The following is a 72089-nucleotide window of genomic DNA, read 5'->3' as shown; positions in this document are numbered from 1 at the left end:
TCTAAGAATTAGTGCCAAGCCGTTCAGGGGCCAATTTAGAAAGCACTTCTACACGCAGAGTGGTGGATATTTGGAACTCTCGTCCTCAAATGACGGTGGATGCTGGTTGAATTGTTAGGTTTACGTCTGAGATAGACAATTATTTATTGAGCAGGGGTTGCGAGGATTATGGGTCTAGGGCAGGTACACGGAGTTAGGCCACAGGTTACGGCGATATGTTTCCAAGTCAGGTACCTGAATGACTTGGAGGAGAATTTCTAGGTGATGCCCCAGGTTACTGTTTTCCTTGTCCTTCCAGATGGAAACCGTCCTGTGTTTGAAAGTTGCTGCCTAAGGAGCCTTGGCAAGTTCTTGAAGTGAATCTGGTCTATGTACATAATGCTGCTATTGTTCATCTCTGGTACAGGGAGTGAATGTTTGTTTATACGGTGCCAATCAAGCCGGCTGCTTTGTCCTGAATGGTGTAAAGCTTCTTGAATATTTTCTGAGCTGCACTCATTCAAGCAAGTGGACAGAACCACATTACACTACTTATGACACCATATAGATGTTGGAAAGTTTTGTGGAGTCGGGGGTGAGATACTCACAGCAGGATGACCTGATATTCCAACCAGAGTATTTGTATTCCTAGTTAATTCAATGATTAGCCAGTGGTAACCCCGAGGAAGTTTATAGTGGTTATATCAGCAATCGCAATATGATTAAGTGCCATGGGGCGATGGGTAAATCCCCTCCTTTTGGAGATAGTCATTTCCTCAGGCGAATATGACCAACAATCATCAATTCACAAAGGTAGATAATTATATTCACAAATTAATGTTAATTTTAAAAGATGAACAATTTTCACTAATGATCTTCAATTCACAAAGATAAATAATTAATATAAGTTATCATCAGCTTACAATGATAAACAATTATTTCACCAATTATTTTCAGCATTTTATTTTATATAAAATATATTTGCACTTCATTTAGAGGTGTAGAGTCATAGAGGTTTACAGCATGGAAACAGGCACTTCAGCCCACCTTGTCCATGCCACCAGTTTTTACCAGGAAGCTAAGCCCAATTGCCCGCATTTGGCCCGTATCCCTCTATACCCATTTTACCAATGTAATTGTCCAAATGCTTTTTAGCAGACAAAAGTTGTATCCGCCTCTAATAATGCCTCTGGCAGCTTTCCAGACACTCACCAAAATGCCCCTCTGTACACTTCCGTATTTCTCCCCCTCACCTCCAACCTATGCTCTCTAGTTTTAGACTCCCTTACCTTGGGAAAAGATGTTAACTATCTACCTTATCCATGCCCTCATAACTTTATAGTCCTCTATAAGATCATCCCTAAGCCTCCTACGCTCCAGGGAAAAAAAGTCCTAGTCTATCCTGCCTCCTCTTCTAACTCAAGCTATGATCTCCCGGTAGCATCCTTGGAAAGCTTTTCTGCATTCTTTCTAGTTTAATAATATCATTTCTGGAATAGGGTGTCCAGAACTGTACACAGTATTCCAAGTGTGACCTTACGAATATATTGTACAACTTCAACAAGACGTCCCAAATGTTGTATTCAGTGTTTTGCTCAATGAAACCAAGCATGCTGAATGCTTTATGCACCATCCTACCTCCCCATGGCTCCACTTTCAAGGAGGTATGAACCTATACTCCTAGATCTCTTTGTTCAATAATTCTCCCCAACGCGCATCCACTAACTGCGGAGGTCCTGCCCCGATTCGATCTAACAAAATGCATCACCTCACATTTATCTAAATTAAACTTCATCTGCAAATCATCTGCCCAATGACCCAATTGATCAAGATCTTGTTGCAATCCTAGATAACTTTATTCATTTTCCACTGTGCCACCAATCCTGATATCATCTGCAAATATACTTAACATGCCCGATAAATTATCATCCAAATCATTAATATAAATAACAAATAACAGTGGACCTAGCACCATGTGATATAATTAATTGCGATTCAAACTTATTGACACCACATTGGCCTTTCTGTCACCAGTGAATCAAATCTGTTTCAGAATTCAGTGCGAAATGAGCTGAAATCAGACCGAGGATAATGAGCAGCTACCGAGCAGCCTCTGCCCTTTATTGACAAGTAATCACCTCATCATCACACAAAAACTCCTAATATATAACTGGGGCGTGTGATCGTGTTTTAAAGTGACTGTTCAACTGCAACTATCTCTACCTAATGTGACGTTTTTGATTCTTAAGATTCCGATTTGTTGCTAAATTGTTTTGGAAAGCAATTTTAAAAATTGCAGCTGTCTAGTGATTTTCACAATATTTCTGTTGCCACATTATTAAGTTTTTAGCCAGTTGCTTTCCTTGATGGGAGTGATCATATGTTGAGTGATTTGTTGCACATGAAAGGGCCACATGTCCCACAAATTACAAACTCAAACTAATCATGTTCCCTCTTTCTATCTTGGGTATGAAGATTCAGCATCAGCCGAGAAAAAATGTCATCAGTGCCGCCAGAACAGCTCCAGACTCCTCTTACTGAGATAGAGCTCGTTTGTTCCCGATAGTCCAGGGATGAAATTTACCCAGAAAACCTGGAAGGACTGATGGTTCTCGACTGAGACGCATGAAATTCAAAATCTGCTTCAATTTCTGAAGCAACCAAGCACAAATATGAGAATCTGGAACAGCAACATTCAGAAATCATCCATCGTTACATCCATCAATACATTCACTGATCCCTCAATCACAATATTCAGGCATTCAAATAGTATTCATTCCTGCATCAAAACAAGCATTCGTTTATTTGTGGGACGACCATGCAAGAAGCCCAGACTGATGCTGTGGGGACACAAACTAAATCCGACCATGGCAGCTGGTTCAATTTGAATTCAATTTATAAATTTGGAATATATGCTAATAGTGACCATGAAAACCCCTCTGTTTTACCAATTAAGGAAAACTGCCATGCCCACCTCTTCTCACCAGGATGATAATCCAGACTGAGAGCAATATGGCTGACTCGTCAGTGCATTCTGAAATGGCCAAGAAAATCAATGATTTCAAGGAAATTAGTGAGGGGAAACAAATGCTGGTGTTGCAAGACACACCCACATCCCATGGAAGAATAAAGGGAAAGAATTCACAAACATACATGTTTATGTATAACAATATGTAACCTCTCTCTGAGTCATCTACCTCAGTTTGCTTTTATTTATTTCTGTCTATCCATCACAGTGTTCGGATGTGTTGGAGAGATTATCGTTGGTGTCGTGCCAGGGAAGGTGGAAAACTTTCCTTTTCCGAGCGATAGGAATAATTCATGTAAGTTTACAACGTAGAAAAATTAAATTGTCTCCAGTACTGCTGCTGGGCAGATGTGTTTATAAATAAGCCCCATTTACAATGTGAAGAGTTGAAGTTGGCTTGCAGCCAAGCGGTCAAAAATGAGGAAGCAGATCGTTGCTTTCCTGAACAACACCCTCAGATGCTTCCTGTAAAGAGCTTTGGGCATTTGGCAACAGGTTGGATTTCTGATAAACAATGTTGGGACAGATTAGCGTGAATCTGAATGGACAAAATAGCATTTAACCATTTAAACTATGAATGTTTCATTCACACAAGAAAACCCCATTTAAAATGGTAATCCATCTAAGAAACTGTTTTAAATGAATGACCTTTTCATTATGTGATTCAATAGTATCAGAAAATAGTGAATAGGCAAGATGCTATTTCATTTGTACAACTTCCAAATAAATGTCATTCCAATAATTAAAGTCTGGATAAAAGCAAATAACTGCGGAGGCTGGAATCTGAGACCAAAAGAGGCAATGCAGGAAAATCTCGGCAGGTCTGGCAGCATCTGTTAGGAGAGAAAAAAGCTGATGTTTCGAGTCCAGATGACCGTTTGTGAAAGCAATTAAAGCCTGTTTGTGAACAACTGCATGAAATGCCAGAGACTATGTTGACGGTCCCAATGCCCCAGTCTAATGAGATCAGTGTAATGGCAAAGAAGAAATACAAATAAAATTAAAAGTAAATCATAAAACTGCCTTGAACTGCAGGGATTCCTGGGATATTCTCAGAGTTCTGCACCTCATTTAAATGGCAGCGTTTCTTGTACCTGATTAGCACCGTGTACTGTTGTACAGTGTAATATGATTACAATCCATGGCTCTCATAGCTGTCAATGAGTGGAGAAACGATCAGTTCATGACTTGATTCAATGGAAGATAAAACATTTATTCTCGTGATATTGCACAATATGCCGCAAAATTCTGACATCCTGTGTTCCCAATATCATTGAACGTTAGACAGCCAGTGGCCAGTAAAATCAGCTGCAACGATTTGGATGCTGAAGACTCATCGTGGTGTCCGCTCTGATTAATTAACTGTTCTGTCGAAAGTCGATGTCAATTTTATGTTTGTCTGTCAACTCATTTCTTAAATATAAGTCAACTGGCTTTCTTTCATCACTGATTTTCACGTGGTTAAGGGGCTGTTCGAGAAACATAAGGCAAAATATTATATAATATAAGAAGTTTATTCTTATATCCAATCCCAATTTGCGGTGATAGCCATCGAAACTGCAAATAGCATCACATTCTTTCATCCCCACATTTAGTTACATAAGTCTATAATAATACATCTAATCAATTATATTTTGTTTGTGTAATATGTTAGAGACATGGAATTTTTGCAACTCAAATAACAAAGAACAGTGCAGCAGAGGAACATGTCCTTCGGCCCTCCAAGCCTGCACCGATCACGTTGTCCTATCTAGACCAACAGCCTGTATCCCTCTATTCCCCGTCTGTTCATATGTCTACCCAGATAAATCCTAAATATCGCTAATGTGTTTGCTTAAATTTCTCACTTGACATTCCAGGCCCCCACCAATCTCTGTATAAAAACTTCCCCTGCACATCTCCACTGAACCTTTCCCCCCTTATCTTGAACATGTGCCCCCTTGTAATTGTCATTTCCGCCCTGGGAAAAAAAGCTACCATCTGCTCAACTGACGTCTTTACCATGATAGGATCATTTAATCTTATTTACGTATATTCCTTTGTCAAGGGCTGCAGAAATAAAGAGACTAGATTTCCAACGATTGCTTTTTAAACTAACAGATGCTCCAATGTAATTTCGCATTCAGGATCAGCAGAGATATTTGAATGGATCTCACTGTTACTACCTCAGTATTAGACTATCCCTGAAATGTTCCAGAGTCTGCAATCATTCCACCAGGATTAATCCTCGGGTTTTTGATATTTTTAGAGGTGTCCAGACGGAGGTCGTGTTGACTCAGCCAAAGGCAACCAACGGCGTTCCGGAAGTTCCCTGAAACTGACCTGTCGGCCCAATGGGTTCACTGTTGGCAGCAAAAGGATGATCTGGGTCTGACAGATTCCTGGACAGGGTCTAGAGTGTCTTCTTCAGCATAGTCCTGGATCATCCTGCAACACTTACACTCCAGGGATTCAAAATCGATTTACTCCGCCCAACGACTCTTCAAACAGCATCTTCACTTTGGAAATGAACAGCCTGAAGGTCAAAGATTCCCAAGTTTATCCTGTCTGTCCTCCATGTGACTCCATCTTCACAGGGATGAAAATGACTTTTGGCTATCACTGAAATGGCCGAGCAAGCCATTCGGTTGAATCAAAGCTGCTATAGAAAGTCAAACAATAATAAAACCGACCAGAGGGCAGATTAAAAAATAAACGTTCACAACTACCTTCTTAGGACGGATAATCATTGCTGACTTTGCCAGTAATACTCATCCAGAGAATGGATTAAAACAGGACACAGTACTGCAGATTCCGGAAATCTACAATAACAACAACAAGAAAGGTTGCTCAGCATGTTAGTGGCATCAGCCGAGAGAGAGAGATTCACTTTTCAGGTCGATGACAGGATGTAAATTCTCATTGGTATAATGCTTATGAGTGTGACTATTCTTCCGGGTATCCTGGACAAATATCCATTGTTCAACTAAAATCACAAATGCACTGGTGATTCATCACATCTCGATGTGTGGGAACTTGCTGTGTTCAAATTGCCTGCTGGATTTCTAACATTACAGCAGTGAAGAAATTCAGCAGAGGTCCATCAGTGAGTTATAAATGCTTTGTGACGACATTAGGTCGGGTACAGCACTTTAAAAATGTAAGTTCTTTGCAAATGTTAACATTATAAATGCAAGTTTTGATATGTTGAAAGCTCCGAGAATTAATGCAATTGCTGTCACCTCTCTGCTTGATCATAGTATCATAGAATCCATACAGCGCAGAAGGAGGTCATTCACCCTATTGAGTATACCCGTAAAAACCCGTAAAAATATATTAAAAACCCCGAGGATAATGGATGAAACAGTAATTAGCACTCTGCATCAAAACGCCAGGGACCGGGTTCGATTCCCCGGTTTTGGTCACTGTTTGTGTGGAGATTTCACGTTCTCCCCGTGTCTGTGTGTGTTTCCTTCGGGTGCTCTGGTTTCCTCCCACAATCTGAAAGAAGTGCTGGTTCAGCGCATTGACCTGAACAGGCGCCGAAGTTTGGCGACTTGGGGAATTTCACAGTAACTACATTATATTAATGTAAGCCTTACTTGTGACGAATAAATACGCTTTTTAGTTATGGAATACCGGCTCGTTCACAGATGCTTTATTTGTTGTGACATCAGAGCTTTAGAACTATTTTTTATTAGAATGCATATTTTATTTTAATTAAAAAGCATCTGGTATGATGAATGTTCTAGAAATTTCTATTCATTTTGAACCAACTGCCGATATTCTTAAAAATATACTGCAATTGTGTTGAATCTAATGCAAATAAATCAATGCATGCGAGCTGTGATTGTTTTTCGACATTTCTTCTTCATTAGTTATCTATGTTGAGAATTAAAAAACATTCCCTCAAATCTAGAAATAAAATGACACGCCAAATGTGCTTGTGAAGATTCCCTGTGTTTCATCTCTCTGTGTGTCTTTCCACTGTCTGGTTCTGTGTCTTGTCTCTTCATGGATCATTGTCTTCACTCCGGAACATGAAGTCAATGTGTACCCAATGTATTCTCTCAGCCCGAGCCGTCGGAACTAATTCCATGGATTGTAATTCGTAGAGGGAGCTTTACTTAAAAAGATATGTTGAGCATTCAATGATCTTCGAGTATCCGATAGAATAATAGTGGACATTTTCCTCTTTATTTAAACTGGGTTTTTCATAGTGGTGAGAGTTTGATATGGCACTACTGGAGGATCTTTCCCTTTATCGAAACCATGCTGTCCCTCTCCTTGGAGGGTTTTATTTAACAGTGCATCGGAATATTTACGCTGCATCTAAACTGCACTGCAGCTGCCCCGCAAATGTTTGATATGACTTCGTAATGGGAGATTTAATCTCTATTGTACGAGGCCCGGGTGTGTTTGACGGAACTGCATCAATGGCGCCTTACCCTGTGCCGAACAAGCAATGGCAATCTACCTTGGGAAGAGCGCAGGAGAGATATTACCTAGCACAGAGCCCCTGGACTACACGTCTTCTTTGTGTTTGAGCGTACTTGGTCGAGGGAGTGTCACTATGTTTATAAACAGTCCACTGTTCTGGGAATGCTTGCCAGTTTCTAAGGAATTTCTCTTCGTATCTAACCCGTGCTGTACCTGTCTTGAGAGTTCTTGATGTGGCGATGAAGAGAGATCCTTACGTTCTATACCTAGCCCCATGTTCCTCCTTCTCTGGGAATATTTGATGGGATCTGTCTCTCTATTGCGCAAGGAATGAACATGTCTATATTTATATTCCAATAACTTGCCCCTGTGTCAGTTCATTGGGCCCTGAGTCTTTATATTTATCTTGAACTATATTCTGTTCCTGTTCGTATTAAACGAGAAACCTTCTCTGTTTATATTGCACATCCCCATATCTCTGCTTATACTAACCTAGACCCCGACTCTGTTTATATTTTCTCGACCTATTTCTATTTGTATGAAACTAGATTCAGCCTTACTTTCTACAATTGAACATGTCCATGTTTATATTACATTGCAAGCGTCCTCAGTTGTTACTGTATTAGACAACGCCCAATAATTGGAAATGTGGAAAGTGGCTGGGGAAACACAATTCTTTGCATCAACGTACACATACAACTCTATGGAGTAGAAATTTGTCCTGGCCACTGGAACAGAAGCGATATCTAAATTTTAATTCGGTTGACGACAATAGCACGCTTGGGGCATGCACTGTTGATCAAATGTTGCCCGTTTCAGGATCCTGCTGCATACCAGTATTTTTATCAGAGCATAATAATGCATCATCTTATCTCCTCTCCTCGCAGAACCGTGGAGTAATGCAGCCAACATTCAAACAGAGGCATAATCTAGCGCAGTAATAGCAAAAAACAAAGAACAAAGAAGAGTACAGCACAGGAAACAGGCCCTTCGGCCCTCCAAGCCTGTGCCGCTCCTTGGTCCAACTAGACCAACCGTTTGTATCACTCCATTCCCAGGCTGCTCATGTGACTATCCAGGTAAGTCTTAAACGATGTCAGTGTGCCTGCCTCCACCACCCTACTTGGCAGCGCATTCCAGGCCCCCACCACCCTCTGTGTAAAAAACATCCCTCTGATATCTGAGTTATACTTCGCCCCTCTCACCTTGAGCCCGTGACCCCTCGTGATCGTCACCTCCGACCTGGGAAAAAGCTTCCCACTGTTCACCCTATCTATCCCCTTCATAATCTTGTACACCTCTATTAGATCTCCCCTCATTCTCCGTCTTTCCAGGGAGAACAACCCCAGTCTACCCAATCTCTCCTCATAGCTCAGACCCTCCATCCATACCAGGCAACATCCTGGTAAACCTTCTCTGCACTCTCTCTAACGCCTCCATGTCCTTCTGGTAGTGCGGCGACCAGAACTGGACGCAGTACTCCAAATGTGGCCGAACCAACTTTCTATACAGCTGCATCATCAGACTCCAGCTTTTATACTCTATACCCCGTCCTATAAAGGCAAGCATACCATATGCATGGTCTGATCTAGTTAAAGACAGACAGAATTAGGATTAAATATTATATGTGCCAGTGCAGTATAAACTTAATTTTGGTCACGATCGAATTCGTTAGAATTTAATGAGCTATTGGAATCTAATGAGCTATTACTTTAACATAGACAGGGTCTATTTTAATTTAAACAGGCTTGATCCAAGAAAATAGAAATCAGGTAGTGCCAAGTGTCTTGTGGGCTAGTTAAAGGCCAAATACTGGTCTTTCCGTGACACTCACATTGCATGAAACGATCATTAAAAAATATGAATGACATCGTCTCCAACAAGAAAAATCCAGACGGTGTCCAGTGCAGTTTAATTGGATCCAGAGGTTTGTGTGATATTAACTGAGATGGATCCTAATGTCTGAGTGTCAAATATTGATACAGGACCCAGACCAAAATAAACTGAGATAAAGAAGTGTGCATAAAGCAATTATTGATATGAGATCTAGAATGGTACACACTGCGATATGGACAATGCAGCAATTAGAGGAATCGCATCATACAATAATAACAGAGACAGAGCATAGTGTTCACTAAAAAAAATAGATTGGTGCAGCATTACTGAAAACACGATTGAGTTTATTACAATTCAATAGCTGTTAGAGTAATAACTGTGACTGAACCATATGGAATGCAAGAAGGCTGTTATTTTTTTATACACAGTTAAAGGTTCTGATATAGTAAGAATTGAGACACCTCCTCCTGCCAAATTTACAGAGATATTGTTCCATGCCGTCATAAGTAAGAAAGTATCATGTCAATAGGGCCTGGGCCTTTTATACGAACAGCTGAGTGCAAAACAAAACTGTACTAGGATCTTCTGTAAGGTGATCGAGGCACGGCCTAGTGTAATACAGACAGAGGGAGGGGCTGGTTGAATATAAGCAGAGATACGATATGTTTCAGATTATTCAATGGGATTTTGGGGTTACTAGTAAAGTCATCGAAACCTTATATTCCTTTGAGAAAGTGGTGGCGAGCTTTGTTCTTGAACCATTGCATTCGATACTGAGTAAGTACACCCACTGTGCTAATCGGAGAGAGTTCCAAACTTTTGATCCAATGACAGTGAAAGATCACTGATATAGTTTCCAGTCAAGGTGGTGTGTGGATATTATGGGCACTTGCAGTTGATTGTATTCTCACGCATCCGCTGCTCTTGTCTTTTCAAATGTAAGAAGTAGTGGGTTTGGAAGGTGCGACAGAAGGAATGAGTTGCTGCTTTACATCTTCTTCATTGTTCACAATGCAAATATTGTGCATCTGTGATGCAGGGAATGAAGTTCATAGTAGTGGGTGGGTGTTCATCGAGTCAGCTACTTTCTCGTGGATGGTGTGGAGTCTTTTGAGTGGCACAAATTCGCCAAGCAGAGAATATGCAATCATAGTCCTCACTTTTGTCTTCTGGATGTTAGGTAGCGTTTGGGCATTCAGGAGGTGAGTTGTTCAGAACAGTATACCGATCCTCTGACCTGTTCTTGCAGCAACATTGTTTAAATGTCTGTCCCAGTTCAGTTTCTTGTGCATCATAATTCCCAGGATGTTGGTAGCAGGGAACTCAGCGATGTGTAATGTCATTTAATATCAAATGAGCAGGTTGGAATTTCCTTTAGTGAAGAGAGCCATTGCCTGCCACGAGTGTGGCATCCATATTACTTGCCACTCATTAGCCCAAGACTGAATCTTTTCTAAGTCTTGCTCCATATGGAGACAAACTGTTTCAGTATCTAAGGAATCTCACAACTGGTGCTGAACTTTGTGCAATCATCAGTGGACATTCCACTTGTGAACTCTGATGAAGGCTGAGGCTTAGGGTGAGGTCACTATCCTGAGGAACTCCTGCAGCACTGCCCTATGACTGAGATGATTGGCCTTCAACAACTTAAACCATCTTCCTTTGTGCTCAGTATAACTTCAGCCAGTGGACTGTTTTCTCCGTTTCCCATTTTGCTCGGACTCCTTAATGCCACAAACCGTCAAATGTTGCGTTGATGCCAAGGGCAAGCATTCTTACTTCAGCTCTTTAATTTAAATACTTTATCTATATTTGGACTGGTTTAAAATCATTCCTGGAACAGAATACTTCTGGCGGGACCCAAGTCTTTGAGCTGGTTCTTGCTGGCTAGATTTATTTGTAAGTAGGCCTCTTGACAATGTTGGGTTCTTGAATTTGGCTTGCAGCCAAGCGGTCAGCACTGAAGAAACAGATCTTTGATTTACTGAACAAACTCCACCAGATGCATCCTGTATATAATTTTAGGCGTTTGGTACCAAGCTGAATTGCTGCCAAATACTGTCTGGGGCAGGGTAGCGTGAATTTGAAAGTACAATATGGAATTTGGCCGTTTAATCAATAAATGATTAACAAAATTAGGCAGAATCTGGCCAAGGAAGACTGGAACGAATTATATGTGGGCAAATCTAGAGTAGAACAGTGAGGGGTGCTCAAAGATGAAATGGAGTGGATACAGGCCCAACATGTTCCCGCTAGTGTAGTAACAAACCCAGAGAACTATGGATGAGCAGAGACATTTAGTATAAAAGGAGAGGGAAAAGAGAACGTTTTGACAAGCATAAGGGGAGTAAGTCTGTCGTGGCATTAGTGGAGCACAGAAAGTGTAGGATGGAGCTTACAAAATCAATTAGGAGAGCAAAGAGAGAATATGACAAAGCTCTGGCTGGTAAAAGTAGGGAAAATCCTAAGATATTCTCAAAGTATATCAATGGGAAGAGGATAACCAGGGAAAGAGTGGGGCCTATTAGGGGACAAGGGGAAATCTGTGGGAAGAGGCAGAGGACATTGGTAGGGGGTACATGAATATTTCACATCTGTATTCACCCATGAGAAGCAGGAGGCAGCTATGGAACTCGTGGAGAGAGATTGTGAGGCTCTAGAGAAAACTACCCAAGGGAGTGACGAGGTATTGGCGGGCTTGAAAGTGGACAAATCTCCAGGTCCGGATGAATTGTGTTCCAGGTTGCTGTGGGAGTCAAGGGAGGAAATTGCAGGGGCTCTGACTCACATTTTTCATTCCTCCCTCGCCACCCGAGAGGTCATGATGTGGAGATGGAGAGGTGCCAGAGGACTGGAGAACGGCTAATGTGGTCCACTATTTAATAAAGTTTGTAGAGACAAGCCAGGGAACTAAAGACAAATGTGCCTCACGTCTGTGGAAATTACTGGAAAATATTCTGAACGAGAGAATCCATCTCCATTTTAGAGGCAAGGTTTAATCAGGAATAGACAGCATGATTTTGTCAGACGGAGGACATGCCTGACAAATTTGATTGAATGTTTTGAGCATGGAACCAATTGTGTGGATGAGGGAAATGCGGTTGACGTAGTTTTCATGGATTTCAGCAAAGCCTTTGACAAAGTCCCTCATGGGAGACTTATTAAGAAGGCTATTGCACATGGAGTATAGGGTGATATGACAAGGTGGAGTCATAATTGGCTTAGTTGTAGGAGATAGAGTGCGGTGACAGACGGCTGCTTTAGTGAATGTGACCAGTGGCGTACCAGAGAGATCCGTGCTGGACCCCTATTGTTCGTCATTTATATAATGACATGGATGACTATCTGGTGGGGTGGGGGTAGGATCAGTAAGTTTGTCAATTACGCAAAGATTGGACAGTTGGCAACACGAAAGTTGAGTGTCTTGGATTACAGGAAGATCTAGGTGAGGAGGTCAAATGGGCGGACAAGTGGCAGATGGAATTTAACCCTGAAAAGTGTGAGATGATGCATTTTGGAAGGAGTAATTTGACAAGGAAGTATACTATGAAAGGTCTGACACTGGGAAATCCCGAAGTTATGGTCGTATGGTCTTATCGTGTAAGAACAAAGGGACCTTGGCGTGTTTGTCCATAGAACTCTGAAGGTGGAAAGGCAGGTAAATAGGGTGGTGAAAAACGTACATGCACAGTGGCCTTTATCAATCGGGATATAGACTACAAAAGCAGAGAGGTCGTGATGGAGTTTTATTGAACATTGTTTTGGCCACAGCTGGAGTACTGTGTGCAGTTCTGGTAGCCACATTAAAGGAAGGACGTGGACGCACGGGAGGAAGTGCAGAGGAGATTCACAAGGATGCTGCCTGAAATAGAACATTTACGTTATTAAGAGAGCTGGATAGGCTTGGATTGCTGTCGGTGGAGCAGGGAAGACTGAGGGGCGATATGATTGAGGTGTTCAAGATTACGAGGGGCGTGGACGGGGGGGGGGGGGGGAATAGGGAGAGCTGTTCTCCTTAGTTGAAGGGTCAGTTACGAGGGGACACAAGTCAAAAGTGAGGGGCGGAAGATTTAGGGGGGATTTGAGGATAAAACATTTTTATTTGGAGGGTGGTGACAGTCTGGAATGCACTGTCTGGGAGGGTGGTGGAGGCAGGATGCCTCACATCCTTTACAAAAATGCCTAGATGAGTACTTGGCACACGCAATAACATTCAAAGCTATGGGCCAGGTGCTGCCAAGTATGAGTAGGTGGGCAGGTCAGGGCATGTCATGCGTTGGTGCAGATTCGTTTGACCGAAGGGCCTCTTCAGCACTACAGTAATCTGTGATTCTGTGATTCTGGGATGTTTCATTCGCACAAGACAGACACATTTTAAATGATAGTCCATATCAGAAAATAATTTAAATGAATGACCTGTTCGCTATGAGGTTCAGTAGTATTGGGAAATTCACCAGATGCTGTTTCATTTGTATAACTTCCAAGCAAATGTCACTTTAATAATTAAAGCTTGCTTGTGAACAACTTCATGAGCAACAACAGAGATGTTGATGGTCCCAATTGCAGATTCTAATGAATCAGTGTAATGGCAAATAGTGAATACAAATAAAATTATAAATCATCAAATTGTTTTGAACAGTCGGGATTCCTGGAATATTCTCAGTGTTTTGCACCTCATTTAAACGGCGGTGTCTCTTATACCTGATTAGCACTGTGTTCTGTTGTATAGTATAATCGAATTTCGTGTATTGAAAAGTCCATCTCATAGCTGCCAATGAGTGGTGAAATGACCCGTTCATAACCTGATTCAATGGAAGATTAAATAGTTATTCTTTTGATATTGTGCAATATGTCGCCATGTCCTAATATCCTGTGCTCCCAATGCCAGTGAATGTTAGACAGCTGGTGGCCAATGAAATGAGCCACAATGATTTGGACGCTGAAGGAGAATTTTACTATCGCCATGTCCGTTCCGATTCATTAAATTCTCTGTCAAAAGGCAAATTCAACGTTATGTTTCTCTGTCAACTCACTATTTAATTATCAGACAGGCAGTTTTATTTTATTGCTAATTTTCGCAGGACTGTCTGAAGATCAGAGGTATTTTGAGAAATTTCAGGAGACATTGTATAATGTAATCTCCAAAACCACGTTGCACAATGATAGCCATCCACATTGTAAATGCAATCATTCTGTCCATCCGTCGCATTTAGTTACAGAAATAGATAACAATCCCTCTGAGAAAATATGTTTTAATATTTTAACGTGATAGAAACCCTGAATTGTTTCTGAACAGACTGACATCTCTTTATTCTCTGAAATTGTAACTTAATCGTTTTTACTTTTAACTCCCAGATGAGGAGCGTGGAAATAAAAGGATAATTACAATAGAATTAGATTTATTTTTATGAACAGACAATGAACTGCAATATCTCCATTAGAAATAATGGAGACATTATAACAATTCGATTGTGTCAAACTAATATGCCGATATAGATAAAATCTCAATTTTAATATTAACCTATTGCAAATCTCGGAGTATATTCATTTGGGGGTTTGGAAAGTGGGACGCAGATGCAGTCGCCGCCTCCGCCAGGGAATCAACAGGCGGCATCTGGAAAGCTGCCCCCTTCTGCCGGGTGATTAAATGCCGCTCACTGGGAGCTGGTTTATTCACTGAGTTCCTGACACAACCATTTCCCCCAAATCACCAGAAGGATGAAGTCCGCGATTTCTCTCAGTTTGTTGCTGACTTCCTTATCCGGTGAGTAGGGTTTCATTGTGCAAGACATCCACTGTCACTGTCACAGTGTTAGTCTCTTTATGGAATGTTTTAGAGTCAGCAATCATTTAGCCAGGATTAATCCTGGGTGTTTTTGATATATTTTTATGGGTGTCCAGACGGCGATTGAGCAATTTCAGCCAGAGACAGGCAACCCAGAGGCTCCCTGGGACTGATCTGTGAACCCACGAACAATGTTAGCAGCTACTGGATAGCGTGGATCCGACAGGTGCCCGGTGATGGGCTCGAGTGGTTGGTTAGCTACTACATCAAGCAACAACTACGCCCCAGCAATTAAGACCCGATTTACTGCGTCCAAAGACACTCCAAACAACATCTTCGCTTTGGACATGATGAACCTGAAGATCGAAGACACCACCATCTATTACTGTGCAAGAGACCACAGCGAGAGGAACCAGGGCTGCATCCCGAAAAGAACAGCGCAAGAGGGAATTCAGCAAGTTCCATCATACCTGGAGGTCAGTAACTGCTTCAATGTAGCATTCCAACCAGACAGCCATCAGAATCAAAACACAAGCCGATTTCCAGAAAAGCGGCACTTAGATAATTCGGCAGTAACACCGACAAACACATCGGTAAAATAGGGAGAGCTTTTGTCTTGTTTCTATTTAGAGTTAACAGTTTCAGTAATTACAGTCATGAATATAATGCTGCTTTCAACATGGTTGGCACTTGGGAAGATATATATGTTTTCTAACCTGTTGCATACATTGTCAGTTAATCAGGAAAAATGGTCTATTTGAAGTGAAGATTGAGATTGAGTGCAGTTTTTGTGCGGTGTGAATCACTGTAACTGAGTGGCACAGCAGTTACTGTCAATACAAAAACCCCTCTGTACTAATTGACTGAGGCTGGGTCAGTGTCGCTTTTACAATTGAACTTCAATTACAATGCAGTATTATTTATGTCTTTGCACTAACAAAATTACAATAATTAATATGGAAAATCTGATAATTATTCATTCATCAATTGGTGTTTTAAATAATATGTTCATGAGATGCTCTGTGAAATATAAAACATTAGGGTCATTTATGAAGAGCAAACGGTATCTACAAATACAATAATAATTTCATGAAAATTCATTTACTTTATTTTGCGGCCTGTTTGTGAATATTTAAAGAAATAGTGGATTTCTGCCTATTTTCTTTAGAGTCTGTTATTGTATGATTCAGACCAAGGAATGTGACACTGTGACAACCTTACAGACTGGAGACAAGGAACGATGTGTGACGGTGTGTGATGGTGATTGCAGGTAACGATGTGTAACGGTGGCTGCAGGTAAGAACCAAACTTTCATCTCGGTGACATCTCGTGGCTGCGGATTGGACCATCTGCTCACAAGTGTTTGAAATCAAACCCAATATTAACACAATATGGTAACGCTTTTATATTAATTTAGTGAAGATAATCCGTTAGACGACAAAGTTGATGATTTTACCCCATGGTTTATTTTTAGTTTAATTATTCATTCAGTCGGTAACAGGCGGATTTGGTGGGTTATACATTGCTATTTTCTTTCATGCTGCGATTGATCTTATTGAAACAGTTTGGAGAATTGAGCTGCTTCTCCAGGAACCAGATTGAAACCCTTAAGTGATGTGATTTATATTTTTATTGTTTCCGCTGTGCGGATTGTGTCTGAACTGACTGTAAACCAGCGAATTGACACTGGGGAGAGGCCACTCACATGTTTTCAGTGTGGGAAAGGAGTCAGTCAGCCACCCTGCAGAAACACCAACGAGTTCACAGTGTGGAGAGACCGTTCACCTGCTTCGTGTATGGGAAGAGATTCACTCGCTCATCCACCCTGATGATTCACCAGCGAGTTCACAAATAATCACAGTGACTGGACCTGACTGCAAATCACATCCAGGAATGAACTATGTTCAGTGATGTCCATTTTTACTGATTTTATGTCAAGAAAATATGTGTGGAAAATCTGAGGAATTAAAATATTTTCTGTGGGTAATTTCTGATTTGTTTTTTAAACTGGTGAAGTGTGAGAGTGGTAATGATGAAATGAGACAAAGTGGCTGTGTGAATTTAAACTATGAGATTTTCTTATGCATTTGTGGGACATGGGCATCACTGACTGACTCGCATTTATCGCCCATCAGTAGTGGTTTACGAGGCCATTTCAGAAGGCAGTTGAGAGTCAACCACATTGCTGTGACTCTGGAGTCAGATGTAAGCCAGGCCAGGCAAGGACGGCAAATTTCTTTTCCCAAAGGACATTAGTGAAGCAGATGTTTGTTTTCTACCAATCAATAATGGTTTATGGTCATTAGGAAATTCTTAATTCCAGAATTTTGTTTGAATTTAAATTCCACCACATGCTGTGGTGGGATTCGAAACTGGGTCCCCAGAACCTTAGCTGAGCTTCTGGATTAATCGTCTAGAGATCATACCACTGGGCCATCACCTCCCATCTGGAACAAAACTGTTTTCACCACTAAGGCTCTGCTGTGATGTAATTGACGTCATAGTTTTCATGACATCATGGCACCAAAACTGGATGACATCTTCAGTATCCATTGTTGCTGGATGAGCCGCATCGAAAAGTCATTGGCCAGCAGGAATAAGGAAAATCCCAAGGCTTTTTATATCTGCATAAAGAGCAAGAGAGCAACCAGGAAGGGTGTTAGCCCACTGAAGGACAGGGGCGGGAATCTATATGTGGAGCCAGAGGAAATGGGAGGGGTATTAACTGAGTATTTTGTGTCAGAATTCACCAAGAAAAAGGACTTGGTTGATCAAGAGTCTGGGGAACGCTGTGGAGATAGTTTGGGTCACGTTGAGATCAAAAAGGAGAAGGTATTGGGCTTCTTGAGACACATTAAAGTATACAAGTCCCCAGGGCGTAATGCGAAATGCCCCACAATACTGAAAGAGGCAAGGGAGGAAACTGCTGGGTCCTTGGGAGAAATTATTGTATCCTCACTGGCGACAGTGGAGGCGCCAGAGGATTGGAGAACAGCCAAAGATGTTCGCTTGTTTGAAAGAGAGCAACAAGGATAATCCAGGTCGTTACAGGCCGATGAGCCTTACGGCAGTGGTAGGGAAATAATTGGAGAGGATTCTTTGAGACAGGATTGACTACCACTTGGAAGTAAGTGGACGTATCCGAGAGAGGCAACATCGTTTTGTGAAGGGGACGTCATGTCTCACTAACTTGACTGAGTTTTTTGAGGAAGTGACGAAGATTATTGATGAGGGTAGGGCAGTGGATATTGTCTACATGGACTTTAGTAAGGTTGTCAACATGGCGTTTAGTAAGGTTGTCTACATGGACTTTAGTAAGACAAAGTCCCTCATGGCAGACTGGGAAAGAAGGTGAAATCGCATGGGATCAGAGGTGAGCTGGCAAGATAGATACAGAACTGGCTCGGTCATAGAAGACAGAGTGTAGAAGTGGAATGGTGTGTTTCTTAATGGAGGGCTGTGACAAGTGGCATTCCTCAGGAATCAGTGCTGGGACCATTGCTATTTGCAATATATGTAAATTATATAGAGGAAAATGTAACTGGTTCGATTGGCAAGTTTGCAGAAGACTCAAAGGTTGGTGGAATTCCGGATAGTGATGAGGACAGTCAGAGGATACAGCAGGATATAGATCGGTTGGAGTTTTGGGCAGAGGGATGGCAATGGAGTTTAATTCGGACAAATACGAGGTAATGCATTTTGGAAGGTCTAAAACAGATGGGAAATATACAGTAAATGCAGAACCCTTAAGAGTATTGAGAGGCAGAGGAACCTGGGTGCACAGGTACAGAGATCACTGAAATTGGCAACGGAGGTGGAGAAGGTAGTCAAGAAAGGAATACGGTATGCTTGCATTCATCGGCTGGGGCATTGAGTTTAAAACTTGGCAACTCATGTTGCAGTTTTATAGAACCTGTGTTCAGCTGCGCTTGGAATAGAGTGTTCAATTCTGGTCGTCGCACTACCAGAAGCACGTGGAAGCTTTGGAGAAGGCACAGAAAAGATTTACTAGGGTTTTGCCTGGTATGGAGGACATTAGCTATGAGGAGAGATTAGAGAAACTTGGTTTGTTCTTACTGGAACGATGGAGGTTTAGGGGGGACCTGATTGGCATCTACATGATTATGAGGGGCATGGACATAGTAAATAATGAGAAGCTTTTTCTCAGGGTGGAAGAGTCAATAATGAGGGGGAATAGGTTTAAGGGTGAGGAGCAAGGTTTAGACGAGATGTACAAGGCAAGTTTATTTTACACAGAGGGTGGTGAGTGCCTGGAACTCGTTGCCGGAGGAGGTAGTTGAAGCAGATACGATAGTTACTTTTAAGGGGTGTCTTGGCAAATACATGAATAGGATGGGAATAGAGAGATATGGTCCCCGAAGGGTTAGGCGTTTTCGTTCTGTCGGGCAGTGTGGTCGGTCCAAACTTAGAGGGCTGAAGAGACCATTCCTGTGCTATAATTTTATTTGTTCAATAACAACAATAAATATTCTTCAAACTGAGCACATTATCTCGGCTGACACTCCAGTCTGACATTGAGCGACTGCTGCACTCTGACACACAGTGTCCTTCACATGGAGCTTGTGGAGGCTCTGGCCGCATCCTTCCAATCCTCCTCATGGAGTAGTGGTGTTGAAGGACTTAGAGATTGTAAATAATACATCCCTGTTCAAAAACACAGCAATTGCAGAACAATCAGCTTAACATCAGCGGTGGGAAAAAATGAAACCAATCAACTGGGATGCAGCCAACTGGCATTTGGAAAAGTATGGATTATTATTTTCATCAGTTTATGTTTTTAGTACTGAAACTTCCCTGGGTCTCAAGGCTGGAGAGACATTCTGGAAGGTATGGGGAGCTTGGACCTGTCCATGAGAATAACTGAAGATCTGGGACTGAAATAATTTGAGTTAGAATGGAGAAAAGATCAAATATTAGAACAGTCAGTAACAGGACATCAATTAATTTCCTCTTCCCCTGATGAAATCAAGGACTTGACACACCGTGTGTTTGAAACAAAGCTGATTTATTTAACAGACATCAAGATATTAAACTCCCGCCCAGTTACAGAGATTATTTATATCAGAAGAAATACATTTTAACTGCCTAAATGAAGATCACTGAGAGGAGATTGATCGAGGTATTCAAGATTCTGAGGGGCATGAGCAGGTGAGATAGTGAGAAAATGTTCCCACCAAGACAACATCAAGAGCGAGAGTGCACAGGTTTACGTTAATGGAGAAAACAGAATAGAAGTGATGTGAGGAAACATTTTTTTCACGTAGAATGAGGCTGGAGTAAGCTCCTGAGAAGGCGGTGGAGGCGGGTTCAATCAACATACTCAAAAGACAATTGGATTGTTATCTGAAAATAAAGAATGTGCGAGGTTAGAGGGGGGTAAGGCTCTTCCAAAGAGCAAGTGCAGACTCGATGGTCTCAATGGCCTCCTTTTGTACTGTAAAGATTCTGTGATAAGAGTTCCTGAATGATGGGGAAAGATAACAGACGCTGGTTCTTAAAGGGACACTGCAACCCCGAAAACACAATCAGCTGCAGGTCCAAAATATTAAATTGCAGCCCAGTTACATGGATTGTAAACAGCAGCAGAAACGGACTCCCAAATGTCAGAATGAATGTGGCTCACTCCTGGATGTGATTAACAGCAGCAACTCCAGCAGAATCCACTCCCTGCACTCACTCGTGAACTCGCTGGTGTGTCATCAGGTAGGATGAGGTAGTGAATCCCTTCCCACACTCTGAGCAGGTGCATGGTCGCTCCCCAATGTGACGTCGCTGATGTGAGTTGAAGCTGGACGAATGTCTGAAGCCCTTTCCATAGTCAGTGCAGCTGAATGGCCTCTCCTTAGTGTGAACTAGCTGGTGTGTCACGAGGTTGCATGAATTAATGAAACGTTTCCCACACACGGAGCACTTGAATGGCCTCTCCCCAGTGTGAACTCTCTGGTGCAATTCTAGGTTATACATCTGGATGACTCCCTTCCCACAAACAGAGCAAGTGTACTGTCTCTCCAGTGTGAACTTGCTGGTCCAATGTTAGGCAGGATGATTGAGTAAATTCCTTTCAACAGACGGGGCAAGTGAAAGTTCTCTCCCCAGTGTGGGTGCGTCGGTGAGTTTACAGTTTGAATGGGCAAGTGACTGCTTTCCCACAGTCCCCGCATATCCACGATTTATCTATGGTGTCAATACCATCATGTCCTGCCATATTGGATAATTAGTTGAAACCTCGTCCACATACAGAACATGTGTACGGTTTCTCCTCGTTGTGAATAGTGTGATGTTTTTGGATAGGAACATAGGAATAAGTCGGCAAATTCATCCTTTCGAGCCTGCTTCACCATTCGATCAGATCATGGCTGATTTCTCTCTAGTCTCAAACACAGGCGCCTGTTCCCAAATGTTCAGACTGTAACTGGTTCAATCTCTTTCCACAGTCAATTAATTGGAAAGCTCTCACTCGGATGTGTGTGTGTGTGTGTGTGTGTGTGTGCGTGTGTCTCAGTGCTTTTCCAGTCACGCTGATGTTTGAAATATTTTCCCACGGACAGAACAGCCAAACATTTCTTCTTCCACACGCAAAGACTGGCAGTGTTCAGGAGGTGATGAACTGAGCCTCTGTTAAATCTTGGTGTGAGTTCTGATTAGTGTTTCCACTTCAAATATCCTGCAGAAGGAGCTTACAAAATTATTGTAAATTCAGGACAGAAATTCAAAACGGAAAATTCCAATATATCTGGAACATGTTTTCCGCTCTTGTTCCCTCAAATCTTTAAATCTCTGTCCCACACAACCTCCCTCCTCCCTGGGCTGAAATTCAAATAATGTGCAACATATTTTTTCCATATCCTTTTGACCAATTTGTATAAATCACTTCAGGGCCTCATTCCTCCCTATCTCCCAAATACCCTCTTGCCTCACAACCCTCCGAAGTATCTGCACTGCTCTAATTCTCGCTTCTTGTGCATTCTGTATATTAATCGATCCACCATTAGTGACCAGGCCGTGTGTTTCCTCGGCTGCAAGATCTGAAGTTCTCTCCCCAATTTCGCAATCTGTCTACCTCCCTTTCCTGCTTTAAACGGTGACACGGTGGCCCAGTGGTTTGCACTGCTGCCTCACAGCGCCAGGGGCCTTGCGTTTGATTCCCGGCTTGGGTCACTGTCTGTGTGGAATTTGCACGTTCTCCCCGTGTCTGCGTGGGTTTCCTCCAGGTGATCCAGTTTCCTCCCACAGTCCAAAGATGTGCGGGTTCGGTGGATTGGCTGTGCCTTAGTGCCAGGGGGACTAGTTGGGTTAAATACATGGGGTTATGGGGATAGGGATTGGATGGAATTGTGGTTGGAGCAGACTCGATGTGCCGGATGGCCTGCTATTGCACTGTAGGATTTAATATATATATATATTTCTGTAAAAAGAGACATGCTGTCAAAGCCTTTCATCTTATACTGATCAGAACAGTTTCAACAATACCAAATTTCAAAAATATCACTCAGGCTCATTTACACTTACTCGAAGCTAGATATATTCATGGACAAGAACTTTTCCTCTGCAGGTCAAAGGAAATGCCTGGGGGGTTGGGGGTGGGGGGGGCGTGGTGACAGCTCCCTCATTTATTCTCCATCGCAATGGCTGGACTAGTCAGAGCTGGTTGTCAATGGTTGTCCTTTGCTTGCGCAGTATAAATTATTGTTACCTTTGAAATCGTGATGGGGGCAACATGAAAAGCTTTAACACCATTTCTTTCAGCAATACTTAGGTTTTGTACTACCTGGCGACTATTTAAGTCACTCCTTAAAATGAACAATTTTTCCCAAGCTTCAGATCACTTGTCCTGACCGGTCTGGGTTTTTCACTTTGTTTTATAATGTTCCTGTGAAGTGCACTGGCTGATTGATGATGTGAAAGGTGTTATATAAATACAAGTTGTTGTTGACTGTAAACGTGGCCTCCTGTTTTACAACAATCCATTGATTTCACAACAACTCAATCTCTGATGTTTTGTCCTCTGTGGATTCAACATTTGGCTTTGCCCGATTCAAGATGGCGGACACGCATGCGTCTTGGAGCACACTGCCCCCTATAAAAATGGCGGATGTTAAATCGGGCCTGAAACATCCGGAGGCCCGAGGATTTTGTTTGTGGTCGAGGCGGCGTGTTTATGAAGCCTCAGAACCCACCCGCCGGCTACATTTCTGTTTCCGGTTTTATTTCGGGCTCTCGATCCGCACTAGGTATTGGTAAAAATCTTCATTTGAAAGCCGCTCGCTCAAGCTCCTTACCGTCTGTCTCCAGCTGCAAACCAGGATGGGGCCGTTAACCTGGGCCTGTTCCCGGGAGGGAGGGAGAAGCCCCGCAGCTGCAAACCAGGGAGCTGACAATGATTCTGAAGGGTTTGCGGATCCACAAAGTGTTTCCAAATCCTCCCAGCCACCGCCTAACGCTGACTCCGCTTCTCCGGGACAAACAAGCGCCAAGGACAGCAATGACACTGCGCATGCTCCACATCACAATGCCCGGGGGGCTGATTGACGGCAGCTCCGGAGCAATAGGAAGAGGGGGCGGGGCTGGAGGACCGACCGGCAGCGGGTGGTCCTCCAACCAATCGGAGTGAATGAGGGGGCTGGAAGACCAACAGTCAGGTGAAGACCGGTGAGTGTGGAGCACTCATTTCAACGTCTGGGAAGGGCTGGAGCCGGTGGCTGGACATCGGGGGGGATTTGGAAATACTTTGTGGATCCGCAAACCCTTCATAATCATTGTCAGCTCCCTGATTTAAGCTGCGGGGCTGCAACCTCCCGGTGACAGACCCAGATTTACGGCCCAATCCTGGCTCAGCCACTGGAGGATGGTTCACATCAGAGGATTGGGAGGGGGACAATAAATAAGTGGCTACGTTGGGGAAGAACAGGTAGTGTTGAGATGGGAAGGCTGCAGAATGACTGAAACAGGCGAGGAGAGTGATCAAAGAAGTGGCAGATAGAATACAATGTGGGAAAGTGTGAGGTTATGCACTATGGTAGGAATAATAGAGGCGTAGACTATTTTCTAAATGGGGAAAGGTTTTGGAAGCCTGAAGCACAAAGGGACTTGAGCCCAAAATCAGGACTCAGCATTAACGTGTAGATTAAGGCGGCAGTTAGGAAGGCAAATTCAATGTTAGCATTCATTTATAGAGACCTCGATACAAGAGTAGGCATGTACAGCTGAGGCTGTATAAGGCTCTGGTCAGAACCCATTTGGAATATTGTGATCAGTTTTGGGCCCCATACCTGAAGAAGGATGTGCTGGCGTTTGAGGGGGTCCGCGGGTGGGGAGCGTGGGGGGGGGGGGGGGGGGGGCGGTTCACAAGAATGATCCCAGGAATGAAGGATTTGTCATACGAAGAGCGGTTGAGGAGTCTCTGTCTGTAATCAATGGAGTTTAGAAGAATGAGGGGGATCTAATTGAAACTTAAAGAATACTGAGAGGCCTAAATAGAGTGGACGTGGAGAGGATGTTTCCACTCGTGGGAGAGACTAGAACTTGAGGGATAACTTCAAAGTGAAGGGACGCTCCTTTAAAATTGAAATGAGGAGGAATTTCTTCAGCCAGAAGGTGGTGGATCTGTGGAACCCATTGCCACGGAGGGCTGTGGAGACCAGGATTGAGCAATAGGTTCTTGATCAATAAGGGCATCAAGGGTTACGGGGAGAAGGTAGGCGAATGAGAATCATATCAGCCATTATTGAATGGCAGAGCAGACTCGATGGGCCGAATGTCCTAATTCTGCTGCTAGATCTTATGGTCTTATGGCCTCAAATCAATGAGGACTTTGATCTCTGGGAAACAATTAACAAATGTGTCATAGTAGTTAGCACTGCTGCCTCACAGTGCCAGGGACCCTCTATCAATTTTGGGCTTGTGTGACTGTCTGTGTGGAGTTTGCACATTCTCTGTGTCTGCGTGGGTTTCCCCTGGGTGCTCCAGTTTCTTCCCACATTCCAAAGATGTGCCACTAAGGTTGTTGCGGAGTGATGCCTCTCAAGCTGCAAGGCCCTAGTAACAGGCTAACAACCTGTTCCTGAAAACAAACTACCTTTGGAAACAGACAAATGTCTGTCTTCGTGCACCACTAGGTACATGAATAGATTTGGAAAATGTGATTTACGTGCATTGGTGCTGCCCACCATTCAATGATATTCACTATCCTTTTGTTGTGAGTGTTTGCTAAACATGGACTGCGGCGATTCAAGAAGGCACCTCACCACCATCTTCTCAAGGGCAACTAGGGGTGGGCAATAAATGCTGGCCATCCAGTGACGCCCACATCTCACGAATGAATAAAAAAAAGTTACAATTGAAACAACAGATCATGCATGGACTTAAAAGATTATCCAGCTCTCCTTTCACCTGTATCAATCCAGTGTATAATTCTCATTCAGAATTCCTTCAATTGTCCCAATCCAAATCCATTTTACTTTAATTTCACTCCCTCTGATCACTATCTTAACAGTTTCAAATTCACATGTTTTTATGGAGCAGTTATTAATGATTTTTTAAAACGTGATGCACTCTCTCGCCCCCATTAACCGCTGCATGATCGGTTGTCCAGTAGCTGAGCAAGTCTCCTGAAGGACAGGCCCACCAAGCACTTCTGCATGTTAGTTACTCCACAAGTAACAAATCATATCTTCACACTCACACTGGCATTCCAATATCCTGGCACATGCTCCATCCGATACAAGCCAATCCTAGCCATTCAGCTGATCCTATCAGAAAATCAAATGGCGTCAGTCTCCACGTCTTTGCGTCCTTGCATTGTCCCGATGAATTGGTTTGCAGCTGGACTAACAAATGCAGTTTTCTTTACAAATAAATGTTCAAAGGCAAAGATACAAAGATGTGCAAGAGTGGCTGTCAATATATGAGTCTAATTTGCTCTTTCCTTTCACTAGAGTATACACCAATACCAGATTGAGCTGCTGCATTGAATAACTCCCAGAGTGAGTTATTCCCATTCCTATTTGCTGCTGTGCTTTTCCTGTCTTTTCCCCAATCCTCAGTCTCTTTTTCATTCAATCAGACAAATCTCAATTACTATCTGACCTCACTGACCAGTCCTGGAAAAACTGTACGGTCCAATACAATATTCTCATAATATCTATAAAACAGATTCAAACACTACCATTTAAATCCAAAGACTAATATATGTTATTTGTTCTTCACTTTACCCCATTATAAAGTGCCAGAAATTTCAAATCAATTCCAGATTTGTTGTTGGGCTCAATGGTTTTGCTCCCGTTCAATTTACTTCTCCCCAAAGAACTCTCGTTGCTACCCGGGAACTCTGATTTTTTTTCCATTAATTTTAGTGAGTACTTGAGTGCTTTGAAAGAGCAGCTCACATCAATATATTTTACCAATTCCAGTGTCAGAAACAATTACACCCAAGCTTGCTGGTTTTCAGTTATGTTTTTATATCAGACAGAAACAATCACCTCAGACGTAACTTCCATATCTCTCGTGTTCAAGCATTTTCCTGAATGGTTAAGGCCCAGTTTTTGAAAGCTAAAGTCTTTAGTTCAAATTGTCACCATGTTGTGATGTCTGATATATGTAGGAAAGTTTCTGAATTTGTACAAACTTCTTATTGACTTGCTGCAACACCAGTGGCTACGGAAACCATAATCTGCTGTTTAGAAATACAGAAAGAATCTATTTGACTGGGGGAAGAGTTCTTTATTTATTTGTTTATTGGATGTGGGCATCGCTGGCTACATTTATCCCTACCTGCCATTGGGAAGGTAGTGGTGAGCTCCCTTCTTGAACTTCTGCAGTCCTTCAGATGTAGACACATCACAGAGGGGGAGTTCCCGGAGTTTAGCCCAGTGACAGTGAAGGAACAGTAATATATTTCCAAGTCGGAATGGTGAGTGACCTGGGGGGGAAACTCCACATAGTGGTCTTCCCAGTATCTGCTGCTCTTGACCTAAATGGTAGTGGCCGTGGGTTCAGAATGTGCTGCCACTTTGCATCATTCAGTGCCTCCCTGTTTCAGATCTTCTTTTTTGGCTCCCTCTTACTGCCTTACTCTTTCTGTCTCCCTCTTTCTCTTCCCCTGTTTCCCGGCCCCTGTGTCTGTCTCTTTATTTGTCTTCCACTGTTCTGTCCCTCACTGTTTCTGTCTCTCTTTCGCAGAATCACAGAATCACAGTGCAGCAGAGGTTGGGCTCACTGTCCATCGAATCCGCAACCACGCATGAAATGACCTTACCTGCCCAACTAATCCCACTTGCCAACACTTGGCCCATAGCCTTGAATGTTATAGCGTGCCAAGTACTGATCCAGGTACTTTTGAAAGGATGTGAGGTATCCCACCACCCTCCCAGGCAGCGCATTCCAGACTGTCATCAACCTCTTGAGTTAAAAAACTTTTCCTCAAATACCCCCTTAACCTCCCACCCCTCACTTTTACCTTGTGTCCCTTCGTAACTGACCCTTCAACTCAGGGGTACAGCTGCTTCTTATACACTCTGTCCATGCCCCACATAATCCTGAACACCTCAATCAGGTCGCCCTCAGTCTTCTCTGTTCCAACGAAAACAACCCAAGCCCACCCATACTCCCATGATAACTTAAATATTCCATCCAAGCAGCACCCTGGTCTATCTCCTCTACAGCACCTCCACTGTTTTCACGTCCTTCCTATAATGTGGCGACCAGAATTGCACACAGTACTCCAGCTGTGGCCTCAACAAAGTTCTATACAACTCCATCATGAGCTCTCTGCGTTTGTAATCTATATCCTGATCGATAAAGGCGAATGTGCTGTATGCCTTTTTCATCACCCTATTAACCTGACTTTCCACCCCTTTGTTTCTGTTCTCTCTGTTTTCTGCCTCTCTCTCTCTCTCTCCCTGCCTGCCTCTCTCTCTCTCTCTCTTCCTTTCTCTCTCTCCCTGCCTCTTCCTCTCTCTCCCTGCCGCTCCCTCTCGCTCCCTGCCTCTCTCTCTTTCCCTCTCCTCCTCTCTCTTTCTCTCCCTGCCTCTGTCTCTCGCTCTCTTTCTCCCTGCCTCACTCTCTCCCTGCTCTCTCTCTCTCTCTTTCCCTCCCTGCCCCTGTCTCTCTCCGCCCCCCTGCCTCTCTCTCTCTCTACGTGCCTCTCTCTTTCCCTGTTTCACTTCCTCTCTCTCTCAGTTTCTCACTGTCTCTGTGTCTCTCTCTCTTTCTCTCTCTCTTTCCTTTCTCTCTCGCTCTTTCTCTCTTTCCCCCTCTCTCTCTCTTTCTGTTTCCCTCTCACTCTCTGTTTCCCACTCTCTATTTCTGTTTCTCAATCTCTGTCGCTGTTTTTCCATCTATCCTGTCTGTTTCCTTCCGTGATTCTCTTCCTGTTCCTCCTTCTCTCTGCCCCTCTCTGTTGCTGTTTTAACTCTGGTTCTCTCTCTTTCTTTAACGTGGTCAGTTCTGAGAAGAGTTTGTTTTGCTGTGGGGTTTATTTTGGTCTTATGGGTGTTATGAGCTCACACCATTTTCAGGAAGTGACCGAGTCTCAGATGCTATCATACGTTTCTTGATTCAACCCTTCAATCCTTGCACTGAACGTATTCAATTCATCAGCAGTCTCTGAAGTTTCTCTCAGACTCTTTCGTACCCGATCTCTTTGCACCTTCTAATCAGCAGGAATCAACCAATGGATCCAATGTACAGGAACCTGTGGGGAGCCCTGATCCTGCTGCCACTGTTGAGTGGTGAGTGAGGGAGGGAGTGGTGAGTGAGGGAGGAAAAGGGTGACGGAGGGAGTGCCGAGTGAACGATAGAGGGAGGGAGTAGTGAAGGAGAAAGTGAGGAAGAGAGGGAGGGAAGGAAGAAATTGGGGAGGCATGGGAGAGATGAGAGAGAGAATAGGAGGAAGGGAGTGAGAGAGGATGAGTTAGAAAGAGACATTGAGAGTGAGGGAATGAGAGAGAAAGTCAGCAAGGGTGAGAGAGTCGAGAGGAGGATGTGAGGAGAGAAAGTGAAAAGATGGAGTGAAGCTGATGAATTGAGTGAAGGAGAGAAGGATTGGCAGAGGATGCGTGAAGGAGGGGTATGTGAGAGAGGTTGAGTGTGATGGAGGGGTGTGTGATGGAGGCTGACTATGGTGGGGGGTGAGAGTGCGAGTGAGGGGTTGAGGGCAGAGGAGGGAGTGGTGAAGATGGCATTCAGCATCCTTGGTCAGACCATTGTATACAGGACTTGGGACGTCCTGTTGAATTTATGCACGACAGTGGTAAGACCACACTTGGTCTGGTTAGGGAGAATGAGGAGGTGATAGATAAGAGTTACAGGCAGGTGGTCACACCGGGGCCACGAGAGACAGACAAGTGGGTCACGGTTAGGAAGGGGAAGGGGAAAGGTCAGGTACTAGAGAGTACACCAGTGGCTGTGCCCCTTAAAAATAAGTACTCCTGTTTAAGTACTGTTGGGGGGAGCAGCTACCTGGGGGAAGCAACAGTGGCCGTGCCTCGGGCGCAGAGTCCGGCCCGGCAGCTCAGAAGGGGAGGGAAAGGGAGGATGAGCAAACTGACCACAGCACCAAGCTACAGGGAGCCATCCAAGTGGGGGGAGAAACAAAAAATGTCGTAGAAATTGGGGATAGTACACTTTTGGATGCTGTTGGGGGGGGGGGGGGACTTAGCAGGGGTAAGCCATGGTGTACAGGTCACTGTCTCAGAGTCTGTCCTTGTGGCTCAGAAGGGAAGGGGAGAGAGGATTAGTCAGTGGGGACTCCATAGTTAGAGGGACGGATAGGAGATTCTGCGGGAATGAGAGAGACTCGCGGTTGGTGTGTTGCCTCCCAGGAGCCAGAGTCCGCAATGTCTCGGATCGTGTTTTCGATATCCTTAAGGGGGAGGGGGACCAGCCCCAAGTTGTGGTTCACAAAGGCAGTCAAGCCATAGGTAGGAAAAGGGATGGGGATGTAAGGCAGAAATTCAGGGAGTTAGGGTGGAAGCTTAGGGCTAGAACAAACAAAGTTGTTATCTCTGGCTTGTTACCCGTGCCACGTGATAGTGAGGAGATAAATAGGGAGAGAGAGAGCAGTTGAACACGTGGTTACAGGGATGGTGCAGGAGGGAGGGATTCAGATACCTGGACAATCGGGGCTCTTTCTGGGGTAGTTGGGACCTCTACAAACAGGATGGTCGGCACTTGAAGCAGAGGGGTACTAATATCTTGTGGGGGAAATTTGCTAATGCTCTTCGGGAGGGTTTAAACTAATTCAGCAGGGGGGTGGGTACCTGAATTGTAGCTCCGGTGTACAGGAGGTTGAGAGTAGTGAGGTCATGGATGAGGTTTCAGAGTCGCAGGAGTGTACTGGCAAGCAGGAAGGCGGTTTGAAGTGTGTATACTTCAACGCAAGGAGCATCCGGAATAAGGTGGGTGAGCTTGCAGCATGGGTTAGTACCTGGGATTTCGATGTTGTGGCCATCTCGGAGACATGGATAGAGCAGGGACAGGAATGGTTGTTGTAGGTTCCGGGGTTTAGATGTTTCAGTAAGTGCAGGGAAGGTGGTAAAAGAGGGGGAGGTGTGGCATTGTTAGTCAAGGACAGTATTACGGTGGCAGAAAGGACATTTGATGAGGACTCGTCTACTGAGGTAGTTTGGGCTGAGGTTAGAAACAGGAAAGGAGAGGTCACCCTGTTGGGAGTTTTTTATAGACCTCCGAAAAGTTCCAGATATGTCGAGGAAAATATTGCAAAGATGATTCTGGATAGGAGCGAAAGTAACAGGGTAGTTGTACTGAGGGACCTTAACTTTACAAATATTGACTGCAAAAGCTATAGTTCGAGTACCTTAGAGGGGTCGGTATTTGTCCAGTGTGTGCAGGAAGGCTTCCTGATGCAGTATGTTGATAGACCAACAAGAGGCGAGGCCACATTGGATTTGGTACTGGGTAATGAACCAGGCCAGGTGTTAGATTTGGAGGTTGGTGAGCACTTTGGTGACAGTGACCACAATTCGATTACGTTTACTTTAGCAATGGAAAAGGATAGGTATATAACAAAGGGCAAGAGTTATAGCTGGGGGAAAGGAAATTATGATGCGATTAGGCGAGATTTATCAGGCATAGGTTGGGGAAGAAAACTGCAGGGGATGGGCACAATTGTAATGTGGAACTTGTTCAAGGAACAGCTACTACACGTCCTTGATAAACATGTACCTGTCAGGCAGGGAGGAAGCAGACGTGTGAGGGAACCGTGGTTTACTAAGGAGGTTGAATCTCTTGTGAAGAGGAAGAAGAAGACTTATGTTCAGATGAGACGTGAAGGCTCAGTTAGGGCGCTTGAGAGTTACAAGTTAGCCAGGAAGGACCTAAAGAAAAATTAAGAAGAGCCAGGAGGGGACATGAGAAGTCTTTGGCAGGTAGGATCAAGGAAAACCCTAAAGCTTTCTATAGGTGTGTCAGGAGTAAAAGAATGACTAGGGTAAGATTAGGGTCAGTCAAGGACAGGAGTGGGAAGTTGTGCATGGAGTCTGAAGAGATAGGAGAGGCACTAAATGAATATTTTTCGTCGGTATTCACACTGGAGCGGGACAGTGTTGTTGAGGGGAGTACTGAGATGCAGGCTGTTGGACTGGATGGGATTGATGTTCATAAGGAGGAGGTGTTAGCAATTCTGGAAAGGGTTAAAATAGATAAGTCCCCTGGGCCGGATGGGATTTATCCTAGGATTCTCTGGGAGGCTAGAGAGGAGAATGCAGAGCCTTTGGCTTTGATCTTTGGGTCATCATTGTCTATAGGAACAGTGCCAGAAGCCTGCAGGACAGCAAATGTTGTTCCCTTGTTCAAGAAGGGGAGTAGGGACAAGCCTGGTAATTATAGACCGGTGAGCCTTACTTCTGTTGTGGGCAAAGTATTGGAAAGGATTATAAGAGATAGGATTTATAATCACCTAGAAAGCAATAATTTGATGAGAGACAGTCAGCACTGTTTTGTGAATTGTAGGTCGTGCCTCACAAACCTTATTGAGTTCTTTGAGAAGGTGACCAAAGAGATGGATGAGGGTAAAGCGGTTGATGTGGTGTATATGGATTTCAGCAAAGCGTTTGATAAGTTTCCCCATGGTAAGCTTTTACAGGATATACGGACACAGGGGATTGAGGGTGATTTAGTGGTTTGGATCAGGAATTGGCTAGCTGTAAGAAAACAAAGGGTGGTGGTTGATGGGAAATATTCACCCTGGAGTTCAGTTACTAGTGGCGTACCACAAGGATCTGTTTCGGGGCCACTGCTGTTTGTCATTTTTATTAATGACTTGGATGAGGGCGTGGAAGGATGGATTAGTAAATTTGCAGATGACACTAAAGTCGGTGGAGTTGTAGACAGGGCGGAGGGAAGTGGCAGGTTACAGAGGGACATAGATAAGCTGCAGAGCTGGGCTGAGAGGTGGCAAATGGAGTTTAATGCGGAAAAGTGTGAGGTGATTCACTTTGGAAGGAGTAACAGGAATACAGAGTACTGGGCTAATGGTAAGATACTTGGTAGTGTGGATGAACAGAGGGATCTGGGTGTCCATGTGCATAGATCCCTGAAAGTTGGCACCCAGGTTGACAGGGTTGTTAAGAAGGTGTACGGTGTGTTAGCTTTTATTGGTAGAGGGATTGAGTTTCGGAGCCAGGAGGTCATGCTGCAACTGTCCAAAACTCTGGTGCGGCCGCATTTGGAGTATTGCGTACAGTTCTGGTCGCCGTATTATAGGAAAGATGTGGAAGTGTTGGAAAGGGTGCAGAGGAGATTTACCAGGATGTTGCCTAGTATGGTGGGAAAATCGTATGAGGAAAGGCTGAGGGGCTTGAGGTTGTTTTCGTTAGAGAGAAGAAGGTTAAGAGGTGACTTAATAGAGGCATACAAGATGATCAGACGATTAGATAGGGTGGATAGTGAGAGCCTTTTCCCTCGGATGGTGTTGGCTAGCACGAGGGGACATAGTTTTAATTGAGGGGTGAGAGATATAGGACAAATGTTAGAGGTAGGTTCTTTACTCAGAGAGTAGTAAGGGCGTGGAATGCCCTGCCTGCAGCAGTGGTGGACTCGTCAACGTTGAGAGCGTTCAAGTGGTTATTGGATAAACATATGGATGATATTGGAATAGTGTAGACTAGAGGGGCTTTAGATTGGTACCACTGGTCGGCGCAACATCGAGGGCCGAAGGGCCTGTACTGCGCTGTAATGTTCTATGTTCTATGGTATAGAACATAGAAAGCCACAGCACAAACAGGCCCTTCGGCCCACAAGTTGCGCCGATCACATCCCCACCTCTAGGCCTATCTATAGCCCTCAATCCCATTAAATCCCATGTACTCATCCAGAAGTCTCTTAAAAGACCCCAACGAGTTTGCCTCCACCACCACCGACGTCAGCCGATTCCACTCACCCACCACCCTCTGAGTGAAAAACTTACCCCTGACATCTCCTCTGTACCTACCCCCCAGCACCTTAAACCTGTGTCCTCTCGTAGCAACCATTTCAGCCCTTGGAAATAGCCTCTGAGAGTCTACCCTATCCAGACCTCTCAACATCTTGTAAACCTCTATCAGGTCACCTCTCATCCTTCGTCTCTCCAGGGAGAAGAAACCAAGCTCCCTCAACCTATCCTCATAAGGCATGCCCCCCAATCCAGGCAACATCCTTGTAAATCTCCTCTGCACCCTTTCAATGGCTTCAACATCTTTCCTGTAATGAGGTGACCAGAACTGCGCGCAGTACTCCAAGTGGGGTCTAACCAGGGTCCTATAAAGCTGCAGCATTATCTCCCGACTCCTAAACTCAATCCCTCGATTAATGAAGGCCAGTACGCCGTACGCCTTCTTGACCGCATCCTCCACCTGCGAGGCCGATTTAAGAGTCCTATGGACCCGGACCCCAAGGTCCTTCTGATCCTCTACACTGCTAAGAATGGTACCCTTCATATTATACTGCTGCTTCATCCCATTGGATCTGCCAAAATGGATCACCACACACTTATCCGGGTTGAAGTCCATCTGCCACTTCTCCGCCCAGTCTTGCATTCTATCTATGTCTCGCTGCAACTTCTGACATCCCTCCAAACTATCCACAACACCACCTATTTTGGTGTCGTCAGCAAACTTACCAACCCATCCCTCCACTTCCTCATCCAGGTCATTTATGAAAATGACAAACAGCAGGGGTCCCAGAACAGATCCCTGGGGCACTCCACTGGTCACTGACCTCCATGCAGAGAAAGACCCCTCCACAGCCACTCTCTGCCTTCTGCAGGCAAGCCAGTTCTGGATCCACAAGGCAACAGCCCCTTGGATCCCATGCCCTCTCACTTTCTCAAGAAGTCTTGCATGGGGGACCTTATCGAACGCCTTGCTGAAGTCCATATAGACCACATCCACCGCTCTTCCTTCGTCAATGTGTTTGGTCACATTTTCAAAGAACTCAACCAGGCTCGCAAGGCACGACCTGCCCTTGACAAAGCCGTGCTGACTACTTTTGATCATACTAAACTTCTCTAGATGATCATAAATCCTGTCTCTCAGGATCCTCTCCATCAACTTACCAACCACTGAGGTTAGACTCACCGATCGGTAATTTCCCGGGCTGTCCCTGTTCCCTTTCTTGAATATAGGGACCACATCTGCAATCCTCCAATCCTCCGGAACCTCTCCCGTCTCCATCTGTGTACAGTTCTTGTCAACTTATTATAAAAAGATTATTAAACTAGAAAGCGTGCAGAAAAGATTTACAAGGATGCTACCTGGATTTGATGGTTTGAGTTCTAAGGGAAGGCTGGATAGACTGTGAGTTTTTTCCCTGGAGTGTAGGAAACCTCAGGGGACTTAGGGGTGATCTTATAGAGGTCTATAAAATAATGAGGGGCACAGATCAGTTAGATAGTCAACATCATTTCCTAAAGGTAGGGGTGTATAAAACTAAAGGGTATATGTTTCAAGTGAGAGGGGAGAGATGCAAAAGGGACAAGAGGGGGGCAATATTTTCACAATAAGTGAGGTGAGTGTTTTGAACAGGCTACCAGGCACTAGTAGAGGTGGGTACAATTTTGTCTTTTAGAAAGCATTTCGACAGTTACATGGGTATGATGGGTATAGAGATATATGGGCCAAACGCAGGCAATTGGGAGTAGCTTCGTGGTTAAAAAAGGGCGGCATCAGAAGATTGGGCCGAAGGCCTGTTTCCATGCTATAAACCTCTATGACTCTCGAGGTTTGAGGACGGGATGAGGAAGTGGGAGGGCGGGGGTGAGTGCGGGGAAGGTTGGAGGAGGGGATGAGGGCGGGTCAGTACAGGGAATGTAGAGTACGGGGGAGAGAGTGAGTGTGTGGGAGAGAGGATGAGGGCGTGAGATGGTGAGAGTGCAGAGGAGGGCGAGTGTGTGGGAAAGGATGTGAGGGAAGGGGAAGGTATAAGAGGGAGAGGGTTTGTGTGGAGGGAGCAGCAGCGTGAGTGAGGGAGAGGAACGTTGAGTGAAAGATGGCGTGAGTGTGAGGAGGCTGCGTGAGGGAGGGGGAGAGTGTGGCGGAGGGTGTGAGTGTGAGGGAGAACACACATGAAGAAATAGGTGTGATGGCAAGGATGTGAGGGAAGGCGAAGGTATAAGTGGGACAGGGTGTGAGGATGGGTGAGTGTGAGGTGCGTGAGGGTATAAGGGAGGGTTCATGAGGAATGGTGTGTAAGGGCGTGGGTGAGAAGGGTTGATGGAGAGGGTAAGGGAGAGGGAGGGAGGGTGTGTGAGGGAGACAGTGTGAGGGGGAAGTAGTGAGCCATATGATGAAGGGTGCTTATAGGGTAGAGGGTGTGTGAGGGAGGGTGAGAGGAGGTATGTGTGTGAGTGCGAAGGGGCGACTGTGTGTGGGGCTGCTCAGGACAGGCAATACAAAGCTGTTGAGCTTCTCAATTTGATCTTGTCTACTTTGTGGTCAAACGTCATCTGCTCACCTTTTCCTGAATCCCTTTGATTAAGAAAAGCCTCTCTCAGTCTCAATTGGAAATTCAGATTTGATGGCCTCATTTGTTGTTTTTAGAAATATTTCTCATGTCTGCCTCTCATTGTTACAGTATACCCTCTCACCCTCTTCTTCCCAGTCAGATACTCAGGAACCGATCGCCCCTTCCTCGCATATCCCTTGATCCCTATAGCCTCTTGACCTATATTTAATATCTTCTTGAATTCACACAATGTTTTGGCCTGAACTCCTTGCTGTGGCAGTGAATTTCACAGATTCACCACTCTCTGGGTGAAGGCATTTCTACTCACTTCAGTCTGAAAGAGTTTACCACTTATTCTCAAACTATGACACCTAGTTCTGGACTCCCCCATCATCGCAAACATTCTGACTCTACCCTGTCTAATGCTGTGAGAATTTAGTAAAATTCTATGAGACCCCCTCTCACTCTTTTAAACTCCAGTGAATATAAGCCTCGCTGACTTAGTTTCTCCTCATATGACGGCCCTGCCATCCCAGGAATCAGCCTGGTAATCATTTGCTGCATCCCCTCCATAGCAAGGACACCCGTCCTCAGATAAGGAAACCAAAACTGCACACAATACTCCAGGTATGGCCTACCAACGCCCTATACAATTGCAATAAAACATCCCTATCCCGACACTCTCATTCTCTTGCTCTGAAGGCCAACATACCATTTGCCTTCTTTACTGCATGCTGTACCTGCGTGCTTACTTTTGGCAACTGATGCACAAGGACACCAAGGTCTCACTGAGAATCCACCGGTCTCAATTTACACCCATTCGAATAATAATCTATCTTCCTGTTATTACCACCAAAGTAGATAATCTCACATTTGTCCACATTTCATTGCATCTGCTGTGCGTATGCCCACTCGTTCAGCCTGTCCAAATCACGTTAAAGAATCTCTGTATCCTCCTCACAGCTCACCCTCCCATCCTACTTTGTCATCTGCAAATTTGGAGATAATACATTTAGTTCCCTCTTCTGAATCATCAATTTATAATGTGAACAGTTGAGGTCCCAGCACAGATCCCTGTGGTATCCCACGAGTCACTGTCTGCCAATCAGAAAAATACCCATTTGTGCCAACTCTTTGCTTACTGTCTGCGAACCAGGTTTCTATCCATCTCAAGACATTAACTTGTTTAAATCCTTCTGAAAGTCCAAATAACCCACATCCACCAGTTCTCCTCTACTAGTTGCATTCTCAAACAATCCCAATAGATTCATCAAGCATGATTTCAAGTCAAGTTTGTTTATTAGTCACAAGTAAGGCTTACATAAACACTGAAATGAAGTTACTGTGAAATTCCTCTAGTTGTCACATTTCGATGCCTATTCGGGTTAATGCTCCTAACCTGCACGTCGTTCAGACAGTGGGAGGAAAGAGCAACACCCAGAAGAAACCCACACAAACACGGGTTAGAACGTGCAAACTCTTCACAGACAGTGACTCAAACTGGGAATCGAACCCAGGGCCCGAGCGCTGTGAGGCAGCAGTGCTAACCACAGGGCCACAGTGCCACCACTGAAGTGGAACGAGAGAGTAGGGCCAGTAAAACTCAGAGTAAGAGCAGGCAGGCAGGGTTGCTAATCAAAGAGTGTCTGGTGACCTGAAGTGCATTTGTCTCAATGCAAGACGTGTAACAGTTAAGAACTTAAAGCTTGGATTAGTACTTGGAACTGTGATGTCGTTGCCATTCTAGAGACTTGGTTAAGGGGAGGACAGGACTGGCAGCTTAACGTTCCAGGATACAAATGTTTCAGGCGGGATAGAGCGGGATCTAAGAGTGGTGGGGGCGTTGCACTACTGGTTAAGGAGAATATCACAGCTGTACTACTGGGCTCATATAGCGAGGCAATGTGGGTGGAGCTCAGGAATAGCAAGGGTGTAGCCACAATGTTGGGAGTTTATTATAGGCCTTCCAACAGCCAACGGGAGATAGAGGAACAGATATGTAGGCAGGTTTTGGCAAGGTGTAAAAGTAACAGGGTTGTTGTGATGGGAGATTTTAACATCCACTATATTGCCTGGGACTCACTTAATGCTTGGGATGAGGATGGAGCGGCGTTTGTAAGGAGCATCCAAGAGGGCTTCTTGAAGTTGTGTGTCGATAGTCCAACTCCGGAAGGGGCCTTCCTGGAACTGATATTAGGGAATGAGCCCGGCCAGGTGGTCGACGTTTCAGTAGGGAAGCTGTTTGGGAACAGTGACCACAATTCAGTAAGCTTTAAGGTACTGGTGGATCAAGATAGGTGTCGACCTCAAGTGAAGGGTGCTAAATTGGGGGAAGGCTAATTACAAAAATATTAGGCAGGAGCTAAAGAACGTAGATTGGGCGCAGATGTTTGAGGGCAAATCAACATCTGGCATGTGGGAGCTTTCAAGTGTTAGTTGATAGGAATTCAGGACCAGCACATTCCTGTAAGGATGAAGGATAAGTATGGCAAATTTCAGGAAACTTGGATAACGAGAGAAATTGTGAGCCTAGTCAAAGAGAAAAAAGGAAGCCCACGGTTTCTGTGGTTATGACTCATCTTTCATTCCCTCACCCTTCTGTATAAATATCTTCCACTTTCTATGCCTTTTAGCTTTGTCAAAGGGTCATCTGGACTCGAAACGTCAGCTCTTTTCCCTCCTTACAGATGCAACCAGAGGTGCTGAGATTCACATTATTTCGCTCATCCTGCAGTATAACTATCTCCCACTTTCTATGCCTTTTAGCTTTGACAAAGGGTCATCTGGACTCAAAACGTCAGGTATTTTTTCTCCTTACAGATGCTTCCAGGCCGACTGAGATTTTCCATCATTTTCTCTTTTTGTTGGAGAAAAATGAAGCATTTGTCAAGGCTAGGTGGCTGGGAAGACACGAAACAAGTGTGGAATACGAGGAAGTAGAAAGAAACTTAAGCAAGGAGTAAGACGGGCTAAAAGGGATGACGAAAAGTCATTTGCCAGCAGGAATAGGGAAAATCATTTGTCAATGACCTTCGTCATTTCCTCGAAAAACTCGATCAAGTTGGTGAGACATGACCTCATCTTCACAAAATCATGCTGCTCTAGCTAATATATCCACTTATTTCGAATGGGAGTAAATCCTGTCTCGAAGAGTCCTCTCCAATAATTTCCCTCCCACTGATGTAAGGCTCACCGGCCTGTAATTGCCTGGATTATCCTTGCTGCCCATTTTAAACAAAGGAACAACATTCCCCTGTAGCCAGTGAGGATACAACGATCTCTCTCAGGGCCCCAGCAATTTCCTCCCTTACATCTCTCAGTATTCTGGGGTAGTTCCCATCAAGCCTTGGCGACTTGAGTACTTTAATACTTCTGAAAACCCCAATACCTCCTCCTTTTTGATCTCAACATGACCCAAACTATTTATACACCCCTCCCCAGATTCATCATCCACCAAGTCTTTCCCTTTGGTGAACACTGAGGCAAAGTACTCATTTAATACTTTGCCCATTTCCTCTGGTTCCACGCATAGATTTACTGTCCTGTACTCTCCTTGGCTACCCTCATGCTCTTAAAATATGTATAAAAAGGATTTTCCCTATTCCTTGAATAGGGAATCCCGACGGAGGCCATTTAGCTCATCGAATCTGCACCGAACACAATCCCACCAAGACCCTATTCCCCGATCCCTCATATTTACCCTGCTAATCCCCCTGACAATACGGTCAATTTAGCATGACCGATAACCTAACCCGCACGTCTTTGGACTGTGGGAGGAAACGGAGCACCCGAAGGAACCCACGCAGACATAGGGAGTACGTGCAAACTCCACACAGACAGTGACCCAAGGCCGGAATTGTACCCGGGTCCCTGGCGCTGTGAGGCAGTAGTACTAACCACTGTGCCACTGTGCCACCCACATTTTAAAAAAATATTGGTTCAATTCATCGACTGCCTCCTTATTTTCTGTTTTGAACTCCCCAGGCATACTTTCTGTAGGACGAATTTGCTCACTTTATTGACTCTTTTCTTTTCAAAGTATCTGTAGAAACTGTTAAATTATATAGTATATTTCTATTTCTTATATTTCTAGATAACTTTCTCTCGTTCTCCCTCTTTATTAATCTTTTGGTCATTCTTTGCTGTTTTTTATCCTATCCTATCATATCCTATCCAACCTTCTGACCTGCCACCCTTTTACCAGGATGTTGCCTTGTATGGAGGACATTAGCCATGAGGAGAGGTTGGAGAAACTTAGTTTGTTCTCACTGGAACAACGGAGGTTGAGGGGGAGACCTGATAGATGTCTACAAGATTATGAGGGGCATGGACAGAGTGGATAGTCAGTGGTTTTTTCCCACTGTGGAAAAGTCAATTACGAGGGGGCACAGGTTTAAGGTGCGAGGGGCAAGGTTTAAAGAAGCTGTATGAGGCAAGTTTTTTGCACAAAGGGTGGTGGGTGCCTGGAACTCGATGCCGGGGCAGGTTTTGGAAGCAGATATGATAGTGACTTTGAAGGAGCATGTTGCCAAATAGATGAATAGAATGGGAATAGAGGGATATGGTCCCGGAAGGGTAGGGGGCGTTAGTTCACTCGGCCAGCATGTTCGGTGGAGGCTTGGAGGGCCAAAGAGCCTGCTCTTGAGCTGCAATTGTCTTTGTTCTTTGTTCAATCCCAGCAATTTCTCCAAAACCTCTATTAATACTGATTTTTTTTCAGCACTTCATTCCAACTTGTTTCTCTTAGAGGTTCTGGTACATTATTCGTGTCTTTCTTTGTGAGGACAGACCCACCATCAGGCACAAGTCAGGAGTATGATGGAATAGTCTCCTCTTGCCTTGACGAGTGCAGCTCCATCAACATTCCAACGCTCAACACCACCAAAGATAAAGCAGCGCTTCGAAAAGCATTCACTCCTTCCACCACTGATGCACAGTGGCAGGCATGAGTAGCATCTGCGCATTGCAGTGCAGGATCTCACTGAGGTTCCTCAGACAGCACCCTTCAATTGCACAACCTCTACCATCTAGAAGAGTAGCAGATAGCTGGGAACACCACCACCTTCCAAATCACTCAGCATCCTGACTAAGAAATATATCACTGTTCCTTCACTGTCGCTGTGTCAAAATCCTGAAACACCCTGTCTAACAGCACCGTGGGTGTACCTACATCCCGGGGACTGCAGCGGTTCAAGAGGCAGCTCACCACAGTTTCTCAGGAGCAATTAGGGATGGACAATAAATGCTGTTCTGGTCAGCGACACCCACACCCTGTGAGACAATAAAAATAGACAGAGTCATCGAGTCATAGAGGTTTACAGCATGGAAACAGGCCCTTCGGCCCAACTTGTCCACGCCGCTCTTTTTTTTAAAACCCCTAAACTAATCCCAATTCCCCACATTTGGCCCATATCCCCCTATACCCATTTTACCCATGTAACTCCCTAAACGCTTTTTAAAAGACAAAATTGTACCCGCCTCTACTGCTACCTCTGGCAGCTTCTTCCAGACACTCACCACCATCTGTGTGAAGAAATTGCCCCTCTGGACACTTTAGTATCTCTCACCTCTCACCTTAAACCTATGCCCTCTAGTTTGAGACTCCCCTACCTTTGGGAAAAGATAATGATTATCTATCTGATCTATGCCCCTCATTATTTAATAGACCTCTACAAGATCACCTCTCAGCCTCCCACACTCCAGAGCAAAATGTCCCAGTCTATCCAATCTCTCTTTATAACTCAATCCCTCAAGTCCTGGTAGCATCCTAGTAATTATTTTCTGCACTCTTTCTAGCTTAATAATATCCTTTCTATAATAGGGTGACCAGAATTGCACACAGTATTCCAGGTGTGGCCTTACCAGTGTCTTGTACAACTTCAACAAGACATTCCAACTCCTGTATTCAATGTTCTGACCGATGAAACCAAGCATGCCGAATGCTTTCTTCACCACTCTGTCCGCCTGTAACTCCACTTTCAAGGAGCTATGAACATGTACCCCAAGATCTCTTTGTTCTGTAACTCTCCCCAATGCCCTACCATGAACTGAGTAACTCCTGCCCTGGTTCAATCTACCAAAATGCATCACCTCGCATTTGTCTAAATTAAACTCCATTTGCCATTCTTCAGCTCACTGACCCAATTGATCAAGATCACGTTGCAATTGGAGATAACTTTCTTCACTGTCCACTATGCCACCAATCTTAGTGTCATCTGAAAACTTACTAACCATGCCTCCTATATTCTCATCCAAATCATTAATATAAATGACAAATAACAGTGGACTCAGCACTGATCCCTGAGGCACACTGCTGGTCACAGGCCTCCAGTTTGAAAAACAATTCTCCACAACCTCTCTCTGGCTTCTGTCAAGAAGCCAATTTTGTATCCATTTAGATACCTCACCCTGAATCCCGTGAGATTTAACCTTGTGCAACAACCTACCATGCGGTACCTTCTCAAAGGCCTTGCTAAAGTCCACGTAGACAACATCAACTACACTGCCCTCATCTACCTTCTTGGTTACCCCTTCAAAAAACTCAATCAAATTTGTGAGACATGATTTTCCACTCACAAAGCCATGCTGACTGTCCCTATTCTGTACTCGCGTCTCTAAATGCCTGTAGATCCTGTCTCTCAAAATACCTTCCAACAATTTACCCACCACAAATGTGAGGCTCATTGGCTTGTAGTCCCCAGGCTTTTCCCTGCAGCCCTTTTTAAACAAAGGCACAACATTTGCCACTCTCCAATCTTCAGGCACCTCATCCGTGACTATCGATGATTCAAATATCTCGGCTCGGGGACCCGCAATTTCCTCCCCTAGCCTCCCACAGTGTCCTCGGATACACTTCATCAGGTCCCGGGGATTTATCTACCTTGATGCGCTTTAAGACATCCAGCACCTCCTTCTCTGGAATATGTACACTCCTCAAGACATCACTATTTATTTCCCCAAGTTCCCTAACATCTATGCTTTTCTCAACAGTAAATACTGATGAGAAATATTTATTTAGGATCTCACCCATCTATTGTGGATCTGCACATAGATGACCTTTTTGATCCTCAGGAGGCCCTACTCTCTCCCTTGTTACTCTTTTGCCCTTTATGTATTTGTAGAAGCTCTTTGGATTCTCCTTTGCCTTATCTGCCAAAAAAATCTCATGTCCCATTTTTGCCCTCCTGATTTCTCTCTTCGTTCTACTCCTATACCCCCTATACTCTTCAAGGCAGTCACTTGATCCCAGCTGTCTATGCATGTCACGTGCCTCTTTCTTCTTCTTGACCAGGGCCTCGATATCCCGAGTCATCCAGGGTTCCCTACTTCTGGCAGCCTTGCCCTTCACTCTACGATCTTGGCTTGCAGCCAGCTGCTCGAGTTACTAATCTCTTTTTCACACTAGGTACTGCTGGGGAGCTTCAGATTTGCCTCGAGAGAAAGCAGCCCAGCAGTGGGACATGCAAAGTGGAACTGATGTGTTCCAGCTTGCGTGACTCGGCTGTTGAGTGGTTCAGAGGGAACAAGAAGGTAATCAGTGATCAGAGGCATGAGCTGAAGTTTGGTGGGATGATTTTGGATGTCACACTGGATTCCCAGCTTGGAGAGACGGTTTATAAATGCAAGGAAGCTGCAGGAGGAGTCGAGCAGACTGTTGATTTGCGAGAAACTTGTGGAAATAGCTCAATATCAAAATCCTACCAGGTACAAAAGTCATTTTATTACATCTCAAATGCATGAACAAATCCTTGCTATTCAATGACATTACCAACAGTGAATTCTCCACTATCCTGGGGGTTAATGATCAATTCTACCACTGTCACTGTAATATATGCTGTGTCATGATATATGGAAGGATACTGCTCAGACGCCAGGAAGCAGTCTTGTATTAATTAACTCACCTCGTGACTTCCCAAAAATCTGTCCACCATCTAGGGAGCACATCATCAGGAATGTGAATGTTTTTTCATTCATACACACATACTCATGCACACACACACACAGACTCGTGCACACACACACACACGCACAGGCGCACGCGCGCACAAGGGTACACGCACACACGCACGAGCGCGCACGCAAACACACGCGCGCGCGTGCACACAAACGCACACATGCACATGTAAACACACACGTATACAGATTCGTGCATGCGCGCGCGCGCACATGTGCACACACACATGTACACACTCTCACACTTGTGTGCACACACACGCACACGCACGTGCACACACATACGTGCACACATTCACACTTGTGTGCATACACACACATGCGCACGCACACACAAAAACACACACGCACACGTAAACACACACGTACTCACACTCGTGCATGCGTTCACACACACGTAGCAAACGCACGCACACGCATGTGCACAGACACATGCACACACTCACACTTGTGCACACACATTCACACGTAGGCACACATACACTCACACACATTCACAGTCGGTGGAATTTGAATTCAATAAAAAAATCTGAAATTAAGAATCTACTGATGACCATGAAACCATTGTTGGAAAAACCCATTTGGTTCACCAATGTCCTTCAGGGAGGGAAATCTGCCATCCTTACCCTGTCTGGCCTCCATGCGACTCGAGCCACACAGCAATATGGTTGATTCTCAACTGCTGTCAGAAATAGCCCAGCGGACACTCAATTTTATCGATCACTATGGCATTGTGGTCAACACCACCGCTCGAGGATTGCAGCGTTTCAAGAAGGCAGAACACACACGCGCAACACATGCACACACACACATACACATGCATACATACACACAAGCGCACACTCACTGCATGAGAGAGCATATCCTGCTATTGTCATTTGTTATTGAACGACTCTCTTTCTCCCTATTGTTCTATTTACATATATTTCCTCATTTCAGTACCAGAAAGTGAAGATTATTCTTACTGCAATTTTCCTGACAGTTTATGCGGCAGCCTTGCTGATCACCTTCTATCTGTGCCGTCAGCAGAGCAGTTAAGTACTCGGTCTGTTCTCATAGCAGCAATCTCCTCTTATTCCCAGAATGCTTACCGAACATTGAGTGGGAGGGAATCTCGCACTGGGTGTGTGAGTGACAGGGGACCTCGCACTCGGGGTGTGAGAGACAGGGGATCTCGCACTGGAGGTGTGAGAGATGGGGATCTCGCACTGGGGGTTTGAGAGACAAGGGGTTTCGCACTGGAGGTGTGAGAGATGGGGATCTCGCACTGGGAGTTTGAGAGACAAGGGGTTTCGCACTGGGGGTGTGAGAGATGGGGATCTCGCACTGGGGGTTTGAGAGACAAGGGGTCTCGCACTGGGGGTATGAGAAACAGGGAATATTGCACTGAGAGTGTGAGCGAGAGGGAATCTCGCACTGAGGGGGTGAGAGACAGGAGATCTCGCACTGCACTAGGGGTGCGAGAGACAGGGGATCTCACACTTAGGGTGTGAGTGACAGGGGATCTCGCACTGGGGTTTCGAGAGACAGGGAATCTCGCAGTGGGGGTGTGAAAGTCCGGGGATCTCGCACTGGGGGTGTGAGTGACAGGGAATCTCGCACGGGGGTGGGGGGGGGGGGTTCTGCGAGAGACAGGGGGTCTCGTACTGGCGCTGTGAGGGAGAGAGGGATTCTCACACTGGGGGTCTGAGTGATAGGGGATCTCGTACTGGGGGTGTGAAGGAGAGAGGGAATCTCGCACTGGGGGTTTGAGAGACAGGGGATCTTGCACTGGGGGATTGAGAGACGGGGATCTCGCACTGGGGGGTTGAGAGACAAGGGGTCTCGCACTGGGGGTGTGAGAGACAGGGAAAATTGCACTGAGAGTGTGAGTGAGAGGGCATCTCGCACTGCGGGTGTGAGAGACAGGAGATCTCGCACTGCACTGGGGGTGCAAGAGTCAGGGGATCTCGCACTGGGGGTGTGAATGACAGAGTATCTCACACTTAGGATGTGAGTGGCAGGGGATCTCGCACTGGGGTTTCGAGAGACAGGGAATCTCGCAGTGGGGGTGTGAGAGTCCGGGGATCTCGCACTGGGGGCGTGTGTGACACGGATCTCGCACTGGGGGTGTGAGTGACAGGGAATCTCGCCCGGTGGGGGGGGGGGGGGACTGTGAGAGACAGGGGTCTCGTACTGGGGGTGTGAGGGAGAGAGGGAATCTCGCACTTCGGGTTTGAGAGACAGGGAATCTTGCACTGGGGGTTTGAGAGACAGGGGATCTCGCACTGGGGCTGTGAGGGAGAGAGAGAATCTAGCAATTGAACTCCCACTTCTTGTGGGAGAGGGAGGGAGAGTAAGCAGAGGGAGAAAGTGGGGAGATGGAGGGAGTGATAACAGAGACTCAATATAATCTGATACTGATTTTCCCTTATTTTGTCTCCTATGTGTCTAGACAACAGTGCAAAGAAAAGGAGACATAACCAAGGTAGGGGATCAATCCAGGGGGTACCCCGAATCTGTCTGACTCTGGCTAACAAACTGCTGTTGACTGTGCCCATTCCTGATGTGGGTAGGAGGAGGTCTGGTGTTTTCTGTCAGGAAAATAGTGACTGTTTTATGGAGACCGTGTAAGAGGAGCTTTACTCTGTATCTAATCATGTGCTGTACCTGTCCTGGGAGTGTTAGATGGGAGGACAGTGTAGAGGGAGCTTTACTCTGTATCTAACCCTGTGCTGTTCCTGACCTGGGAGTGTTTGATGGGGGACAGCGTAGAGCGAGTTCTACTCTGTATCTAACCCTGTGCTGTATCTGTCTTGGGAGTTTGATGGGGGAGAGAGTAGAGGGAATTTTACTCTGTATCTAACCCTGTGCTATACCTGTCCTGGACGTGTTTCATGGGGGGACAGTGTAGAGGGATCTTTAGTCTGTATCTAACCCTGTGCTGCACCTGTCCAGTAAGTGTTTGATGGGGACAGTGTACACGAAGATTTATTCTTTCTCTAACTTCGTGCTGTGCCTGTCCTGGGAATGTTTGACGGGGGCAGTGTACACAAAAATTTATCTGTCTCTTACCTCGTGCTGTAACTGTCCCGGGAGTGTTTGATGTGGACAGTGTAAAAGGGAGTTTTTCTCTGTATCTAACCCTGTGCTATACCTGCCCTGGAAGTGTTTGATGGGGACAGTGTAAAGGGAGCTTCACACTGTATCTAACCCTGTGCTCGACCTGTACTGGAAGTGTTTGATGGGGACAGTGTGCACAGATAATTATTCTGTCTCTAACGCTTTGCTGTACCTGTCCCAGGGGTTTTTGATGTGAACAGTGTAAGAGGGAGTTTTTTTTTCTTCAGATCACTGAGTGTAATTTTAACATTTTGGAATGGTCAGACTGTCTCTGTGTCAATCTGCCTCCCGATCTCCCTTGCCTGGAGGTTTGTCTGACAGGCAGATACAGGAATCAGCTCGAAACCCATGTTTGCCTCTTTTACACAAGCATTTAATGTACTAGAGTGAGGTATTGTTTTTATAGCTACTTTGCTACTGTCACACGTGGAATAGTGCGAACAGTTTTGGTCTTACCAAATTAACTCACCTTCGAGCGAGACAGAGAAAATCATTTTCTTGCTGACTCCTGGGCTGCTGAATATTGGCTGATGTGAGATTTGTACTCTGGAAGCTAACAGTGTAAGAGGTGATCTGTTTGAAACGTACACAGATCTCTCACAGTTTCAAGTGCAACCTACTTACCGGATGTTTCCCCTGGTTGCGGAGTCTGGGACATGGGGGTCACGGTTTCAGGGTACGAGATCAAATTTCATACTTTACAGTCAGAGAGTGGTAAGTCTTTGAAATTCTCTACTCAGAGAGTGATAGATGATCTGTCCTTGAGTAGATTCAAGAGAGCATTTGAGAGATTTTTGGGCATTTTCTAAAAGAGAATGGCGAGTGGAGTGGAGATTAGAGTTGATAGGATCAGCATAATAATGCCACAGCACGAGAACCAAGCTCACTGCATCCAACTACTTCTTGTTCTTCTGTTTCTTTTTCTACTGAAATTGATCTTTCCTCTTTGCAGGAGAAGAAGGAATTTACTCTGATTTGCTAAGTCCTGGAACTCAACCTGACACCAAAGAGCAAGCCCAGTCCATTGGCCAATGGGTGAAGGGCAGGCCAAAGGGGTCTTCGCAACTGACAGTGGAGGTCGAGGCTGGGCCTGCTTCAGGCCTCAGAATGCAGGCCATGGCTGGGCCTAGCACAGGCTCAATAAGAGAGCAGGCCGAGGCTGGGCCTGCTGCAAGCCTCAGAAGGGAGGATGAGGCTGGGCTTGGCACAGACTCAATAAGCGAGCAGGCCGAGGCTGGGCCTGCTGCAAGCCAAAGAATGCAGGCCGAGTCTGGGCCTAGCTCAGGCTCAATATGAGAGGAGGCTGAGGCTGAGCCTGCTGCAAGCCTCCAAAGGCAGGATGAGGCTAAGCCTCATGAGGCTAATCCCCAGATGATTCCAGTTCAACATTCAACATACACAAGCCTGAAGAAACGACCAAAAGATGCTGACTACCAACTCCTCAGACGACAGGTACCTGATGCCCAAAGTGCAGCAACATATTCAGCAGAAGCTGAGGAGGTGACACTTAAGACAACATTGTAAAGCAACAAGATAGGTTTGGTTACTGAAACAATTACAAATTCACTCCCAGCGTTTTCTACATTTGAGCCACTCGAAAGCCATTGATTATATTCCAGTTTGTAACTCAGTCCCGGGTATCTGTTGTTCTATAAACCACCCAAAACCCTCGATTAGATTCCAGTTTGTGACACTCCCTGGTATCTGTTATTCTGTATATAAACCACCATGAACCTTTCAATCAGATTCTACTCTGTAACTCACTCCCAGGTATCTGTCAATTTATGTAAACCACCCCAAAACCCTCGATTAGATGCCAGTCTTTAACTCACTTCTGGGTATCTATTATTCTATATTTAAACTACCACAAACCCCGAGATTGGATTGCAGTTTGTAACTCATTTCCAGTAGCTGTTATGCTATATATAAAGCAACCAACCCCCTCGATTATGTTTCAATCTGTCGCTCATTTCCAAGCATTTGTTATTCCATATATAAACCACACGAAACCCTTGCTTAGATTCCAGTCTGTAACTCACTCCCAGTTATTTGTTAATCTATGTATAGACCATCCTGAACACATCAATTCGAATCCAGTCTGTAACTCAGTAAAGATCACAGGGCCAGTACTGTGAACAGGGCTATGAGGAAGTGTGTGACATTCTCTTTGTTTCCTGGGGACAATCGCTGTTTCTCAGCCGAAAGCTTTAAAAGATAAAAACATTGGTCTCCTTGCCTCACATTGCTGTTTGTGCGGTACTGCTTTGCATAACATGGTTGCCCCATGTCTAACATTGCAACATTGACTGCACTCTAAATAAAAACCTTCTTTGTTTGTTCTGAACTGTCGAGGTTGATCAGAGGCTTAGGTTTATATCGGTATGAGACTTGCTTTCCAATATGATTGTTTCCTGTGTTAACCGTCTGTGCTTGCTAATGAGGAAAGTATAAAGAGTTTATCTTAATGTATGTGCACAAATGTATTAAAATGTGACCTACACGATTGTAAAAACTGATTCTGCCTCAACGAGAGCATTTTTCTAGTTCGACACACTGTACTGGAGGGAGGATGTGAAAGTATTGCTGAATGTGTGGAAATGATTCACGAGAATGATTCCAGAAATAAGGAAGTACCGTTTTGTGACTAGATGGAAGCAGCTGGGACTGTTTCCTCGAATGGAGAACGTGGAGAGAGGATTCAAGAGAGACTTAAAACTCTGAGACATCTACGCAGATTAGTTAGAGAGAGAAACTATTCCCACTGTGAGAAGGATCCAGATTGAAAGTCATTGGCGAAAGAAGGAATAATGATAAAAGAAGAAGTCCTTCAAATGCCCAATCCTGAGATTCTCGATTGTTCTTTCTGAGAAAGTGGTGGAGACAGGATCAATGGATGCTTTGGAAAGAAAATTGGATATTTAATGAAAGAGTAAAGATTGTAGGTCAACGGGAGAGGCCTGTTTGCTGAGGTTCTCTTGTGAAACATGATTATTTTGATAGCGCAACGGACTGGGAGAGTCACGCATCGGCCGATTCGCAGGATTCGTGTAAGCGTTCGCACGATGCTTGCGTCTCCTCGGACGGATCTCTGGCAATGTCTGTGTGATGCCGGAAATCGGCTGGGAGGCGCGGCAATTATTTAAACAGGATTTAGAAGTGCCAAGGGAGTGGGGTCTTGGGGGGAGTCTAGGGCCGGGGCCTGCTGATGGTAGGGCCTAAGGACAGTTGGTGGGGGTGGGGATCCCACTGCCACTCTGTATTGGGATGTGGTCTGGGCAGGGGGGAGCCTAGCGATCGGAACTGGTTGGGAGGGGGTGGTCAGCCGGGGATTCTGCCAATTGGGGTTTCTGCCGGTGGGGGTCTACCTCCCGGGGGGTGGAGTCTGCCGCCCGCAGTGGGGAGGGAGGGGCGGGGGTCTGCCTGCAGAGGAGTGGGGGTGGATCGTCTCTGATGGGGGGCTGGGTGGGATGGGGACTGGAGATCGGGATGGGATGTGGGAAGGGGGGGGGGTGTTCAGGGCTGGCCCGCACATGGAAGAGGGGCCACGATCGGGTTGTGGAGTGTTTGGGGTGCAGCACTGTGGGGGCCCCGGACTGACCAGCGATCGAGCTGGTCAGCAAACTGCACGTTGACAGTGCAGTTTGCTGTTTCAGCCCCTCCATTGTGAATAGGCCCCGCCCCCTGAAATTTAATGATATTCACCTCTGCACTGCAGAGTGTGGGAGACCCTCGCCTGAACTCCCACGATTAAACCAGCGTGAATTATTCCAGTTTTCCCGTGAATGCGACACTTCGACTTTTTTGGGAGTGTCGCCCCCATGATTCTAATGAGGCTGAAGCAATGTTTTGCAGAGCTTCGTGAGTGCAATGGACCTGAAGTGAGCGAAGAGCAGGCGATGTTGCAGGCTAGCCCTGGAGATGCTTGGTGGGCTTCCTCCAGCCTGTCTTCAGGTGCTGCCTGGTGGACCAGTGACACCTGGGGTGCCTTGGGGGCGGGGGGGAGGGGGGGAGGGGGGGAGGGGGGGGGGCTTCCATTTTTTCAGAGCTCACTGGGGGACGGGCCCTGATGGAGTCCTGCTCAGCTTTCCCCCTGAGGACACTGCTGTTACTTTGTGGGGAAGGGGCCCTGAAGGAGTGCTGCTCAGCCTTCCCCTTGAGGGCACTGTGCAGTGGCATTGTCTGCCTTGGGTGTTGTTATGCACTGCATTGAGTGCTGGGGTTCCGGGAGAGGAGTGGAGTGGGAGGGGGGCGCTTGCGAGTGCACCATGTGCTGACTGAGGCCTAACCACATCAAGCAGCTGCTGCTCCAGGCCGAGGTTCCGAGGTTCACACATAGACTGCACGGAATCTGCTCTCACTGGGCACCCACCTGGTGATGACTTAAGCCTGCCTCTGCCCTGTGACACTGACCATGCCTGCAACTGATGTTGCAGTTGCACACATGGCAATTGTTCAAAGGTGGGCAGTGCCCACAGCTACACACTCACCTGCATAATTTGTGCCATCATTTGTCATGGTAGGAACTTCGCACAACCTAATCATGTCACGCATGGCACCATGGATTGTGGGGTGTTGACGGTACCCACAAGTGGGGGAACTGGCCCAAGTGAGGAATTGGGGTGGTGCTGGGTCTATGCAGCCAATGACATTAATCTGTCATTCTTTGCTCTTTCCAAACCCCATTGTGCAGATGGATCTTAGACTGATAGATTTGGAGCTGGCCATTATGGTGGTGGATGAGGAGGCAGAGGAGGTCGCTCAGGAGGTGGAGGCTGTGGGGAGACCATTGCAGGAATAGTCAATACCAGGTCCTCAGGAAGGAGGGCAGGGGGCTGCCGCTGAGGTCCAGGAGGTGGGTGAGCAGTCTCCCAAAAGGGTGCACATAAGGCAGAGGGTGCAGAGGGCAAGGAGGCACAGGCCTCGGAATTTATTTGAGACTGTCTCGGAGGCGACATGTCGCTGCTGGCTGCGGCTCACCAAGAGCACAGTGCGTCATCTATGTGAGGTGCTCGCACATCTGGAACCTCAGGGGAGGGGCGGCCATCCGCTCCCTGTGGAGGTTAAGGTGACGGCTGCCTTGAACGTTTTTGCATCTGGGTCATTTCGGGCACCCAATGGCGACCTTAGTGGGGACTCTCAGGCCTTCGTGCCCAGACGAGTGTGGCAGGTCACATATGCCCTTTATGCCCGGGAAGGATAGTACATAAAGTTTGATTCCACTCCCTGAATGTGCAGATCGTGTGTGACCATCTCATGTGGATCATGCAGGTCGATGCACACCATCCAGGGAATGCCCATGACAGCTTTGCCCTCAGGCAGTCGGACATCTGTGACCTCTTTTAAAACCAGCCCATGCTGCCGGGATGGCTACTGGGTGACCAGGGTTACCCGCTAAAGTCATGGGTGATGATGTCTGTACGGAGGCCCGAGACCGAGTTGGAGACCCGCGACAATGAGGCCCATGCAGCCTCTCGGTCCACAGTAGAGTGCTGCATCGGCCTGCTTAAAATGCGGTTCCGCTGCTCCAACCCTTTGTGTGCTTCACGCATAAGCATAGTTTGCTGCGTTCTGCACAACATAACGTTTTTAAAAGCGTTTTTATTAGTCACAAGTAGACTGACATTAACACTGCAATGAAAGTATTATGAAAATGCCCAAGTTGCCCCATCAGGCGCCTGTTCGGGTACACTGAGGGAGATCTAACTGTGCATCTAACCTGCACAACTTTGGACTGTGGGAGGAAGCTGTAGCACTCGGAGGAAACCCAAGCATACACGGGGAGAACTCCACACAGACAGTGATGCAAGTCGGGAATCAAACCTGGGTGTGGCAGCAGTGCGAACCACTGTGCCACCGTGCCGCCCTCATCGCCCAGCAGCGGGGAGACAAGCTGGAGAAGGAGCAGGAGGAGGGGGGGGGGGGGGGGCGGCGATGGGGCGAGGTGGACGTCCTGCCATATGAGGAGCCAGAGGAAACGGGGCAGGCAGCGATAACAGATGTTCGGCAGGGAAGGTCAATGATGGATGCCGTAAACGTACCCCGTTTCACGTAGCTGGTGCTCTGTCATCCCACCACTCTGTCTCCCAGAAACATCCAAACTTGTTAATGGGCCTGGGCTGACAATGGTCGTGAGTCTGGCTTGATGGCTGGAGGATGATGTCGACTCATTGTTGTGCGCACTGGGATCCTGCCCCTGGTGCCACTCAAGCCTGACTCCTACATGTTCTCCGAATGCACGCTGCCATCCTGGCCCACATGGAAGTAAGGATTGTGGGCTCAAGTTTGTGGGATAATCAGTGCGGGTGGGGGGCATTTGCCCCAAACGTCTGGTGGATGTTGGGGAAGGTTTGACAGGCACTGTGTAAAATGTGGCTGAGCCTCGCAAAGCATAACAGACAGCTCCTCTATCCATGGGAACCGCCCGACACGAAGGGACAATTTCACATGGCCAATCAACCTAACCAGCGCATCTTTGGGCTGCGTTATCAACAGGGATTCAAACAATATAAGGGGCACTGAGAGAGAATTCATTCTGTGTGTCCAGGATTTTCTTTTCAGCCAATTAGTGATAAACCCAAAAAGAGAAGATGCAATTCTAGACCTCGCCTTGGGAACGAAGAAGGGTAAGTGGGTGAAGTGACAGTTGGTGACCATATCAGGGATAGTGATCGCAATTCAGTTGCATTTAGCCTGACCATGGAAAAGGACAGAGATAAAGCAAGAATAAAAGGTTCGAACCAAGATAAGGCAAACTTTGCAGGAATGAGAAGGGACTTGGCTGACATGGGATGGACAGCACTGCTAGGGGATAAATCAGTGGAAAACCACTGGGAAACACTAAAAAGTAAGATTGTGAATCATAACATCCCTACAGTGCAGAACGAGGTTATTTGATTCATGACCCACCCACCTACCCAGCCCATATTTGGACCATTGGAGGGAACTGGAGCACCCAGGGGAAACAGATGCATGAAGAGAATGTGCAGCTCCACATAATCAGTCACCAAAGGCTCGAATCAAACCTGGGTCCCTGGTGCTTTGAGGAAATGTACAAAGTAGACACGTTCCCTCCAAACTTAAGACTGGTTCTGCGAAGTCTAGATTCCCTGGTTGTCTACAAGAATAGTAAGAAGCTTAACAACACCAGGTCAACTTCTTACTGTGTTTACCCCAGTCCAACGCCGGCATCTCCACATCATGTCAACAAGAATTGCAGGGGACGAACAAACAGAAAAAGAAAGTGTACGATAGGCATTATGAAGGAATCACTGCAGATAGCCTAGATGAATATAGGAACTGCAGGGGCAAAGTGAAAAGGAACTAAGGAAACCTGAGAGAGGGCATGAAAAAAGTTAGCAAGTAAAGTTGAAGAAAACCCAAAGATGTTTTGCCAATATATTAATGGTAAAAGTTAAGGCAAATGTGTGATCTATCAGCAATGAAGAACGAAGCTTGTGTGTAGATGCAGAGGATGTGGGAAGATGTTTGAATGAATATTTTGTTTCCATATATTGAATGGAAAGGGGTGATGCAGATTTATTAGTCCAGGAGGAACACGCTGAGATATTGGGTGGAATAATCATAAAGAGATTTTTCGAAGGGCCAGATGGACTGTTTCTGAGGATGCTGAAAGAGAATCATACAATACTACAGTGCAGAAGGAGGCTACCTGGCCCATCGAGTCTGCACCGACCACAATCCCACCCAGTCCTATCCCCATAACCCCATGCATTTACCCAAACTAGTCCCACTGACGCTAAGGGGAAATTGATCATGGCCAATCCAGTTTGCCCGCACATCATTGGACTGGGAGGAAACCGGAGCATCTGAAGGAAACACATGCACACACGGGGAGAATGTGCAAACTCCACACAGACACAAGTCGTGAATCAAACAGCAAATGCTATGGCCATAAAAATATATTCTGGCAATGGTGCTGAAGAATTCAGATTCAGATCTTACCGCAATCCGAGCGAAGCTGTTCCTACGCTACAACACTGCCATCTAACCGCCAATGCTACAATTTGCCCAAGATTGCCCGGTTTACAAATATCAGGTCAAATCCAACGCCGCAAATTACCATCAGTCTACTCCTGATCATCTGTAACGTGACGGAAGGGGCAATAAACAATGGTATCAGGAGGAATTCCAATGCAAACTGGAGAACATCGCCCGATCTCCCGATTCGGCACTTACTGCGTTCCAGAATTAACACTGAATTCAACAACTTCAGAGCATCTCCTTTCCTCCATCCTCACCCAATTTCCATTTATTTTGTTTTATTTCGTTTTATCTTATTTATTTATTTTTATTATTTTATATCTTCTTTTATATATATATTTATTTTTAAAATTTCCATGTTTTGCATTGTTTATTGAAAATCTCACTTTCCATTTTGTTGCCCCCTCTCCCTCCACCCCACTCGGGCCGTCTCTTACATTTCCTTTGTTCTGCCATTAACACATTCTGATCTCTTAATGGGCAGCCAGCAGCTCCCTTCTCAGCCATGATCACCACCATTAAAATTCCCTTTTCCTTAATTTATATGGAACACCTTTGTCACCCACCCCACACCCATATCCCTCACCATTACAGTATAAATCTCGTCCAAATTTCTTTGTCTTCAGCTCTGACGATGGGTCATCCAGATTTTGAACGTTAGCTCTATTCTCCCTTCACAGGTGCTTTCAGACCTGTTGAGATTTTCCAGCGTTTTCTGTTCTTGTTTTAGGTTCCAGCATCCACAGTAAATGTGTTTATTCAAGAGGCACTTGTCAGACAGACTTGTCCCTGGTATACAAAAAAATGCTAAAATGGGAACGAAGCGCCAAGCTAGCATGGATAGGTTAGATTAAAACACTTGCAGACAGTTTCCGTGGTGATCTCGTGGTGAGGATTTGGCGCTTTCACCGCAGCGGTTCGATTCCTGGTCAGGGAATGAAGATTTCTTGTTTTCTTGCAGCACATGAATTAAGTGGAATTGGAATTACTTCCTGATCGAAAACAGGAGTGATATTGGTGCCAGTTTCAACAGCACAGAGAAAAATCCGTCCCATTCCATAAACCCGTCAATTACCCACAACAATTTGTATTTGCATGGCCTCTTTTGGTTCCTCCAGTCAAAATGAATAATGAGATATTCTCGTAGAATCTCTACTGTACAGAAGGAGGTCGGTCGGCCCATCGAGTGCGAACCGACAACAATCCCACTCACGCCCTATTCCCGGAAACCCACATACTTACCCTGATAATCCCGCTGACAGGCGGGTCAATTTAGCATGGCCAAGCAAGCTAACTCACACATGTTTGGAAAGGAAACCGGAGCAATCCCACGCAGACACGGGGAGAACGTGCAAACTCCGCACAGAGTGACCCGATAAATTTAACCTGAGCCACTGTGTCACCCTGCCGTCCTATTCATAGAATCCCTACAGTACAGAAAGAGGCCATTCGGCCCATCGAGTCTGCACCGACTACAATCTCACCCAGGCCCTTCCCCTATATATTTTACCCACTAATCCCTCTAACCTACACATCTCAGGATACGAAGGGGCAATTTTAGCATGGCCAATCAACGTAACCCGCACATCTTTGGACTGTGTGAGGAAACCGGAGGAAACCCACGCAGACACGAGGAGAATGTGCCAACGCCAGGCAGACAGTGACCCAAGCCGGGAATCGAACGCGGGTCCCTGGAGCTGTGAAGCAGCAGTGCTAACCACTGTGCTACCGTGCTACGATTCTACTGCATCTAATTTTACTGCAGTGTTAGTCCCAACCTGTGATAAACCATTTTGTGGTAATTCTGCTGATCAATATTAACTTATCACCGTTAATGGACGGTGGGTTCCAGCCCCACGTTGGGCGCCATTGTTTTTAAACTTTGCTGCTTTTCTGGGTGAGCTCCAGCTCTCCATTCCTCCGGCAGCGTCACCGCTCAAACTGTGTCTTTCTCCATCCCGCGCCGTTAATCTCACCGTTACTGCTTTCTGAGTGAAAACTGCCTCCACTTCACTGGAGGTCGGAGAGTTACAATTAAAGTTCTTCTTGTCACTGAGTCCGAGATTTGGACCCAGACCTGCGAGGTATTTGTGTCAATGGAAACAATAAAATCTACTCCAGCCAGATCTTAGCCCGCATCACCATCTATATCGTCAGCGTTTTGTATCCTATTTCTCTCTTTTTTTTGTTCTTGACATGTGACATTTCAAATTCAGACACAAAAGAGGAAATCAACCTACTATTGATTCCCACAGAACTGGTACAAACCTGGAAGTAACGCAGGATTTTTACGCAGCAATAAACCTACTTTCCCTGACCGGGAATCGAACCCGGGCCTCGGCGGTGAGAGCGCCGAATCCTAACCACTAGACCACCAGGGAAGCTGGCCCAAATTCTTTAAAAGATTGATTTATCCATGAGCCTTCTGCCTTTTATTTTTATTTCAGATTCTTTATTCACCAAAACCAAGTTTCTCCTTTAAATTGTTATGTTTAAATCGAACCCAAGGGACTGTTCAACCAATGAAAACAGCGAATCCTGTTAGCTGCAACATGAAATCGACCGTGAGGTGAAAGCTGGTCATGTGGCACTTTCAATTTCCAAAACCCACCAAACTCATCACTGTGGCTTCTGTGAAACTTGCAAGGTAACACACGGCAGACATTCACCACGGAGAGCAACTGGCAGAACTCATTTATGAAACATTGTCCTGTCGCTTCTCTTCCTGTTTCTGTCGCTGCCTCTCATCCAGCTCCCTCTGGTTGTCCATTTCCCAGGGTCAGTGAGCTGCTTGATACAGACACAGAGAGTTGGTGAACTCGATCTTTACCTGGAAAGCAAGGAAAGCGAATGTATGACACACGGCATTGAGAGGAGATGGAGTTTAGAGATAACAGTATAAAGAGACACAGATATCTCATCTTCCTGATCCAGTTCCTGATTGCAGGAACGTACACAGTGCCAATTATCGACTGTCACACTCTCCTTCCAGCCATGAGCACGGAGTTAAGTTTTGAAGTGTTTGAAGTCTTGCGACAGTTATTCCGGGTTTGGTTGAGAACATATTTGGAATAGTGTGTTCAGTTTGCATCTCCCCATTTTAGAGAAAATAAAAGCAAAATCTGAGGATGCTGGAATCTGAATCAAGAACAGAAAAAGCTGGAAAATCTCAACAGCTTTAACGAGAAAGAATAGATAGCATTGAAAAACTGCAGGGATTCTTTCATTCTATGAGTTTGAAAGGATGGATGCTGAGACATTATTTTCCCTGGTCCGGGAATCTAAAGCACGGGGGTACAATCTCAGGATAAGGCGCGGATGATTTCGGACTGCGATGAGCAGACATTTCTTCACTCAAAGGATAGTGAATTTTGGGAATTCCCTATGCCAGAGGATTGTAGATGCTCCATCATTGAACACATTTCAGTTCGGGTTGGATAGATTTATGATCTATTCAGGAATGAATGGAAGCAGGGATATGGAATTGGAACAAATGCTCAGCCCCAAATTAATGTTTCCATTCTAATTGCTAAGCTTAATGGTATAATGGAAGCATGTATATAATATCACATGTAACATGTCTGAAGTCAATAGTCATTAAATAATGTTGGTGACAACAGATAACAGTACAGCCGGTAACACTTGAGAGCTATTTTTTATTGACGCCCACGAACCCATTGCCAACCCACAACTGTTTGCCTATGAATGCAGATGGTGAGAAAACAGTAAAATCACCGTCCCTGGGTGGTCTTGAACCACCAATCTTCCAATGTATAACCAAACGCGCTGACCGATTGTGCCACAGACACTAAGACAGCAGCAGCTAACGATATTCTAAGCTAGGGTGTCAATAACCACAATTCTCTTTCTGCAAAACCTGTTCCAGAACTGCAGCATGACCGCACCGTTTAGAATTCTATTCAAGTATCTTTGGTGACGTTGATCCCGCAGCATTTCTGTAGCGTGTTGGTTATTCTCTTTTTCCTATGAACTTGTCGGTAAAATGAATCCATGTCTCTTATCACAGGGAGGAATTCAACGGGAGGGAAGGGAACTGACCACCAGAAGCCCAAGGATCCAATAGTTTCCACTCAATCATCAATAACACCATTCACAGCTGCACCTGCATCCAAATATTGTGACCCATTTTCCTCAGGATTTGTTCCAAGATTTAATATTTTCCTTGTTTTCTCCTCATTATGAAATGAGATTCGCTTCAATATACAACTCAAATGGAATTGGAAACCTGACGGACTAATAGTCACTGGGTAACATAAACCCCATGGTGTTCATTTCCAGATTTACAACACTCAGCTTTTCAATCAAATGGAGGAATCTACTACTGAAACGTTTTGGAAAGTTGGTTTGAATATTGTTTGTGACTCACTCAGATACTGTTTAAATGATACTCGAAGGTTCAGTGCGCGGGATATAATCCATGAACGTTTTGCTGAGCTTTTGTTCTGTGTATTGCAAGTTTTGAACGGGGTTGAATCTTGTGTCCCAGGGATGGGCGGTAACCCACTAATTGAAGCGGCAGTCGCTGCTGGAGAATGCGGGGTAAAATGCTGCTGCAATCCCTGTCTCACTTACTGTGGAGCCGGGGAAGAAAGAATCATTTATGCGTTTGTTCCCCGTCTATGTTGCCTCGAATGAATGTTGTTTACGGAGGTGATGCTGTAGAAGTCTTTAATAATCTGGCAAAAATTATTCTAACACAGTGCTCCAGTGGCGCAATCGGTTAGCGCGCGGTACTTATACAGCAGTGCAGCCAGCGGGCTATGCCGAGGCTGTGATCGAGCCTGCACCAGCTGATTTACGTGAGACGATGGCCTCGTGATATTGTCGCTCGACCCGAGAATTGGGGACGGTTACGGTAGGCAGTGGAATTTGAACTCATTAAAAAAAATCTGATATTGAGAATCCATTGATGATCATTTCCGACTGTTGGAGGAACCCATATGCTTCACTCATGTATTTTAGAAAGGAAATCTGCTGTTCTTACCTGGTCTGGCCTACTTATGACTCCAGAGCCACAGCAATATGCTTGCAACCGAACTAGCATTAAATGCTGACCAGCGACGCCAATGTTTCACGAATGACCAAAAGAAAAAGCCCGAATCTGCAAGTTTGAGAGAAGCTTTCTGAACTGACAGAGCTGGAAACGGGAGCATGTTAAAGATATTCTGTCGGGTTTGAGTGTGTACAGAAATGTGGACGGGAAGGCGAAATGTAACATCGTGTAAGTTACTGTATTCAGCAATAAACGTGAATTATTTCTATTATCCCCACTCCGAGGTGCAACGTATCTACAAATGTTTCCTCCCGTTTTCGAATCGGGATCCTTTCGTCTGTTTAGGTGAATGTGATAATTATTACAGACAGAAATGATGCTCTACAACTCTGCAACAGACTGGAGTGTCGAACCGTGCAGTTTGATTGTACTTCAGATTTTCTGAAGTGTGGTGTTTTATATTCACCTAACATATGAAAGGTTTCCTGTGTGAAATAGGAAACTAACTAATTCATCTCTCAGTGTGAGGAAAAGTTACCTCATTTTCTTTTGTTATTAAATATTGAAAGAAAACATTATCTCTCAGCCTAACTGCAGTTGCACTTCCCAAGTGTGAAATGATATTTTGCAAAATGCTCAGTTAAAATAACGTTTATTTATTAGTCACATGTAAGGCTTACATTAACACTATAACGAAGACACTGTCATATTCTCTGGTCGCCAAACTCCGGCGCCTGTTCGGGTCAATGCACCGAACCAGCACGTCTTTCAGGCTGTGAGAAGAAACCGGAGGATCCAAAGGAATCTCATGAAAACACGGGGAGAAAGTGCAAACGTCAAATAGACAGAGACCCAAACCGGGAATCGATCTTAAGCACTGTGAGATGGCAGTGTTGACTACTGTGCCACAGTGCAACCACCCTCCCCGCTCCCCGACATCCCCCCCCCCTGCCCACTCAGACGTGGTAAAAGAGAAAAAATGTCATTCACTGATTCTAATGTGAGATGAATTTCTCTGCCACATGAGAAAAGGTTTTTAGCCGAATTGTACTTCCACAATTCAGGTTATAAAGTTAAATCAGACTGCACTGTTTGACCATCTAGTCGCTTTTATCCTGAGCGGACTTTGTGTATTGAAGAGATAATCACATTCTATTCATTTTTGCGCAGGTCCCAGGCGCTAAACCGGGCAGAAATGTTGTCAAAACTCACTGCTCTGAAGTTTCCGAATTGAAGTTTATTGTTAAATGTGAACTGAATTGGGTATCAATCAAAAAATTTAATATTTACTCTTCACCATTTCATGGAAAACAGACACAGCTAAATCGCCAGTCCTTTTTGCTGGCAGGGGATGTTTGGAGAGTGGGGGCTGGAAGATTGCTGCTTTTCCCTGTCTTACTCATTGTGTAATGTAGAAAGAGAGAATAATTAATGAGTTTGTTAGAATGGAATAACTGAATGGATTTCTAATGGGTTAGTTAAGTCTAACAGTCAGAGCCTATCCATTGCAGACACATCCATGCCACCGGGAACCAACTCTCCTACAACTGTCAGACAGTTCACCCTTCAATCCCCTCTGGTTCCGGTTCCCAAACAGTTTCTCAAGATTCGCAAAGCTTGAGACAGTGTTTTCTGGTTTGGTTCCCTCTCCATTTTCCCCACCTGCCAACTGACAATATTTTCCAAAACCTCCGCTCAATCATCCGCCTTGCATCATGTCCAGGGAAGAGGAAATTCAGTTTTGTGGTGAGGTAATAGAGACCGGGACTGTACTCTTGAGAGCAACTCTAGTTAGAAAGAGGGCGGCACGGTAGCACCGTGGTTAGCATTGCTACTTCACAGCTCCAGGAACCTGGGTTCGATTCCCGGCTTGGGTCACTGTCTGTGTGGAGTTTGCACATTCTCCTCGTGTCTGCGTGGGTTTCCTCCGGGTGCTCCGGTCTCCTCCCACAGTCCAAGGATGTGCGGGTTAGGTTGATTGGCCATGCTAAAAATTGCCCTTAGTGTCCTGAGATGCGTAGGTTAGAGGGATTAGTAGGTAAATATGGGGTAGGGCCTGGGTGGGATTGTGGTCAGTGCAGACTCGATGGGCCGAATGGCCCCTTTCTGTACTGTAGGGTTTCTATGATTCATGGAGCTGCGGGGAAAATTGGATGATTTGGAGAACTCCTCCAAGGCGACATAGATACGTGGAATGACCTCATCTACTAATCAAAGATTCTATGATTCTCGTTGCTTCATGTCGCAGTCGCTTTATTTATTGTTAGACACCTGAACAATGAACAGGCGCAGGATGATCAGAGACTTCTGTAGATTCAACTGGCGCTCTTTCCGGCCCAACAGTTCCGAGTGCAGCTGAGAGTCACCGCACACTTCACTCAACATTGAGTCTGCAGTATCCCCACCCACAGCTTCCGATTGGTGCTCTCACTCTGACCCGATTGTGTGATTGGACAGATTGCTGGCGTTGCGCCATTCCTCTCATTGGTTGGATAAGCAGTGCAATGGGACGGGGATCTGTATTTCTGTCTCTGACTGTGGATTTCTCTCACTGCTGAGTTACCGACTCAGGGAGGATCATGGAGAACTGGCTCGCTCAGGCCCTCATCGCTATCTCACTCCTCAGTAAGGTTTTTTTCCCTTCCCAGTAAAACTACATGCTCCTGCTGACTGCTGCAACCCAGATGTTATTGTTGCTAAAACAACAGTGATGGTGGAGTTTATAATTGTATCGCTGAACATGAGGCTGACTCTGATTGTCATTATTGTTGTTATTTCTGTTAGAATGGAACCATCAAGCCAAAGTGGAACAACTGAGTCCTGAAATATCGGTTAAAGAGGAAAGTAATGTGACACTAACCTGTACGTTGGTAACTAGTCATTCTAATCCTTATGTATACTGTTATAGTCAGATTGCGTGGAAAGCGCCAGTGTACCTGTTTCAGTTTATTGGAGAGCAAAGGAACACCGACCTCAATGATCGGGTTTCCTCTAAATTTGAATAAAAAACGAACAATACTAGCGAGCTTACGTTCATTAACACACTGATTTCCGACAGCGCCGTGTATTTCTGTGCCATGGAGCCCACACTGCTGCAGAGATATATCGAATGCGGTACAAAAATCCCACACTGGCAGTTCCAGTTAGTGCCCAACACACGCGCGGCAAATTCAGTTTCCACAGAGAATGACGGAGATTCTTAACATTGCAGCAAGAAAAACACTCAGAAATAGCAACTGGTGTGGTCCAGTTGCACAGCTGTATTAATTGATGATTGTAACTTATGGCTGCAGAACAATGAAATCATACAATCCCTCCAGTGCAGAAGGAGGCCATTCAGCTCATCGAGTCTGCGCCGACCACAATCCAAACCAGGCCCTTTCCCGTAACCCCACATATTTACCTTGATAATCCCCCTTACACTTGGGTTAATTCAGCATGGCCAATCAACCTAATTGATAAGATTGACCAATCGATCTGAGATTTGTTAAGTGGTTTTCCACGCCTTTCTCTGCCTACTTGTTCCTGACTGATTCTTTACTGATTTATGACAACTATGCCCATTTCCATTTCCCAGCCTTTAACGTAAATATTTAATGCTTTTTCTGTTACCTTGTAGTTTCATTCAAACCTCTCCAATCTGGCTGCTCGGCTATTCGGTCCAGCTTTCCATCCACATCACTGATGAAGATTTCGCTTTGTATTGAATCATATACTAACCCTGACACTCCTGGTGCGAGACCGCTGGTCCGCAGTATGGAATGAACATTCGGCTCCGCTCTTGCAGAGAGACAAAGTTATAGAATTTTCAAAGTGACATTGTTATTGAGTTCAGTTCTTTGCAGATAAATTCTACCTGTGACCACACTGCCTATGTTAGGCCCCGCCCACATCTTTCCTGTGCTATTCTAACTCTGATCAGTCTCACCTGTGCTGTTTTATGAGAGATTTTATTGTAGATATTGATGTTTGTGGCTTTTTTCTGTTTGGCACTGTCTGGGTCAGCTATACTTCCCCTCTGGAAGAGGATTTCACATACTGCAAAGTTCCAAATTGAGGGAACATCATATGGAAATATCTCAGACCATTCATTATTCTATCACTTCTTATCAAGTAGATGCTCCAACAAAAAAAAATCATCCACCCCCGCACCACACCTGCTATCCCAAACATGATTAATAACAAACTGCTTCTCATGTTGCTGTAATGATGGATATTGTCATTCTCCATGTCAGAACAGCCATCAAGACTCAGGGGATCAGTCGGTTTCTGAAAAGACAGTTGAAGAGGAAAGAGGAAAGCTCATTGTTCCACTGGAGCAAGCAGAGAGGGAGTGATTTGTGGCAGGAGTGCTGGTGAGAGATTTGTTTATTTATTTAGTATGTTTTTTGCCTTTATTTTTCGAGTAGTTTTTTTTATTCTTAATTTTAAACTGAAAACCGGAAGTGGGCCGCTAAGGAGTCTGGGAAGGGTTTCGTTAAGCGCGCGAAGTATAAAAAGTAGACTGCAGTATATAGCGGGCAGCGTCGGGAGCGGGAAGCAGAGTGTGAGCTGTAAGGCCCTTTGCTCACAGGGCTTCGGGGGACAGGGCGAGCAGGGGTGAGTTTTAATTCTTATTTACTTTTCTCTGTGTACCTTGGTAAAAAGGGTCAAATACGAGTGTGAAGCCAGTGTGTTGTTCCCAGTGTAGGATGTGGGAGGTCCTGGAAGCACCTGGCCTCCCGGACATCCACATCTGTGAGGGCTGTGTCGAGCTGCAGTTCCTAAGGGACCGTGCTAAGGAGCTGGAACTGCAGCTCGAGGATCTTAGGCTGTTAACGGAGAATGAGGAGGTGATAGACAAGAGCTATCATCAGGTGGTCACACCAGCGCCACGGGTGGAGGCCAACTGGGTGACGGCCAGGAAGGGTAAAGCTCGGGTGATTGAGAGCACCACGGTGGATGTGCCCCTACACAATAAGTACCCCTGCCTGAGTACTGTTGGGGGGGACAGCCCGCCTGGGGGAAGCAGCAGTGGCCAGACCTCCGGAGTGGAGTCCGGCCCTGTAACTCAGAGGGCGAAGGAAAAGGGGAGGAAGGCAATGTTAATCGGGGACTCGACAGTAAGGGGGTCGGACAAGCGTTTTTGCGGAGGCAAGCGGGAGTCTCGATGGTGGTCTGCCTCCCTGGGGCTGGGATCCAGGATGTCGCTGATCGAGTCCCACAGATCCTGAGGTGGGAGGGAGAGGAGCCAAAGGAGGAGTAAATATTGGTACCACTGATGTTGGTGGGAAGGGGTCATGAAAAGAGAGTATAGGGAATTAGGGAGACAGCTGAGAATTAGGAAAGCAAAGGTAGTAATCTCAGGATTGCTGCATGTGCCAGGGGAAGGTAAGGGCAGGAGTGGAGTGAGGTGGAGGATGAATGTGTGGCTGAGGGACTGGTGCAGGGGGCAGGGATTCAGGTTCCTGGACCATTGGGACCTCTTTAGGGGCAGATGTGTCCTGTACACAAAAAACGGGTGGCACTTGAATCCCAGGGGGACCAGTATCCTGGCGGGAAGGTTGGCTAAGGCTACTGCGGAGAGTTTAAACTAGATAGGTTGGGGGGAGGAGATCGAGACGAGGAGACTGGGAGTGAGGAAGTTAGCTCACAAACAGAGAAGGGTTATAGACAGTGCAAGAGGGAGGATGGACGGGGGATCGAGAAGGGGAGAGCTCAGACCAAAGGATTGAGATGTGTTTGCTTTAATGCCAGGAGTATAGTGAATAAAGGGGATGAGCTCAGAGCGTGGATCGATGCCTGGAAGTGTGATGTGGTGGCCATTACGGAGAATTGGATGTCTCAAGGTCAGGACTGGATACTCCAGGTGCTGGGATTCAGATGCTTCAGGGAGGGAGGCAAGAGAGGGGGTGGAGTGGCACTGTTCATCAGGGATAGTGTCACAGCTGTAGAGAAGGTGTATGCTGTGGAGGGACTGTCTACAGAGTCTCTGTGAGTGGTAGTTCGGAGTGGGAAGGGGTCGATCACTTTGCTGGGAGTTTTCTATAGGCCGCCCAATAGTAACAGGGAGGTGGAGGAGCAGATAGGAAAACAGATCCTGGAGAGATGCAGTAATAGCAGAGTGTTGTGATGGGAGACTTTAATTTCCCAAACATAGATTGGAATATCCCGAGGTAAAGGGGATTGGATGGGGAGGAGTTCGTTAGGTGTGTTCAGGAGGGTTTCCTGACACAGCATGTGGACAAGCCTACAGGAGGAGAGGCTCTACTTGATCTGATACTGACCAGTGAACCTGGACAACTGTCAGATCTCTCAGTGGGAGAGCATCTTGAGGATAGCGATCATAACTCTATCTCCTTTATGCTTGCATTGGAAAAAGAGAGGACCAGGCAAGCTAGGAAACCGTTTATATGGGGTAAGGGGAAGTATGAAGACATAAGGCAGCAAATTAGAGGAGTAAATTGGAAGGAGGTATTCTCGAGGAAATGTACTGAAGAGAGGTGGCAGTTTTTCAAGGAATGTCTGTCTAGAGTTCTACAGGACAACGTTCCGAGCAGACAGGGAGGTGTTCGTAGGTTAAAGGAACCGTGATCCTAAAGAGGTCCCAATGGTCCAGGGACCTAGTCGCGAAGAAAAGGAAAGCATACAAAAGGTTCAGACAGCTTGGCGAAGACAGGGATCCAGATGATTATATGGCTTGTAGGAAGGTACTAAAGAAGGAAATTAGGAGAGCCAGAAGGGGTCACGAAAAGGCCTTGGCAGGTAGGATTAAGGAGAACCCTATAAATATGTGAAAAGCAAAAAGAATGAGACGTGAAGGAATAGGGCCGATAAAAGGTGAAGGTGGGAAAGTCTGTACGGAACCAGTAGAGATGGCAGAGGTACTGAATGAGTATTTTGCCTTGGTTTTCACAGAGGAAAATGACATGGGTGGATGTACTGCGGGTGTGCGGTGGACTGTAGAGGAACATAAGGACCTTGGGGTCTTGGTCCATTGGACTCTAAAATCGGCCCCGCAGGTGGAGGAGGTGGTTAAGAAGGCGTATGGTGTGCAGGCCTTTATCAATCGAGGGATTGAATTTCGGTGTCCGGGGATAATGATGCAGCTATATAAGACCCTCGTCAGACCCCACTTGGAGTAAAGTGCTCAGTTCTGGACGCCTCATTACAGGAAGGATGTGGAAAAGATTGAAACGGTGCAGAGGAGATTTACAAGGATGTTGCCTGGATTGAGTGGCATGCCTTATGAGGATAGGCTGAGGGAGCTCGGTCTTTTCTCCTTGGAGAGACGTAGGATGAGAGGAGACCTAATAGAGGTATATAAGATGTTGAGAGGCACCGATCGGGTGGACTCTCAGAGGCTTTTTCCCAGGGTGGAAATGGCTGCTACGAGAGGACACAGGTTTAAGGTGCTGGGGGGTAGGTACAGGCGAAATGTTAGGGGGAAGTGTTTCACACAGAGGGCGGTGGGCGAGTGGAATCGGCCGCCGTCAGTGGTGGTGGAGGCAAACTCAATAGGGTCTTTTAAGAGACTCCTGGATTAGTACATGGGACTTAATAGGATGGAGGGTTATAGGTAGGCCGAGAAGGTTGGGATATGTTCGGCACAACTTGTGGGGCCGAAGGGCCTGTTTGTGCTGTAGTTTTTCTATGTTTCTATGTTCAGTTGTTCGGTAATTATTCCACTTCAAGCAACACTTCTTACTTATTCTGGACCGTCAGATTCTAGCGGCTCCATGAAGTATCTATTGCTGAGATATAGATACAGCGAGGACACACAGAGATCCCCAGGGGACCGTTTATCACCGGAATTCAATGATACATTCCGCACTGTCCCGCTGAAAGTGTCAAAAACAGAGCTGGCAGACTCCGGCATGTATTACTACGCACGGAGAGCCACAGAGACATAGAGCAGGGCTGAATCTGTAAAAAGACTCTCAGAGCCTCACTCAAAGTAGCAGAGCGTTAGGTAAACATTGTGATCAGAGTGAGTCTGAAATGGAACCTGAAATCATGGTGATTTCTCAAACTTCTAATTCTAGAATATGCTTTTATTAATAATAAATATTTGACCAGAATAACGAAATGGCGACAGTTTAAAGAATTTACATTGGTATATATATAAAGTTTGATGTTCCAAAGTGTTTCCCCGTCACGGTTGAAAACACAATAGTCAATTTGGACTTAGCATATCATTTCATCCAGTAATATTGCAGTGTTCTGTCTGTTTCAGTGATTGTGATTGATGAACAGATATCGAACAGGACATTTCTCCTGCTCTTCGCGGAAACAATGGCCATGCGATGCATCACGTCCACCTGAGAAGGAAGACGGTGTCCTCGATTTAACAGGTCACCGAGAGGCTGGCAGCTCTGACGGTGCAGCATTTCCTGAGCACTGCACTGTCTCCTCGGTAAGATCCCGGAGTGTGGTTCCTGACTGACTGTCGGTGTCCTGTGGAACGGAAAGAATCTCTGAACCGACTGGAGACGGAATCCTGGAAATTCCAGGAGGTGGTGATCACGCATTTACCCAATCCTGGAAAACATAGTGAAATAAAAGCAATACAATTAAAAATAAACTTCACTGGGCCCCGTAGAAACAGGAGGACAATGAAGTTAGCTTCTCGAATCAAATTTCACTCGAAAAGCGAAACTCTTACTTTTAATGCGGCTTTTACAGATTCCAGATTTCCTAAAACAGTTTCTAACTGACGGAAGCTCATTCCCAGTGGAATCGCTGCAGTTATGTTAGAAACTGTATTAACACAGAGAGCAGTCGGAATGTTCATTATCAGTCAGAAAGGACTGTCACTCTGACCCTGGAGTAAAGGAATTGGGGAATCCAGGAATTTCCGGGCTATTTCGATCTTGTCACAAACAGTAACCAAATGGACACCTCTTTCTCTTTCTCTCTCTCTGTTTTTTTTTCTCTCTCTTTATGCTACATTGAGGAACCACGTTGATTAGTAACATTGTGCGAAACGTCTTATCCATACTGCCCAGCGACAGTGGAATACATTGATTAATAAAATTCAATCTGAAAGCCTCCTGCGCCACCCTCCACATCTTCCAGAGGTTTCCATTAGATGGTCAATGATTTTGCCTGAAAAAATACCGCAGCAGTTTCCATTACCTCCTGCAATATCACCAATGAGGAAACTCACCAGCTCTTACCACCTGTCAGTAAGCAAAAGAAAGAACAAAGAACAAAGAACAGTACAGCACAGGAAACAGGCCATTCGGCCCTCCAAGCCTGTGCCGCTCCTTGGTCCAACTAGACCAATCGTTTGTATCCCTCCATTCCCAGGCTGCTCATGTGACTATCCAGGTAAGTCTTAAACGATGTCAGCGTGCCTGCCTCCACCACCCTACTTGGCAGCGCATTCCAGGCCCCCACCACCCTCTGTGTAAAAAACGTCCCTCTGATGTCTGAGTTATACTTCGCCCCTCTCAGCTTGAGCCCGTGACCCCTCGTGATCGTCACCTCCGACCTGGGAAAAAGCTTCCCACTGTTCACCGTATCTATACCCTTCATAATCTTGTATGCAAAGGTAGTAATCTCGGGATTGCTGCCTGTGCCGCGGGAGAGTGAGAACAGGAATCGGTGGAGAATGAATGCGTGGCTGAGGGACTGGAGCAAGGGACAAGGATTTGGGTACTTGGATCATTGGGACCTCTTTAGGGGCAGGTGTGACCTGTTTAAAAAAGACGGGTGGCACTTGAATCCCAGGGGGACCAATATCCTGGCGGGAAGGTTGGCTAAGGCTACTGGAGAGACTTTAAACAGAAAGGTTGGGGGGAGGGAATCGAAATGAGGGGACTGAGAGCGAGGAGGTTAGCTCGCAAATAGATAGGGAATGTAAACAGGGTAAGAGGGAGGTGAGACGAGTGATGGAGAAGGGAAGTGCTCAGGCTGAAGGTGTGAGATATGTCTATTTTAATGCCAGGAGTGCAGTGAATAAAGTGGATGAGCTTAGAGCGTGGATTGCTGCTTCGAATTGTGATGTGGTGGCCATTACGGAGACTTGGATGTCTCAGGGACAGGACTGGGTGCTTCAGGTGCCGGGTTTTAGATGTTTCAGGAAGGACAGGGAGGGAGGCAAGAGAGGGGGGGAGTGGCACTGTTGATCAGGGATAGTGTCACGGCTGTAGAGAAGGTGGACGCCGTGGAGGGATTGACTACGGAGTCTCTGTGGGTGGAGGTTAGGAACAGGAAGGGGTCGGTAACGTTGCTGGGTGTTTTCTATAGGCCGCCCAATAGTAACAGAGATGTTGAGGAGCAGATGGGGAAACAGATCCTGGAGAGATGTAGGAATAACAGAGTTGTCGTGATGGGAGATTTTAATTTCCCAAACATAGAATGGAATATCCCTAGGGCTAGGGGTTTGGATGGAGAGGAGTTTGTTAGGTGTGTCCAGGAGAGTTTCCTGACACAGTATGTGGATAAGCCTACTAGAGGAGAGGCTGTACTTGATCTGGTGCTGGCTAATGAACCTGGACAGGTGGAGGATCTCTCGGTGGGTGAGCATCTTGGGGATAGCGATCATAATTCTATCTCCTTCACGATAGCATTGGAAAGAGATAGGATCAGGCAGGCTAGGAAAGTGTTTCTCTGGAGTAAAGGGAAATACAGTGTCATCAGGGAGGAAATTAGATGGGTAAATTGGAAGGAGGCATTCTTGGGGAAAAGTACCGAAGGAAAGTGGAGGATTTTCAAGGAATGTTTGTCTGGAGCTCTGCATGACAACGTTCCGATGAGACAGGGGGGTGTTGGTAGGGTACGGGAACCGTGGTGCACGAAGGTTGTGATGAACCTGGTGAATAAGAAAAGAGAGGCGTACAGAAGGTTCAGAGAGCTAGGAGGTGATAAGGATTTAGAGGAGTATACGGGATGTAGGAAGGAGCTTAAGAAGGAAATTAGGAGAACGAGAAGAGGTCATGAGAAGGCCTTGGCGGGTAAGATTAAGGAGAATCCCAAGGCTTTCTACAAATATGTCAAGAGTAAAAGGATGAGATGTGAAGGCATAGGACCCTTAAAAGGTGAAGGGGGAAAAGTTTGTGCAGAACCGTTAGAAATGGCGGAGCTGCTTAATGAATACTTTACCTCGGTATTCACGGTGGAAAGGGATCTGGGTGGTTGTACTGCTGGTTTGCGGTGGACAGAAAGGATCGAGCATGTGGACATAAAGAAAGAGGATGTGTTGGAACTATTGAATGGCATCAAGGTTGGTAAGTCGCCGGGACCGGATGGGATGTACCCCAGGTTACTGTGGGAGGCGAGGGAGGAGATTGCGGAGCCTTTGGCGATGATCTTTGCATCGTCGATGGAGACGGGAGAGGTTCCGGAGGATTGGAGGATTGCAGATGTGGTCCCTATATTCAAGAAAGGGAACAGGGACAGCCCGGGAAATTACCGACCGGTGAGTCTAACCTCAGTGGTTGGTAAGTTGATGGAGAGGATCCTGAGAGACAGGATTTATGATCATCTAGAGAAGTTTAGTATGATCAAAAGTAGTCAGCACGGCTTTGTCAAGGGCAGGTCGTGCCTTACGAGCCTGGTTGAGTTCTTTGAAAATGTGACCAAACACATTGACGAAGGAAGAGCGGTGGATGTGGTCTATATGGACTTCAGCAAGGCGTTCGATAAGGTCCCCCATGCAAGACTTCTTGAGAAAGTGAGAGGGCATGGGATCCAAGGGGCTGTTGCCTTGTGGATCCAGAACTGGCTTGCCTGCAGAAGGCAGAGAGTGGCTGTGGAGGGGTCTTTCTCTGCATGGAGGTCAGTGACCAGTGGAGTGCCCCAGGGATCTGTTCTGGGACCCTTGCTGTTTGTCATTTTCATAAATGACCTGGATGAGGAATTGGAGGGATGGGTTGGTAAGTTTGCTGACGACACCAAGGTAGGTGGTGTTGTGGATACTTTGGAGGGATGTCAGAAGTTGCAGCGAGACATAGATAGAATGCAAGACTGGGCGGAGAAGTGGCAGATGGACTTCAACCCGGATAAGTGTGTGGTGATCCATTTTGGCA

General features: G+C 45.6%; 1 protein-coding gene and 1 non-coding gene across 2 annotated transcripts; one reads left to right on the top strand and one right to left on the bottom strand.

Moving 5' to 3' along the window:
- Positions 1–28736: 28736 nt before the first annotated feature.
- On the top strand, positions 28737–49341 carry LOC144481071 (uncharacterized). The gene is made up of 5 exons (XM_078200723.1): positions 28737–28795; positions 43411–43709; positions 44898–44991; positions 46393–46425; positions 48013–49341. Exons 1-5 carry the CDS (start codon positions 28738–28740, stop codon positions 48354–48356), a joined length of 828 nt encoding a protein of 275 aa, XP_078056849.1. The 5' UTR covers position 28737; the 3' UTR covers positions 48357–49341.
- An 8029-nt stretch (positions 49342–57370) lies between these two features.
- Positions 57371–57442, bottom strand: trnae-cuc (transfer RNA glutamic acid (anticodon CUC)). Its single transcript has one exon. It is a non-coding gene; the product is annotated as a tRNA-Glu (tRNA).
- Positions 57443–72089: the final 14647 nt, after the last annotated feature.

This window comes from Mustelus asterias, chromosome 30, assembly GCF_964213995.1.
Source record: "Mustelus asterias chromosome 30, sMusAst1.hap1.1, whole genome shotgun sequence".
NCBI classification, from domain to species: Eukaryota; Metazoa; Chordata; class Chondrichthyes; order Carcharhiniformes; family Triakidae; genus Mustelus; species Mustelus asterias.
Note: the sequence above shows the minus strand (reverse complement) of the source record. Positions and strands in the feature narration are given on the sequence as shown.

What these genes read in the sequence shown, in the direction of transcription:
- LOC144481071 (XM_078200723.1), top strand. Translation starts at nt 28,738, where the DNA reads ATGGATCCAATGTACAGGAACCTGTGGGGAGCCCTGATCCTGCTGCCA. An exon ending in CAATATCAAAATCCTACCAG is followed by an intron (nt 43,710 to 44,897) that starts GTACAAAAGTCA and finishes TCCTCATTTCAG; the next exon opens with TACCAGAAAGTGAAGATTAT. An exon ending in TCTGTGCCGTCAGCAGAGCA is followed by an intron (nt 44,992 to 46,392) that starts GTTAAGTACTCG and finishes CTATGTGTCTAG; the next exon opens with ACAACAGTGCAAAGAAAAGG.